Here is a 72,089-nt window from a genome sequence, read left to right as displayed (position 1 = left end):
AATGTATATCATACTAGGAAATTGAAATGTGAAATTAAAATACACAGAAGCATCAGGACAAAACCCCAAAGCTGTGGCAAAAAGCAGCAGTACAGGTAAAACCTGTAAAAATATGAGCAGGGGACTGTGAATGAGAATGGGGGAAGGAGCTGAAAGACATGTAAAGGAACTCAGCTATTGTTTTTAAAACTGACGTTTTTTCAGTCTTTCCAAATCTACATACTTACTGAAGGGAAACCCCCAGACAGAGGACAAACAGTGAAGATTGTTGATGAAAAAAATCAGGGACAGTTGGGAGCTGGACCTGCTGTGGGATTGCTTCCCTGCCCTCCGTACGACTTTTCCAGTCTGCAGCAGTTGGATGGGAGCCTCTCTCTGCGCCAAGATTGCTGCGAGCAGCTGGAGGGACCCCCTCCCCGTCCCTCTCTCTTTGCCAACAGAACAGTCAGTTTTAAATTTGTTAAATGTGGACAAGAGAGGAAAAAAATGTTTTTCACGATTTCTAGGTTGATATATAGTTGTCTAAACTGGAAGTCTATTTCTAGGAGAAAAACATAGTGACTGATAAATAGTATCTTGGAATTAGAAGGAGTTTTGCTTCAAGTGCCTCCTCCAGTGCAGAGCTTTGCAGATGCAGCAGACTCCGAAGCAGTAGATTAGAAAAATGGTGAAAGGATAGGGTTTTGCAGAAAATCAATTTGATAGAGAATGAACTGAGCATTACCAATTTCAAACAAATACATGATATGGTGGTGTTTCTGAAGGCTGAGAGACATGCAATCTCCTGGATCCTTCAGCTGAAGCTTTGTGATGGCAAACACCCTGCCATGGAATGTAGAGGGAAGAATGAAAAAAAGCTATTGTGCTTTAACTCACCACTTGTGATCACATTAACACCATCAATTCTGGTGCCTGCTAGACACATCTAGGTCCATGGTTGAAGGATTCATTTAAAAATTAAAAACCCACAAAATTATTTTTCTCTTTTTCTTTTTTTTTTTTCAATGACTCATCTATACACTTAACACAATGGTTTGGGTGAACGTTCTCTTCTTTCCTTAATTCATAATAGCATTATTTGTTTTCAAGTTCCAAAGCAGCTTGTAAATGGACTTGAGCTCCTATGAAACCATTTTTAAGTATATGACTTTCAAAATTCAAATTGGTAAATTAAGCATCAAGGTCACAACATAGCATATAGTTTTTCAAATGATGACATGCATTATTATTAAAATTAAAGTTACTCTGAGATTATTTGTAATTTTACAGATGCATATCCTTCTGTGAATATTCTATAAAATCAGTTCAGAAGTTTGGTTTTGACATGTACTCGTTCCTTGTTACGACAGTCATAAGTTCACTTGTTCTGAATTCAGGAAGAAAACTTGGTGACATATAGTCTATTCCTTTGTATAGCATTGCCCATAAGCTCTTTATCACTAATACTTCACCACAGTGAAGTTTTCTGTGGGGCTGTTTAGCACATCATTTAGAAAGACATGCTGCCTTAATGTCAAGACAAGCAGTAGAGAAAAATAATTACGGGCAGCACCTTGCCTTTGAGAGGCTTCACTTCAGATTTACAGCCTCCCACTTGGTAACACAACAGCATCCTCTTGCTTGGCACGTTCAGCCTCCAAAATGGCCTGGGAGGCAATCATATTCTTTGGGATCAAACCTATCAATGGCACCTGTGATCTCAGGGAGAACTTAAAATAAGAAATGCATGGAACTAAAGCCACTGTAGAAACCCACAAGCCAAGGAGGCCTGCACTTAAAAAGTGAGGAGTCCTCCCCAGTGAGTAAGGTTCCTGAGTGAACATGGGCAAAAGACACCAGGCTGAGCAGATGGTTTTGCAGGGTGTATTTTTCCTTTAGGACTTTTGGCACATTTTGCACTATTTTCTTTATTATTTTCAAGTTCCTTATTTCCTTTTTCTGGTGACACAAAACATTTCACATCTTTCCTCAAGATAACTCCTTTGTTTGTTACTACTTGAACTTACAAATATGAAATGAATGTTGCCCATATCCTGGTATATACTGAATTACATTGAACTTCCAGAAGATCTTGGTATGTGTGGGAGGAGATAATTCCATTGTTTGGAGGAGAAAGTATTTTGGTAGCATAAAAGAGTCAGACTTGATTCTTTGGCATAACTTGACCTGCAGCTGACACTAGCTTTAAGACACATATAAGGTTTTCTTAAATGATACTAATTTTACATTGCTATTTTATCCTTTGTGCTCTTACCACAAACTTAGAGTAGCTTGTAGACATCTTTGATGCCAGGACAGCTATGCCTTCCTCCTACTGTGATGTTTTTTGCCTCCGTTGATTTGGAACTGCATCTACCACCAACTTTTCTCGCACATTTATTCACGCTGTAGGTGTATTCATTTCTGGACATTGTAGATATGTTATCTACTTTTCATTGACAAACGTAACGTCTCCTTTCAACTTAAAACCAACATGTGAGAAGAAATATCAAAAAGGCTGTGGCAAGTTGCTTTGTAGGCTGACACCTGTCCTGATAAGAAAAAACAAATTATGTGGAAATATTTGTCTCACTGAAGATCTCTGAATGAATCTCTTCTCTAGTATGATCTCTGCTTCTAGTTTGCCTCGGTTTTCCTGTATAAGACTGCATATGCACTCTCACCTTTGGTATGTAAACATATTTTTATCAAAATAATTTCTCAACACTTTTTCTCAGATATTTGGTATTTAACTTAAATGGAATGATGAAATTATCTAAGGAATATCACATAAGAAGTTGAATCAAGAACAACTCTACTAGAAATCCATCCTGCTACCATGGCAAAAGCCAAAATTCATACCCAGGAGTGAAGATCAGCACCAAAAAGTCTACTATTATCACTCTAGCTTTTTCCTGGGACACCATACTCAGCAGTGTTATTTCATAGTTCTCAAGGGTGAGATGCAGATTTACCTCATTCTTTATCAGGTTTGTATTTGCACTTACAAAGGACTTTTTTTCTTTTTTGGCATCACTTTTTGCCCTAAGTCTTCCATCATGAATTCTCCTATTGATTAAATATTCCTTGATTTTCATATGGCCCTTACAGAGCCATAGCAATGAAGTATTTAGATTTAAATAGCTTTGCAAAGCAGGTCATTTTTCTACCCATCTGCTTCTTCCCACTGGACACACTAAGCTGCTTTCCTGCCTGAGGGGATCTGGTGTTCCGGAAGTATCAGCTTCCCATAGCCAGATTTTCTATGGAAACTTGACTTCCCTGAGGAAACAGGCAGAAAGCAGTGGTGAAGTAAAGAAACCACGTTATTTTCTGTTGGAGTGACTCAGAAGAGAGACAAGTGCTGCTGGTAAAGGAGCTGCCCTGTGGATAGCTGTGCCATACACATCCTGCAGCAGGAAAACTGTCCTGCTCTCTCAACACATCCCCAGTAGCATCCCACACCGGGGAAGTGCATGGCTGGCAATGATGCAGCAGCCTGCTGTGAGATTGACTTTGTGCCCTTGCAGAGACAGACAGAGCAGCACTTTGGCACTCGTCCTACTCCAGAAGTGACAGAGCACTTTTCCCACGGCAGGTGTCCTTTCTGCCCTGCCACCTCTCTCTCCCACTTAATTAGGCTTTCTCATGGGTACTGAATATTTTGTCTTCTGTTTTTGGATGCCATTTCAAGACAATGTCAAGACCAATAAGACTTTGCATCTGCTTCATTAGTCTATCCTGTAACTTCCCTTGGGGACTAAAGTCAGATTTCCATTGGAGTTTTTGCTTGCAGCATTACTGTTGGAAGTTGGTCAGGGCTCAGAGACTTTTAGATCTGCATAAAGGAACATAAGGATTTGATGAAAAGGTTGCTTCAATATTTCTCCGTTCCTGTTAGCATTAAAAATACAAGTGGCTCATCATTGTCTGCCTTCCTTGGGTACTTCTATTATGTCTGTCATTACCTATATTATTTGTTCTTTAAATATAAGTAATGAATAAGTTCTGTAGGACTCATCCCATCTTATTAACCCAAGAAAGCAGTTTGTGTCTAGCTAATAGAAGCATTTATTGTAGGGGTCATGTGTTGTCTTTAAGTACCTAATTTCACAGTATGGAAGTTTTATCAGACTGAACAGCCATGTCCTAGCCTGAACGCTGCAAAAAACACGTCTGCTGCTCTCTCTTTACACCTGTAGTGTTGCAACTGGCACTGATAACTAACAGCAGCCAGGAGAAATAAGCAGCCACATAAAGAGCAATGAAAGCTGTTCTTGAGGCAGATTTTGAAGGAGAGGTCTTTCTTACCATTTTAACTTTTCTTCAGTAACAAAATGTCTTTCTAAATAGTTCAGCAAACTAAAAATACTCTAAACGGTTGAGGTTTTGGGCCTTTCAGGTGTATGAGAGATCCCTAATGACGGGCTGATTTTTACTGTAGATGAGAGAAAAAAGCAGCATGGGGTTTGTAAAATGGTAAAGACTGTAATCACGTGCACCCACATAGTGACATAGGAATTGTTGATCTTTCTAAGTGTTATTCCCCTGTGTTATTGCTACAAACTCATACGCTGAATAGGTCAAATTATTCAACTCCGTATCTGTTGCAGGTGAATCTAATGAAACCACACACCTACTGGCTAAAGTAGTTCAGAGACAGCTACATAAACATTCATGAATTGCTGCAGCTAATGGCCAATTTCTGTTATCTATTGCTCAGACTCCCCTTCTCTGTGGTGTTACTTCCTTCACCAAAACCAGACAACATTTAGACATACACTGAAGTGACAACCGCATGAACCAAAGGGACAGAAATACAGCTACTTTTGAAGGCAGGAGGTTTAATATATAAGCCTTTAAAGGATTGTGATCCCCATCAGCAAAAAAAACAGTGCTTCATGAATGAATGGTTTTGTTCCTAAAGTAAAGCATACAGCAATCCAGCTAACCACCAGTTTCACGAGTTCTTAACTTAGCAAAACTACCAAGGCAAACAAAATTCAGTTTGTATTTTGTTAGGCTAATGCTGAACTACCAAAAATACATGCAAAAAAACCTAAAAAAACAAAAAAAAAGGAGAATTTTTTGACATATATGTTGAAAAAATCCTAATGACTCCAAGAATATTAAAAAAGAGGGCCACATAAGGGGCAGTTGTGTTCCTAAAACAATATTTATAAAAAAAAGGTTTTCAAAGAACCTAACATAAAATAGATATTTCCATATAGTGTTGGCTTAGTAGCTGAGTGACTCCTGATGCTTTTACCTCTATAAAGTGGGCAGTTCCTCTGTAGGTTTGCTATGCAGGCTGTGCAATGTGGTGACATGTCACTAGATTCAGAAGAGTAACACCTGCCTATGCTACCCATCTTTCAAACAAGGAGCACAAATGAAGCTGAATAGATATATGGACTTTATCTCATGTCTGTGAAATGCTGCTTACCAGCTGGGAAACCAGATAGTAGTTTTGGGTGATGCATATCTGTCAGCTGTGAACTCTACCATCAGATAAAGTGTCTATTAATTACAAATAAACTTGTAAACAACTATCAGGTGATTGTAAACTTAAATAATTAATATTGAGCAAAGCACAATTCAAACAAATAGCTTTCAGGTGAAAGATTACAGAATTCCTGTAAGCCAAAAAAATGGTTGTCATACAAAATGCTAGTTCTGTTTCTTTTTCTTTTTTTCCTTTCCATTGATGGGCAGAATTCCAGAAAAGCTTATGGTTTTTAAGCATTTTAGAAGACCTGGTGTTTCCTGACACTAATCAACAGTTTCCTTTTCAATGTGATGGCAGTTCCAACACTATCTCGTTCCAGCTTTTAAGAAATAGTTCTTATATTATCACCAAAGCTATAAGTTGCCTTGTTTGTACACATAAGCCCCTGCCCCCCCAAATAGAGGAACTGATTTTCTATCTTTTACAGACCATCTATTTCTTTGACTATTAAGGATGCAGTACTTTCATTTGAAAGTTAAGGAAATCTTCTCATTTTCTAGAAATCCCTATATAAATTAAGGAACTGCTCTAGAAAGAAGCCCTTTCTCTTCTGTAAAATTCCAAAGCAATTTCTCCATCAAAGTCCTCACTATTCGAGGTACAACGGTACTGAAGCCAAAAAACTTGATGGTACACATTTAAATATATACAAAAAAATATTTGTTCCTGGTGAGAGAAGAACTCGTTTGCTAACTTTTATTCTGGAATACATATTCCTACTTTTTTATAACCCTCCAGTTCAAAACCAGAGGATTATAATACTAATGCTGAGACAAGCTGTAGTGATTCAGAAACACAGTCACAATACTCAGAGTGGGCTAAACAAAGAATTATTGACTCTAAAAATAAATCAAGTTTTTTGAAGTTACTTATAAACAGCTTCCACTAAGGAAACAGCTTCCACTAAGTTAAGATGAACTCACAAATATTTTAAGTTCCAAATATGTAAAAATGAATAAAAAATTGACTATGAATAATGAAATTAATGACTTAGATATGATTGAGCTTGAAAGAAAGCATATGTTATTGCTTAGTGTTGTTATTGTTACTTTCATCAGTAGCAAACACGTCCAAATTTGGATATACTGAATTATTTTGTTTCAAAGAAAGAAGGGAAGATCCAAACTGTGAGCATTGGTCCTGAAGCCCAGAATCCTAACTGATAAAAGCCTGCTTTTATAGAGTATAGTTATACTGAGGTTCATTTGAAATGAACCAGACTTTCTGACTAGAAATAATTGTAGATGATGTAGTATGCTATTTAAAACATGTTATTGCCTAGATCTGTGGAAATATGATGAGATAAATTATGCTTTCAGTGATGTGAGACTAGAACAGGATTACTCCAACACTGCAAAACACTGCCAGAAGCATGGATTTGTCTGCAAGAACATCACTGAGGCTCACTGGATTCATAGACCTCGCCAATGTTGAGCTGTGTCTTAAAGATTTTCATTTACTGTGCTATGACGGGCATTGCTCCATACATGATAGCTGCAGATAGTGCTTTTGTACGAAGCCCAATGTCCTGGGGAAGATTTATTACCGAAAGCCTATACAAGAACAACGAAAAGCTAAACTTCAGGCATCCTTTTCCATGCTGCTCTGTTTGGGTTTTTTGCATCACATGCATCGCCCAAGCACATCTATTAGCTATCTGTGTGGTGTGTCTGCACCAGTTTTGCTGGGTGTAGCACTGGGATTGCTAACTGAAAGGGAATTGCAACTTCAGGTTGTGACAGCCATGGAGAGTAAATATGGGACTGTTGTATGTGGCAATGAAGATAAAACCAGTGAAGAGGCTGACCTCACCTCCAAGATGAAATCTTTTGAGAACAGAGTCCTTTTATGTCCATTCTTGGTACACTTTTCTACTTGTTGTGTTTGCAGAAAATACACTGTTGCAGTATTACTTTTTGGGAAAAAAAAGAAGAAAAAAAACCTGGCAGAGTACAAAAAACTGCCACAAAAGCCAAGGAAAATTAAGATTTGGGTATAAAATGACTGAGTTTTGAGGGCCTAAACTCTGAAGTCCACTCTCTGTTACTATGTGACAGTGGACTTAGTCTTGATCAAGAGTGATGATAAAACAGTGTCTATTCTATGGGAAAAAACAGTATGGAAGATAAACTACTGAGTAATACTCTCAGCCTATTTAGAAGTAATATTTTAAAATCTAGATTTTAGGAGTTCTTTTTAGGTAGAAAGCTGTTCCCATAAAATGTAGGATGGGACAGACTGAAGGTTTAACGTGTAAACCTCCTTCTGTCCCCTGCATAACAGAAATTTCCAGCAAAATCATCGTTTTGGACTGTGCTTAATGGTTTTGTACAAGCAGAAAGAATAAGAAGTATAAAACTAATAGTAAACCTCAGCTTGTTTTTGCAGACTAGTACTGTGCTTCCACCGTCTTAGTTCATGTATAATTCATTGCTTTCTTTTTTCATTGTAAAGCAAAACGGTAAAACACATGTTCTTGCAAATGGGACACTCTCTGCTGCCTCTTATTTTTTTTTTCCCCCTATCTTCCATCCTCTCTCCAGTCAACAGTGGGATCCCAAATCACATTTTTTCACTTTATATTTTGGCCAAATTGTAAAGAAATGGGGGGGGGGGGGGGGGGGAAGGAGGCTTAAAAAAAAAGTTTTGCCACCCAAGGGAATTTTCTTTGCTGAATATCAAAAGCCTGCTGCAAGAAATTAATGTGGGAGAGGTTTGAATGAACAAGTCAGAGGAATCCTTTCAAATGGAAAGTTTAAGGCACTGCTATCACTTGGTCTTACAGCATAAAAGAAAGAACCCTAAAATGGTGCTTTCTGGCTAAAAGGATTGTCTAGAAATGGTACTGGAAAGTGAGAGGTGTGAAAAAAAACAACCCCAAACCTTGAGGGTTTAAAGTGAAACTAACAACTTGGCTGGTTTTATAGAACACTCCTCAAGGATTTTCTCCATCAGATCATCACTTCAGTTTGCATTACTGAGTAATTTCTGTTCTGGCCATTAAGGTGAAAGGGAGGTTGACTTCAGCAGGAACACTTTCAGTCCAGGCTGATAGTTCTACCTCACCAGCCCTGGATAGTCCTGAGTGCTATGTTGACAAACCTCTTCAACTTCCTCTAATCCTGAAGGGAATTTCATATGTCAGTGAAAGCTCAGTGTATTTATTAGCCCGCTTCAATTTGCAACTGAGAAAAGAATTTCACAGCTATATTTCTAAAGATTTTAAATTGACTAAACAATGGCAGCCATTGTTGACATCAGGAAGCACTGGCAGCAGACATTTAGCAACCAGAGCTATATATTATGTATACTGTGTAAATCTTTACTCTGTTGCTAAACGGCACTTTAAAATGCCATCAGTGTTATACCATTTATTTTTCACAGAAGCTCCATTGTATGCACAAAAGCCTTCAACAGCTTGCACTGCCATTTCTGGAATGGTCCTGGAGGAGACAATCTTTTAGAAGCACATTTTATCAGTGACCAGATCTGGAGAGCTTAATAGCAATAATTCAAGAGAGGCAAGAGTTAATGCAGATGGAATGGCACATTTCCTGAGAGGCTTCTGCCTTCTGCCATGGGCGATTTCCCTCAGACCTCCCACAGAGTCAGCTCTCTACCACTGTGGGTTTCTTTTATTCTTAATTTAGAACCCAGAGAACACTGAAGAGTCAGACAAAGTATCCTCTCTCATTTTTCTCTCTGTCCTAGCATTATGAAGCCATTCCGAGTCCCTTCTTGCAAACTCCTTTAAAAAGCTTGCAATTTTCGGTGGGATTTAAAGACCTGATGCTTTTACCAGAATCTGCTGGTGCTGTTAAAAGAGCAATTAAGAGCTTCCTCCTGCAGCTTTTTCTCCCAGCAGTGAAAAACAGGATGATTGCTGAGAACCTCAGCCCAGGGGGAATACCTGCCAGGAAAAGTTAGATAGCAGCAGGGAAAAAACCCACTCTGGAGGGAACTGGAATCAAAACTCAGACACAGGGTTGAATCATAAATTCCTTGTTCATCCTTTGAATCTGAAGAGACAACTTAGATGAGCTTCTAGATAGATAAATGGGACTGTATATTTTCCCATGTCTAAAATATTCTTCAGTTACTGAGTAGAGTTATTCTATGTTCCTGAGTAAGAACCACATAATGAATCACATCCATTTAGTCCTGGGTAGAACCATATTGATACAGGTTTCAAACATTGTTTCTAGGATTTTTTTTTTTAAGCTACAATAAAATTTCAACATCTGAACTTCAAAGACATTGTATATAGTGTCATGAACATGCTTTTAAAGAAAGACACATCTTTACCTTAGAAGTGAAAGGAGTACAATGAAAAGTCTTAATAAGAACTACTCATTACCATGCTTTTGTCTACGATCAATAAGATAAGCTAAATCATCTAGGCTCATGTCATCCATCTCCCAGCCCATATCCCTGCTCTGCAGGTCTTCTACTTTGCCTCCTCATTTCAAAGTGATGCTTCAATTTGCTGTGAAGCAAACAGTGGAGAAGTAAGTGAAGCCACAAAAAGCTGTCTTAAGCAGGAACAAGTTACCACACTCTATCTGGTCTGCCTGGATTGGCACTTGAAGTCTGTCTGCAAGAATTCAAAAATGAAAGTTAAAGTAGGACTATGATGGTTAGTAGATCTTTGCTTTGGCTACCAAGCAGAAAAATACACTGAAGAGGGAAAATTGGTACGGGTTGATTTAATCACTTCCCTGTCCCTATTTTTTTTACTCTCCAAAACAGAAACTGTTGTCAAACAAAACTTACACTCTTTGCCATCTCCATGAACAAGAAGAATCTGACTGGATATCTAAGGGGACTTTAATTTCACTGTGATCAGTAGCTTATGTGTTCTTTGTTCCCACATCATACAGTGTGCGGTGACAGTTTGTCTGAGTATATCCAGTTTGGAAAGAAAACGGAGACTCAGATTTCCCAGTGTGCTAGAAGAAATGTAGTATTCAATAGAAACACTCATCATGGTTGTGACAGCCATCCCAGTCTCTGTGGAAACTTGGAGTAATATTCAAAATCGACTGGTGTCAATATCTTCTTGCTGTAAAGCATACACCTTTTGTAAGTTGATCCGTTGTGTTACAGAAGTCTGAAGATAGGAGTAGGAGAGATGACACATGACAGATGACACATGACAGAGACATTAAAAACCAAAAAATTTTGTGTTATCTGCAAAATTCCAAGCACAGAGTAGATGACAATGGACAATATTGAGGATACTTCAAAAGGACTGATAGATAAATAATGGACCCTTTGGAGCATCTAGAAAACTTGTAAAAACAGCTTAAAAGGTAGACTAGAAAGAGGGATGAATGAATATTGAATCACAGGGGAATTATACAACCTCCTGGCAAGAATCCCTTTAGAAAGCTTGGTTGGAAAATATCACAGAAATTAAACAGAAGTAAAATAAACCCTTTAAAACTAAGATTTAATTTAACAAAAACAACAGCAAAATCTAAGCTACTTGAATGATCACAGAGGTAGTGAGCTGCTTCAAACAAAGCACATGAAAAATCATAGAATTATATGTTATCCATAGAAAAATACTAATAAAGACCCCAGTTTTATTAAACAGGAAAATTCTTTTCAAGTTGTATTACTAGATATGTGGTTGGTTTAGAGTGCTGTTTCCATACTTGGCAAAATCTCTATTAATAGGCTTGAAGCCCTATTCCTTAAGGTGGAAAAAAAAATTATAATGAGAAGGATGTGATAATGAAAACAGTGGAAAGAGAGGCAGTCTGTGGAAAAAAGAAAAGTGGGGAAAAAAAAGACAAAGAAGACAAAGAAGAAAAAAAAAGATAAAAAGAAAAAGGAATGCTGTGATGGGGAATTAAGAGTTAATAAGCCAAGAGCAGGGCCTGGGAGAAGCCAGAGTCTGTGCGCGGAGGTGATTGCTTCATTTTGTTTCCAAAACCAAAAATAAATTCCCTCGTACATCCCATCCAACTAAAAAGCATTCAGGTCCCATTAGATCTCCTCCATCAAAAAGAGAAAGGTTTTGGAAAAGAGTTTTCAACAAACGTCTACACCGTGTATTCTCTGAAACACTTCAGGAATGTTATTATATTAATTGGCAAGGTACTGAGTGCCCATGGAGGTATATGAAGATTGGAGATGCATAAACATGGGGAGACATAAGAAAGTGAAACTGAACTTTCAAATGAGGTCATTATGACTTTCATCTGAGCTTGGAAATTAGCTGCAAGACTTTGTTCTAATAAAAAAACTAAACACATTAAAATTGAATTAACTAGGAGGAGACTAATCAGAGTGACACTCTATATTACTAGGAAGTATTTGCCATTGCTTTAAAAGAGGCAAGTGATAAGTCCTTCTAAATCAGTGAGACTGACAAATGTCAGTAACACACGATCCTGTGAGAACAGGCAACAAATAAAACGTCTGAGAAAACATTCAGTACACATGCTCTGTTTTGCTGTCTGTCAGACATGTATGGGGTTTACTAAACAGAAATGATAACCTTTTGATACTTTTCATTTCTATAAATAAAATTGGCAGTAGATACCTCCTAGGTATTTTTATAGTGAATTTGCCAAAGGACTGTACAATTAAAATTTGGTAAACTTCTTTTATTTAGAATGTGACAAAAAGACTCATAAATATGTTCAGAGAAAATTCCTCTCATATGAGGAGCTGGAGTGCTTAAAAACCTGACAGGGTGTTTGTGATTCAGCTCATATTAGCACTAGGAGACAGGAAATTGAAGAAAAGGTTTTCTCTTGACAGATACAGCCTTAGTGACAATGGGACTGTGAACCTGGCAACAGCTGGTTTGAGCATCTGTAGACTATTGTGTCCCCTCCTAGGCTGTTGTGACAGAGAGATGAGCCAAGAACACAGGCAATCATCTGAGCCAGCAAGTAACACTGAGTGGCATCCATAGCGACATCTCTCATGAAGGTGGACACTAGAAGTGGGCCAAGAGCATCACATTCCCTTCTGTGTGTAGTCTTCAGGACGATGTCTCTGGTGACTCACCCAGCCGTCCATGCAGCTGTTGCCATAACCAAGAACTCTGCCTGGGCATGGGAGGTTTGTGTACTCATATTGCTTCGAGAAGCAGCAAAGCAGTTTCTACAGGGTATTGCTCTGGGTCACCCTTGGCAGAAAACAGTATTTCTCTTCCTACACCCCTGCCCCTACAGGCAGGCATCATTTTTTGTTGCTAAGGAGGAACTCAGGCTCTCCTGTGAAGAGGTTTTGGATGGGAGTTTTAGACTTCTCATTCGGTTTTGCCTTTTTAAAGAAAAAAAAATCTTTCTCCAATGAAAAATAAAAATGTTAACCCCTTTCTGATAAGAGTCGGATTTTATTCCTATAGTGCATGCACAGCCTTTGCTAATGAATTCAACTGCTAGGGAGATAGTTACTTTTGGAGGATCACCCTATAAATGGCATAAATAATTTTTCCCAGTGTCTATCTTTCTCCGTTGAGTAAGGATGACAGGTTTACACTTGACACTGAACTTTGAGATGACCTGGCATGTTAGCTGCCAGAATAAAAAAGGGAGTGATACTGTAATCATTTGCTGTTGTAGACTAAATAATATATATCACTTTTACATTGGAATGATCCAGCATCTATGACTTGGAAGGTGATATTAGCCAGGTTCTTTCTGAACACATTAATAGAACTTATTCCAGCTACTGAGTTTTAGAAAAGACTTAGCTTATAATAATACCATTATTTTTATGTTGCCAACAGAAATGTCTCCTATGCTCCCTTCAGTGATTTAACTCTTGATGGTGAACATCCTCTGCTTCTAGAGCCTTCCTCTTCAAAATCCCAGAAACTGTGCAGAGGCTAAATCCTATTTTTCTCAGGTCCTTTTTAATTGTTAGATTTTTCAGATGCTCTTTTATAGTTTATCTGAGTTTAGTTTATTTTGGTTAGTACACTTTGCTTTTTACCCCACATTGCCTGCAATTAGCACTGCAGTGGTAATCTTTTTCACTGTGCATGCATGCAGGAAAGAAAGTCTTCTCTTTCCTTGAAAGAAAACTCATGCTCAGTTTTGTCAATCCCAAACTGTGTCTAGACCCCAAAAATCAACACTTTTTTTTCCTGAAAACCTCAGACCTATTCCACATCATCAGATTCATTTGCAAAGGAGTTGGGGACTCTTTGAATTCAATCTAGAGGTGTAAAATATATATGAAGGAAGAAAGTACTCTATTAAACCATGGCTGCCTGGTTCATACGTTTCACGATTATTTGCCTCCATAAATCACACTGTTAATGTGATGCAAAAAACCCTTTCTTAGAAAATGACAAGAATTTTTGTTATGAGCTCAAAAATATTTCAGCTGTTCTGAAAGAATTCCCCATGCTGCTTTACTTCATAGTGGCGCGAATGCAAAGAAACATGCAGCACAGTGGTGCCTCCAGCAATGCCTAACTCAAGGACTCAGCATTATCTGCAATGGTTGTAGAAAGATTATTTGATCAGTTAGAGTTTGGAGCCCCAAAGCTGTTAGTTCAGCACCAAATCCTATGGACATTTAGGCAGCAATCTGCTCTTTGAGACAGAGAAGAAGACCTGTGAGCACACACCTCAATTGTACATAAAATCGCCAGGGGATGTGCTGTTTATTTCTTGGTCAGCATTCGAGCTTCATGCATGAAGCTTGTATTCAAAGTAATTTTCTAATTCTTCTGATTTGGAGAAAAGATTTGAGCCTAGGACTCCTAAACCCTGTAGCACTGAGGGGGATCTTAGATTGTCCCATTTGCTTTTACTACCCATTTGCTTACTATGGCAAGATTTTAATCTCAGAGTTCCTGTAAAACAGTGTCTGAACAATTGACTCTTTGATGTGTCTCACTAGATGAATGTCTCAGACATATTTATTTAAATATTTGCTCTGATTTCTCTGATTCTCCTTCCTCTGTTGTCAGTGTCACCATTAATATCTCTCTGTCATCTATACCTCCATCTATATCTCTCTCTGTCTCATCTCTATCACAGTCTCTATCATCTCTATACTCTATATCTCTACCTCTGTCTTATTTATTTCTGTATCATCTGTATCTACATCTGCATGTATCCAATGGAACATTACTGGTAGTCTGTAGTCACCCGCTGGTCTGCAATGACTGGGGGATCCCTGCAGTTCTGATTTGGCACCTCTCTTAAGCAGCACTGCCTTACTCAGTAGGGATTTTGTACAGTACAAGAACCTATAGACTGGCTGAACCAAAGTATTACAAGAGGTTTAAATAGAGTGCAGTCAGTGGGTGCCTGTGGCCTCATTTATTTTTGAAAGGCTGTATTGATGTATCTCCTCCCCAGAATTCAAATGGAAATCTAGGAGAAGATCCCTTGAAAGACAAGCCAGAGAATGAGGGAGACCCTCTTTACCCCCTGCATTAACATTTCAACCTTGCCTCAAGTGCTTAGTACTGAGTTTGAGAACAAGGGAAATGATGTCCTGAGGCTTCAAGGCACTACTTTACCTTTGTTCAGATGTAGACCATCCTGTCTATATAGATTACTGTGCTGTAGCAGGAAAGGCTCCCTCACGTCCTGGGAAGGTAATAACTTCTCTTCACATCATCACTATCTTGGCTCTCCAGTCACATTTCTGATTGACCTTTGGTGTCTCTGATACCAGAGACCACACTTAAAAGGCCATCTGTGCTCACCTTTAAGTGCCTACCTATTCATCAGGCCTAACTGTTGGCTTATGAGTCCTCAAATCTGACATGTAATGGGCAACAAATTAGATAATGGATTATAAGACCAAGGTTAATCACACCACATGCAGCTTGTGTTTGATAGCAGTGTTTGTCTGTTTTATTTATTTTTTTATTTTTTTTTTCCCCTTCTGCTTCTGTGCAGTATTTCAAAAACCAACAATTGTGAAAAAACCTCAATGATTTATAGCACTCACAAAAGTGAAACCCACAGGAAGCTGATAATGGATAAAGTTTCCAGTCCAACTCTACATAATGACTTGGGCAATTCAAGACTGAGAAGTTTCAGAATCTCAGTGTGCGTTTGTAGTTTTCCAGTGGGAGTTTTCACCCTGAGGCGACATTGACTGAGCTAATATATAGAATGCCTAGGCAGTTAGTTGCCTATATGGGAACAGGATACTCTGACTGCTATGAGGACAGATTTATAGGTAGGACTTTCTAAAAGTCAGGGAGGTCACTCCTGAGCCATTGATGTTGAGCAACACTTGTGTGCCCCAGATCATATGTAAGGGAGGTACAAGAAACTTTCTGGATGTATTTTGGTGGATTGATTCCCAGATATGGATGATCCATCATTTTTGGTTCTAGGGGAAGCTAAAGATTGTAATTCTCAGGATTCTTAGTTCAGTAAACCTAAGAACTACTTGGATCTAAGTTTGTTGATAATCTAAAATGCTACATCGATGTACTGCCGTTGCACAGGGTAACATGTGTACAAGAGGAGTGGTAGATGGGGCATCAGCATGGACTGGCTTCACATCTCTTCGCTCACTTTGTGCTGACTTCTCTGTGCTGCTGAAACTAATCATTACACTTGGCTCAGTGTACCTTACACTAATCAACTAGACCCATTGCTGTAGAGCTGTAACGTTAGTGTTCAGCTCCACGTCAGAGAGTAATAGCTGTGACTTATTGGGATTTATGAGTTTTCCCCTGTCTTGAAGTTGGGTGCTTATTTTGTAAATTTACACAATGAGAGAAGATGAGGTAAAAATATCAGTAGTTGGAGTAATCACCTACAGTGTGGTATTCCCAGACAGAGCACCTTTCTTTAGCAGAGTACAACAGAAAGGAAATTAAAAAGATGGTTGTCTGTGGATATTTTTACAATCCCTGAGAAACAACCCATTTAAAAATGAAATACAACTTGATGTTAGTTGCTACAGTAAACATAAATTCTTTTTAAGACTTGAGTTCTTTAAGAAACTCTGGCTCAGTGACTAGTATCTGCAGATTTCTGCAGTTTGCCATCTACAGGTCTGTCATCTGATTTATGAAATGCAAATGTGGCTTCAGCTTTTTGCTCATGTTGTGTAAATCAGCAAGTTTTGGCTTGCCCATTAACAATGAAAAGGTACCAGACTACGTATTTAATAAAACACATCCACTTTTTTTTTGTTGTTGTTGTTTTTTAATTTATCTCCAAGATATTTCAAGCCGTTTCAAAGTTGTGAAAATAATAGAAGCTAAAGCAGCATTTTATTTCCCTGTTTTAAGTGGCTTTGACAAAATGTACTTCATTATTAGGATTATCTGGATTATAAGACTGTGCTAAACCTAGAATGTAGGGATGGATCAAAATATCAGATATTTGTTGAAAAGACAGCACATTTCTCAGTAGGAAGTGATAACTTGGTTGAGCAACAGATGTCTTGGTGATTATTAATCCAGCTGAGATGTAATTTCAGTATGCTGACATTTCTTGGTGTTCATATAAAGGTGAGTGAGTCAATGTCAGGAGGCTAGAAGAACGAAACTTATTTTTAGTTCCCAATCCATTTCATTTTTCCCTTTACACTCGGGTACACAGTAAAATGAAGGGGTTGAAGATTATACATGCAGTCCAAGAATTCATTTCACACATGAAAACCTGTGATGTTTTCCTTCTTAATAGGCATAACATTTCTTCATAAAGTTATTGTGTGGCAACCTATAGTCTTTTCATTGATAGAAATGGAATTCATATGTGCAAAGCTCATCATTTGCTTGTATCTCTGCTAGCTAAGATACTGGTGCCTTGCTCTAACAAATTATGCCTCTTTCTTATCTTACAGTCTCAACTGGTTTTGAATAAATTTAGTAATCAATCTCTTAAAGTCAATGCAAGTCAAAGGCCCATGTTTTTCTGAGATCTTTTGTGTAAAATATAAAAAATCTGACTTTTTAAAAATTATTTTCTTCCCTAGAACTATATGGTGGTTCTGTCCACATACAGAAAAAGAGTCCCGTTTCAAGTGAAGCAAAAAGCGAAACCTTTCAAAAATGACTGGTCCCTGGTCAAACAGCTGCCTATTTGTTTTTTATTTTTTGCATAAACTAGTAATGTCAAGAACTGAATTGATGATGTACATAAGTATGAAATGTCACATCGAATGGTTTATTTTGCACCTCTAAGATGGATTCAATTTTAAAGAAGAACTGCCATAAAACTTCCATGCTAATCAATTGAAAGGCTTTTTGTTTCTGAGGTTACCTTGAGCAACTAGTACACCAAGTGCTTTTTGCAACCAAGATATGTATTACACATACATGTCTGTAAGCTTTTTTTTAATTTTTTTTTTTTATTTTTTTATTTTTTAATGAATAGAACCTGTGTTGGGAAGGTGGGAGGTTAAAAGTTCACATCTTCCTGAAGAATCATCATGAAAAATTAGTACATACAGACTGGTGTGGTAAAACACTTTATGTATTGTACAGCACTATTAGAATGTAACCTGGTGAAAATCTTGTGCCATTTTCAGAATGTTTCTGTAATTTTAAAAATAAAGATGGAATATAAAAAGTATTATTTTATATACATAATTGAAAATCAGTTCCTCCCTTCCCTACCTGTTAATCTTGTAGCTACACAAAAATCTTTGTGTCCCCTCTGGTGGTGATGATAGCCCTAAGGCCATAAAAGTTGCAGAAAATATAGCTCCCAGTATAATTTTGGGTGTTACCAATCAAATGTTGTAAAAGAAACACAGAGCCATGAGCATGAATTCTCACTCTTAAATATGCTTGCTGTTAGCCTCTAAATTAAGAAATCATCTGCAGACACCACAATAGCAGTGAATATGTAGTAGCGATAGTGTTGTAGATATAAATTTATGTGAAATACTTTTCTAACAGCTTAATCATATATATGTATGCATGTTAACAGTGAGGAACATACATAGATTAAGTATGATTCTTGCACATTTATATATATTCCAACTCACAGCTGAGCTGTCTTTGTGTTAGTTACTATGAAGCTGTACAATAAGCCATTATAGAGTCACAGAATCACAGAATCACAGAATCGACTGGGTTGGAAAAGACCTCAGAGATCATCGAGTCCAACCCTTGGTCCAACTCTAGTCCGTTTACTAGATCATGGCACTGAGTGCCATGTCCAATCTCAATTTAAAAACCTCCAGGGATGGCGAGTCCACTACCTCCCTGGGCAGGCCATTCCAATGCCTGACCACTCTATCTGTAAAGAATTTCTTTCTAATACCCAGCCTAAATTTCCCCTGGCAGAGTTTAAGCCCATGCCCCCTTGTCCTATTGCTAACTGCCTGGGAGAAGAGACCAATCCCCACCTGGCTATAACTTCCCTTCAGGCAATTATAGAGAGTGATGAGGTCACCTCTAAGCCTCCTCGTCTCTAGACTAAACAACCCCAGCTCCCTCAACCTCTCCCCATAGGTCTTATGTTCAAGTCCCTTCACCAGTCGTGTTGCCCTTCTCTGGACCCGCTCCAGCACTTCAATGTCTTTCCTGAACTGAGGGGCCCAGAACTGAACACAATACTCCAGGTGTGGCCTCACCAATGCAGAGTCTTTGCAATGAGGACTGTCGCTCTAATCTTACAGAAGCTGTGAGAAATAGAGCACTGCCCCTTTACTGAACAGATAGGGAGCTGAGGCTTTTTCCTAGAACACGTTACCAAAAAATGAATGAATAATCAATCATCAATCACTTGTTTCTATGGAATATATGATCCTTTCATTTGCAATATTATATCTTCTATGGAGTAACCACTCTCTGAGGAGTGAATGTGGTGCTTACAATGGCTGTGTTCATCTACATACTCAGTATACAAAAGATGAAATATGTTAATCCGCTATTAAAACATCACATGTATGTTATCAATGGATGCTTCATCGTACCATGAGAAGTCTGAGGCAGCAACTTTGCTATGGGCTTAAATACATCAGTTCTTGGATACTTTAATAACACAGTGTCTTATATTCCCTTAGCAGTTGCAGTACTATTCTGGCTATATCCTCTTTTCACTGACAAAGGTACAAAGAAAAAACGTATGAGGCCCTGAGACAGGCCAGCTCGCACCTTCATATTGTGTATGCTAGCAATTTGTGCAATAGATGCAATGATAATTGAGTTGTGTAACACCAGAAAACACTTGCAAAAGAATAAACTGAAATGCAAGAGCTGCCCATTATGGAAATGCCTGATTTTAAAGGTTCAAAAACTCCACTATTGAAGTTTTCTTGAAACAAAAAGAAAATAAAATGTCAGCTTTGCTACTTAGACATCATTGTTAAAGGCCTATTTACTACATTTTGCATCTCTGAAACAAATATGATAGCCTTGCAGGATAAATATTCTATACATTGTGGAGAACACTGAGTGTTCAGGAAAATGCTGTAAGGGCATGAGAAGGATGCTGACTGGCTGTAGTCCAGGTCCCCATTTGTAGCTTATTGCTGTAAAATTTCCATATACTTCCCCTGAGTACAATGAAAAACTGTGTAAAGTGATACTTCTGGCTTTGAATGAACTAACAGCATCAGGGAATTCTTACATTAAAATGGAAGAGGGGCAGCTTATACAATTCAATCACTTTTTCCTTGGAAAATCGGATACTTAAAAATATTGCTAGAGGTCTGCCTGTAATATTTTCTTGGTATATTTAAACCTTGTTCCTAGACATTAGGCAATTTTGCAAAATCTGGACCTGGGTACTGGCAGGCCTAAACATGCTTTAGACATTACTAAAGCTTTTAAAAGGTGTGGTATGCAAGGAGTCTTCTGCAGGCCTGCATTTTAAAGTAAGGATTTACCTAATAGCAATAACAATACCTTGCTAACATTCAGTCCTTCAAACTGAAAATTAGGCAGCGGTACTCTATTTACAAAAGGCACATTCCTCAGAAATTACACAGAGGTAAGCAGCTGGGCTAAAGACAAAATAAAGAAATGTTTATCCATAAACAACATATACACATACTTAAGGTTAATATTAATGAATGGGAAGATTTAAGTTCCTGAAACCCAAAAAAAGCTACTGGGTTTACTAAACGTAGCAAATTTTATGTGAAAGGTCAGATCTACAAAGGTGAGATTTGATTCCATTTATTGCAGCAGGTAGGGGCCAAAATACCTGTGTGGATTGGTCCTGGAGGATGTGGGTGTGCCCTCTGGGATGGGTTGCATGAGGTGCAATTCAGGGCATATTATTAGATTTCGAAAGTCTTTGTACAGCCCATCTGTAGAGAGCAGCTCAGACATGCCACGTTGGGTACATATAATTAGAATGGCAAGGAATGACTGGATCACTGCAAAACTACTTAAAAGGCAAAATGCTTATTTTAAAATGCTTATTTTAAAAACCCGATTGACTGAGCCACAACACCTCTAATGTAGTTTTTCCCTTTCACTCTCCATCTCAGGGTATTTATGAGTGAGAAGTTTCTTTTAAGGGTACTCTGTGTAAGTGAATTTAGAGTGCTTAAAATTCTGGGAGGGGTTCAGTTTATTTGTTTGTTCACCAAGTGACAGTAAACAAAGCAGAGTATATTTGTTGACAGAGGCAAAATTATTGACTGAAAAGATATATGCTGCTTATGAAAAAACTTGCAAAATTTTCAGATTTGACATACTGTGCTGGCTGAAGCATCTTTTTTTTTTTTTAAAAAAAAAAGGCCAAAAGTTTGTTGTTTTCAGCATTTTCAAAATTATGTAACTTAATATTGTGCAATTTTTTGAAGATTTATGGGATTTTGTACATGTATATATTTGTGTGGAAAGAAAACTATGTATCTAATTCTCAGTGTGGATTTGGTTGTGTAGCCATTTATTTCTGCATTACAAAGCAAAAGAAAAACTAGGAGGACTCTGATTTTAGCAATTAATTTGGATTGTGCCCATTAAAGACATTCAGATCTATATATAATAGACCAATGGCATTAAAAAATATGATACTTTAAGGAATATATCAAAACCCAACAGAACATAAAAAATTAGAGAAAATAAGCATCAGATACGAGTAAAGTGTGATGTCAATGGTGCTGGAATTTAACATCTACATGAAAATTTGAGTTGAATACCGACGTGCGTACAGCTAAGGTCCTCACTGTGTGGGGTCAGATGTGTCCTGGTACCCAGTTCATTAGGCATCCCTAGGGACAGTCAGAGAAGCACTGTTTGGGCAAGAACTCGTTTTGGCACTATCAGTTAGGCATACCTTAAATGTAACTTCCTTTTAAAACTTATCCCAGGCACATAGGATGTTGGGGACATGAAAAGCTTAATAGCTTAAAAACATAAAAATAATGCATACATTTAAATCTATACTATGAATATTTTCTCTTGGGATAAACTTTTGTTTGCAAAATTTCATCCTAGAGTAAAAATTTACAGCTGAATTGTTACCCCTCAAAGATGGGGTTTGTATGTGTAAACTTTGAGATGAGATTAATTATATTAGTGACTAATAAAGGATGACCAAAGTGAAAAGTTTGACTTCTATGCAAGCAAATTTTGGAGGGGTTTTTACAGCATCATATGGGGTTACAAAGTATGGAAGCCAGAAGCAATTTTTTTTCCCCTCACATTTTACTCAGAAAACTTTATGGTCTTCTAATGAAGAATTATTGTGTAATGTCCTGGAAAAGTTCCCTCAGTCTTCCTAAGCAGAGCTTTGGACAAAATAAAATGGATCCCCATAGAATCTGTCTCAGTTTCGTAAAAGAACCACATGAAGATTTTGTGGGTTGCCTTGTGTGACATAAACCAACAGGATCCACTTGGTTGAGACATCCAGCTTTGTATGGTTAAATTGGAGTCAAAATATATGGAAGTGAACTTTTACTAAGATGCAGTTCCTTAGCAGGCCTATTTCCAAAGGGGGTGGTGGAGCAATTTCTGGGAATCCTGAGCTGGATTTTTGAAATCTTTCCAAAATACGTGCTTTTACTAAGCTTTTCAGTAAATTGCACCAACCAGGTGCCAAGCCTGTTTACAGATTATGTCATACCACTGGATCTATCTTATCGTACAATTTTAAAATTTAGATTGGCAATAAAGTAATGAGTAAGGAAAAGTCTGAGTCACTCATGCAAGAACAATTGTAGTCCTAATTTGTCTCAGACAAAACTCGTAAGTGCCAACATCTCATACAGAAAGTCTGCTTGAATTTTGTGTCACAAGTGCAGAGCACAAAGGAAGTATCCAAAGAACAGCAAGGATTCTGGGTGACCAAAAGGGATGCTTTAGGATATATCTGAGAGATGGTATGAGAGTGAAAACTGTTGTTAACATGTAAAGTATAATTAATTAGTGAATGTCAGGCCATGTAAGCATAGTATTGTTGCTTTTGGTGGTGAAGACAGTGATTTGTCTGACAGGAACACTGAGCTGCCCCAGGGTCTTCAGCTTATAAGGAATTTTGAAAAGTTTTGTGATAGGTTTGAATTTGCAACCAAATACCAATTAAACCAGCATTTCCTGCAAATGGGAAACCTGGCTTTTAGGTCACATCCAGCTAGTAAAGTGAATCACTTTTATTAGTGACACTACTGCACCTCAATAATAATTTGGATGAATACTTGTTACTTCCTATCACATACTTGCTGACCCACTCCTTAGCTCCCAAGCAAAGTCAAGTCACAAGACTGATGTATTGGGAGCCTCTCATTACTGAAATTTCTCTTATTACCCACAATGTCTAAACTTTATTACTGACAATGATGGTTTTCAAGTATCCTTGAGAATTTAGAAAGTTCCACAGTTCAGAAATGCATCAGCCCTGCCAGCACTGAATGTCATGAGCAAATAGATGAAAGAAGAAATTCTAACTTCCAAACAGTCCAGAAGCCAAACAAAATATTACGGGTAGAAAAAAAACCAACAAATCCAAACATAATTATATAGCTGGAGTTCAGATTGTTTGGACTCGGAATGAAACTACTTGCCCAATCCTATCAGGGGCACTTTGCAGTTCCAAACCCACATATGCCTCCCATTTACTATTTCTATTCTATACCAGCCTGCTATTTTCTGCTCAACTGGTAAGCAAAAGCTACTTGAAAATTTTTATCTTTTAGTCTGTACTTACTGTCAGTTGTCACAACAATAATAGCTGAAAGACCATGCTAGTCCATCTGCTTTTCAAGCAATGCCTCCAGGAAAGGCTTTCTTTATCTAGATGGATTTTTCAGTCTGTTTCAGAGACCTACCCAGAAAGAGTGCTTCTCAGTCAGCCATAGGAATAGCAAAGACAGCAATTAAAATATCCTAAAGTTTCTAGAAAATATCTGCATTTTGGACTGTCATGCTCAAGGTAGCTTAGCAAGAAAAGTATAAATATGCATAGAAAAAAAAGTTCCTGATTTTAATTTGAGCACAGTAAGAGGAATGTAGAGGCAAGGAAGCTATAATTTGATTTCAATTTTAAAGTTAATCCTCTGTATTACTGAGATTATATCGAGGCTGAGATTATAAGAGTATTTTGGATGGAGAAACAGACAATAAGATTCACAGCAGTTCTTAGAACTATTTTAACTGATTTTTTAAAAAAAGCATTTTCTAAAGGGAAATTGCTAGATTTCACATTCCCTGGGGCAGAGATGTGTCTTTTCACAGCAGTCTTGAGAACTGTACAAAGTTGGCAACAACCTTTTCTTCCCTCAAGGACATACTTTATTTGTATAGAAATAGAAGCTGCTTTCCACTCCTTCTTGACCATTTCCTGGGTCCCCACTAGACACTGTATCTGCATGTCTGTGGTTTGGCCACAAACAATCAAACCCCAGGTGGACAGTGGGGTCAAGAAATGTTTTTCAGGGGAATTTGTAGAAGAGGAATAGCCAGTGGGTTGCTAGTGGACGATGTGAGTATGTTAAGCTGATGACAAGCATGCTGGCTGGGGAGGACTGTTGTTCATCAGTGTGGGCACCTATTTTTGGAGGAGGAACGGTTCAAGCAGATGGCCATATTGCAATCTGGGCTGGATGCGATCACTGTGTGGGTCTGCATTGAGCTGTGAACTAGGCAGTGCTAAAGGGAGGAGGTGTTAGAGCCTCTGTCGCCACCCAGTTGACCTGTCATATTTTCCTTTCTTGTTAGAAATGACAACGTATATCTCCTGTCAAACAGATTATGTGTTAAATCAGAAGTTATTATTGCACTGTAATACAGCAAGTTATTACTTTTGTAATCCTAATTTTTTATTACGAGTACATGAGGACTCATAATGAGTTACAGTGCACTTAAGTAAGGACGATGATGTCTTTTGTACAGTAAAGACAAACACAGAATTAATATGATCCATGAAGCAGAGTGGTAGGCATTAATTTGGTATATTACAGAGACTAGTAACATTCAAAAATACGTTCTCCAACTAAGGTATTATTAAGAAATCAAGTGCAGGTAGTAGTATCAAACAAATAAACTAAATACAAATATTATACTTTGATTAAATTTATGTAAGTGCTTTTAACATCTCAGAGAAATAAAAACAATAAGTAAACACACACCCGTATACATAAAAGTTTATAAATTTATTCTTTGTTCTGAATAATTAATGAATATCAGAGATTTTTCTCTGACAAGAGGAAAAATGCTGGTCCTAGCCAAATGCAGAACAGATACAGCTGAAAAAGCTGTAGCACAGAAGTTTTCTTTCTCACAGCTTGTAAGCCTATTTTTCAATCCTTTCCTATGCCACAAAGGCCTTTTCCTCTTGTTCGCTCAGGAGTACTTCTCTGTACATGTTTGCACACCCAGTCCTTGCCATGAAACCTACATGAGGTGTATATACAACCAGTCACAAGAAAAACTTCTAGACTCCGAAGCCTGGCTTTGATCACTTTTACCATTAGAACAATTAGTTTGTGAAACATTCTATTTTTCATGATACTGGATTTCATAAATGAACTGAATTAGTTTTTTCAGTTAGCCTGAAGGAGAATGGGAAGAACATCATCCATTACAACCAGGTCTGGAATTAGCCACTGGTGCCTTTAAGGATGTCAACATCACAGGGAGAGTAGAAAGAAAGGCCTGTTACTAAAGTTGCCTGACACATTTCATGATAAAATCTCATTTTCAAATGATAATACTTTCATGATACTTTAACTGTTCGAACTGAAATTTTCTGTACTCATTGACTGCCTCAAACTAAATTCTTTAGGAAAATTTCAGCAAAAATCATTTAGCTAAAGACATTTTCTCTCAACTGGCTGGGCTTGGAGCCTTTCCAGCTGCTAGAAATAAACCATCCCCTTCCATTCCTGCAACGATGGATTCATGCAGTAGTATATATTTTCTTAGAAATCCTTGACAAGCTGCTTACTTGGTGAAAGTATACATAACACTGATGGCTGCAATAGCGAAGGTGATTTCGCAGCACTAAGATTTTGGCATACCACGTGGATCCATGGGTCTGTGTAAGAAGTTAAAGGCTGATACCATCAGTTACATGGAACTGGAGGGAATAGAATGCTTGATTATATTTGTTTTACTTCATTTTCAAAGTGAAGTAATAGGCACTGATCTACAGATATGGTTGTATTCTTCCTGGCCACAAGGAAAAACCGTTTGATTTCAGTCTGACATGGACTGATGTGTAACTTTGATGTATTTGCTAGAGATATTTCGAAGACAAATACATATTGAAAAATAGTTAAATTTTTATTTTTGTATTATTTGATCTCTGCAACCTGATTAGTGAAGATATGAGACCAGTAAATGTGGCTTTGTTCTATTTCATCTTACACTTCTAATAAAAAATTAAAAATCTCTCTGACTTTACCCTGCTAGAAGAAGAAATGAAAGTGAGAATCTTCCATACTATTAAAATGGGTCTTCTTTCATGTGCATCTTCTACAAACATTCACAACTCCTGTGACGGTGGTACCACTTAACCCTATTTGGAAACCTCATTAACCTCTTTCTTGATGCCTGTGAAATGAGATTTGTTAGATATTCTGCTCTTTAAATATTTCTCTTCTGTTAAGCTAAAAGGAAAATAAAATAAAAGCAGAATATAAAGACCTGGGAAACATCTAATCAGTGATGTGCTGTTTGTCTTTCAGTAGAGTAAGTGTAGAATATGGACCTCCAGGTTTGCTGCTAACTTGAGATCCACTGATATATGTTCTATACAATTTTTTTGGCTCTTTTGTTTCAGGTAAATGTACATTCATAAACCTTCTGTTCAAACTTATTATTAAAATATAGACATGAAAAGAGGTTATGAGATGTAGCAAAGAACCAGAGGATTTAATTCTAATAATACAATCCACTGCTAATAATGGATAATTTGCTTATATTCTGAGTAGGTCATTGTTCCCTGAAATGAGCCATTCCCACTGCTTGTTTTATTCCTCAGCTTCCTTGCATTTCTCACTGTATGTTTAAAGTCCTACACCAAAAACTCCAATAGGTCTCTAATGACAAGAAAAAGTGGAATGTCAGCCTGGGCAAGTGAATTCTAGACTTTATGTAAAGAAAATATCACCCTTTACAGTATAATCTAAACAATATAAATATTCTCGGAGATGCATAGCTAGCTGTAGCTTCACCTCACGTGTTTGTTCAGATATTTTGGCCACCAAGCTCTATCAGTATCATGATCAGGAGAAAAGCCTTATTTCTCAAATGAGCTCACAACAGTTAAATTCTGAATTGTACTTCTATTTTAAATATGTCAGTCCTTTTTATTTAAATATTTTGAAATGTGTAGCTCCTCAATAAGCTCTGTTTATTTCCATGAGCATTTTTCCTGGCTAAGTGATTAGGCAGGTCTCCTGGTGTCCCTGTGAGAACAGGATTTTATTAAATGGCTTTGAAGAGAACTGAATGGTAGATGCTGCTAGATTTATGGAACTGCTGGATCAGGAATGCTAATTTTTCCTAGTGTTAATATATTTGGGTGATGTCTTCCTGAAACATGGCTGAAGTCTGTAGCCTGTACCTCTTGCTCTAGTAGAAGAGCTCATGATGAATGTACAGTCAAATACCCTTAATGTTTTGCAGATGCTGTGAACACCAATTACAGAACGCTGACTGCAGTGAAGGGGTTAATGATTAATTAAGTATGATGATATGAATTAGGTATCAGCAGGGTCTAGGGTAATTGATGTCAGGTGAATGGGAAACTCCCCAGGATAATGTCGGTGCCAGAGGGAGTGGTGATTAGTGGGGATAAATGCTGGTGTGATCTGCATCTGATGAAGGCAGAGCTGAAATGTTAGTGGGACTGGTTGAGAATAATAAATGCTTTTCTGTTCCCAACAGAGAATAAAGGAGATTTTGAATCAAAATATGTAAACACAGGTAGAACCCTTTCCACATCTAACAAGTGCAATAAGACATACGCTTTTAATACATATCTGTATAAAGCTTTAGAAAGCAATGCTAAAAGTTCATTGTAATCCCTAATCTTAAGTGGTTTCAAGAAAGGGAGGAAGTTGAGCTCCATTATTTTTCTCTGTTCATTAAAAAAAATGCAGAACATTCTTCGAAGTGTAGATGAAGACTTTGCTGTTCTTCCATGTAATCAATTTGCAAACTAGATTACAAATACTGAGGTGCACCTTTGTAAACCTTCTTGATGGAAAATATCGGTAAGCTTTGCCTCTATTTAGCTTTAGATAGCTATAGTTAATACTGTTGTCATATGGATATGTTTAAGAGGGGCTTCTTCAGACAGCTCTAAACAATTTTGATTGACTTCTAGAAAAAAGTCTGTTGTGTATGTCATAAAATGTTGTACAGGATTTGTAGGATATAATAACTCAATTAAAGATTGTCTCATAATGCATGTGTTTTACCGAGGTGAATTGTGCAAGAAAACTCAATTATTCCATTACCTAACTTAGACGTGCTTAAAAATGTTCTTTATTGAGCAATCCGATACAGTAACCCACACAGGCAATTGTATATCTTCTGTAATTATTTTACTTTAAAATCTCTACACCTCCACAATACTTGCAAGGGTAATAATGGTGCTTATTTATTTACTCTCAGCAAATCTTATGAACTTTTGATGTGAATCTGGGCCACGTAAATTTAGCTGACATGCCAAAGAAGAAAAACAGAGAGAAACTGAAAGTTCTCTAAGATATCCAAAAAAGGATTAATTTGCAGAAATTTGAAGAAATCTGACAATGATCTGTGGATAACACAACCTAAACACGGGTCACAAAAAGAGAAAGTCAATTTCTGCTCTGTGTCTTTACAGTCATAAATTTAGCATGATTGTTGAATGGCTGGATAGCTCATTATCTGTACATACTGTATATGTCTGCACTGTACTACTCCTGCATTATATAGGAAGGTATCTTTAAATCCAAAATGATAGACAGTAAAACAATGGTGAATTTGTTCATGTAGCTACATTAGCAGAGGGTGGTCTAAAATTAGTTTTACTGCTATATGTGAGAATAGATTCTTAGTGATTATTATAGTCTGGATAGGTGTAAATGTACAATTAATAATTATTTATTATTTTTTCAGATTAACACTATTTAGATTTTATACATATTATTTTTATAGATAAATTTGCTTAGTTAATATTAGGTTAATGAGTGGGTTCATCTATGGAGTGTGCAAAATGTACAGTTTCACACATTTTGTGAAAGATCTAATAATAGATTTCGCTCTCCAACAGATGGTCTACATATCTCTCAAATAAAAAATACAAACTTAATCTGATTATGAATTAATTTTTATGAGTTACATAACTTTTAATTCACAAGGAACATAATGTAGTCATATATACAGTACTACAAATGGAATAATTCTGCTTTACTTAGAGGTGTATGTGTTCTGCAGTGATGCCAAAATTTCTCACTGAATTAATGTCTTGCTTTGCTGTTGAAGTTCTTAAAGAGCTTTATGCAACAGACTGAAGAACATTATCTGTTCCTTTACAGCAGGGAAACTTGAGGAAGAGATTGTTCAGGACATCCAATTTTTTGATGTGTTTTATTCAACAGAACTTTCATGGAAGTCAGCTGGAACTCCCATTGACCTTTGTAGAGCAACACTTATGCCAACACAAAGCAGTTGGTGCATTGGAGAGATCCTGGTCAGTGATTTAAACCCAGGTCTTGTACTTTAAATCCCACATGTTAAAACAAGAAGAAATATTTGGTTTTCTGACTCTTTATCCCTGACTATGAACATACAACTGTTATGAGCTCAGCTTTCTGGATTCTGTGACTGTTCTGCGATTGGGGTCACTTGGCCAGCAACTCGTCCCTCCACAGCTGCACCACAGGCTCACCAGGCTGGCTTCCCCAGCAGAGCTTATTGTACTTGTGTTTGCAGTGTGTCTTGCTGAGTAATGCACACAGCCTCGCTGCTGGTGAATTCTGTGTAGATGCCCCCCTTCCCCCCCCTTTTAATAAGTTCATTAGAATGGTCATTAACTAATTTTCTGGGGAAACAACAACAACACCCACAAAAAAACAAACAAGGGGGAAAATGTCTTCTTTTCTGAAACTGGGTATCTGATTACTCCCCTGATGCTATCAGTAAACTGCAGGAAATATGGTACAATCCTTGGAAAAGAACAAGAGGTGACTGAACGTGCAGCCATGCAGCTAACACACTGAGTAGGCATTTCAGCAGTCTGGATAAAAACTGTGTATGTTGTGGCTATGTGTAAAATGGCCTAGGAACTTTCCAAATGCAAGAGAAAGAACAATTCTAGCACCCAAGACCTAGAATATAACAAGACAGACATGTAGTGAAGGCTGTTTGAGGATAGAGCAAAGAATCCAGATGATAAAGCTGGAGACAGAAATAAGTAAAAGTTTCAGAAGTTAATCAGTTTGTTTAATGTCAATACAAGCAGCCACACTAATACTAGCACTATTACTAATACTGCAATCTCTTGTCTCTTTTGCAAGTATCTTCACTGTTTACCTTGTTTGGAAACCCTGACTCTTCTACTAAGATCCCTTTCACCAGGTAAATAAACTTTTCAGTCAAAAGACATAATTAAGTCACATGTCCCAGAAATATAAACAGATGACAGTCTGCAGTTTGGGGGGCTTTGGGTAACTTTCAGCTACACAGAATTTGCCAGTGAATAAATCTTGTACAACAAAAGTGTGCCCTGTGACATCAATCCTGATGACTTGAGACAGTCTTCAAAACATGAGGATAAACTGACAGTGTTATTGCAGTGTGATGTTGTGAGAATTTTGAAATTCTGTTTGTTTTGCCTGGTGCCCTAGGGACTACAAAACAATACAGCCTTCAAGTGTTCAGCAGAACCAAAATATAAAAAATAAAATATTAATTTTGATAAGAGAGTGGAGAAACAAAAGCATCACATAGCGAATTGGAATGCCTGGTGAGCTATGTGCTAGCTGAAGTCTGTAAGAAGTGTCACTGATGCCATTTCTAACCCCTTAAAAAACATCTGCAGAGATGTTTTTGATGAGGGTTGAATTGTCTGGATAAATCCTAGGCTTAAATTATTTGTTTTTTAACTCTGGACAACACTGTCAAGGTACTTTAAAAAGAATCAGGGAATGTTTGGGAAAGACATACATTACTTTATAGCCACATGATTCCAGATAAGATTCACTGCTGAAGCCACCAAGGAAGGCAGAGCAGTGGCACAGCCCCCATCCTGCAGCCTTTGGCCCCGCAGGGATACTCATGGTCACCGCGTGTGCACAGGGGAAGAGTCATCACGGGGGCAAGGGCAGTCAACACACTGAGTCCAGAGCTGCTTCTGAGGGCAAAGGACTGGTTTGGTCTTGCCCCTTGGATTTAGGTGTCTAACTTACAGCCTGGAAGAGGTGTCTCTCTCTCTCATTCCAGTTTCTTGGCTTCCAGTACTTCCCTGAGGACAGATGAGCTATTTTTAATAAGTGGAGGTATAGCCAAACCTATTCTTCAAAGCACAGCTCTGCGAGCCTTTTCAGACATTCCTCCAGGTGCCAAAAGAGCTTCAGACAGTTTAGGAGCTCTGACCATTAGTGAAGAGTTGCTTATGGATTTTAAGGGCCACAAGTTTGACTTTAATTTCCGAAATCCTGCCAATCTCAAGTGTTTTTATGGCTCTGGCCCTTAGTCTGGAATATGACTACAGAATAACTCTGTATTGGAATAACTTCTACATCAGGTTGCTTGCATTTCGCTTTGTGGTTTAATGAGGAAGAAAGTGAGCAAAATACCTATTGGAAACAAATCTGCCAACAAGTAGAAGAAAGCGCAGACGTGCAAGTCGAGCAGAACTGAAAGGCAGAAGCTGGACAAAAAGAGTTCAGAGGAGATGGAAGGAGCTAGTGATGTTGGAAAGAAGGAGCTGTGCTTGGGAAGAAAGCTGAAAGATGTACTTCTTTTGGGTTTGTGTGCATCTGTGTGCATAGTTTTTGATGGAAAGTAAGAGAAGACTGAATGATAAGACTGGAGTCTATAAATTTGGGATGTCAGTTTTATTTCCTCAGCCTTTTCTGAGACAGCGATGATATCCAGAAAATTGCTGTAATTAATTTGCATGGCACAGAATAAGATTTAGACAAGAAAAAGAGAAAATAAAATAGGTACACAAAATGAAATGTCTCCATAGGGGAGAGAATGTGCTGTGGTTCATTTGTTGGATTTGTCCTCTATAATGCCTGTCTGCATTGATCATAGGGCATGTTTTGTAGTTCATGCAGCTCCTTCCTAAATAAGAGAAGCACAGCAACACTAAGTAATGTCACTTTAATTTAAATCTGTTTTCAGAATAAAAATAGATTTTAAAATATCAAACACTGTTAAAGAAAAGCTTTATTTGGTGCTGTTCTTAATCTAAGGTGAAGTACTCACCTGGTAAAGTGACAGGTGTGAGTCTCAATGCTTTATACTTTCTTCATGCAAATAAGTTATTGTACCAGGAGTTTGCAACCCAGATTGGGTAATGTGATGAAAAAATGAACATATTCTGAACTTTTCATTCATAATTCTGAAAGTGTCTGCTGCCTCTGAGTGCTGATATATTTTACTGCGAAAGTTCTGGACAAGGCTTTGAAATGTATTTGCAAGCAAACTCCTCCTGGCAAATTACAGGTAGAGGTATTCTCAGAGTTCTCTGCAAATAGTTCTCCATGTGGAAAAGTCTATAAACAGAGCAGGATATCTCTGTCTGCACGAGACTTCAGCGTTGTGTGGTACAGTGTCGGTTCAAGGTGCTGAGGAGATGGTGGAAGAAGGACTTCAGAGCTATGATGGTGTAAGAAAGAGAAATTACACTGGATGGAGGTTTCATACGAGACTGTAAACCTCATCAGGGAATCCTTTCTGTCCTGAAATGATGCTAATGTTTAAAGACTGAGATCTGGCTACAGTAAGACCAGAAAATGATTGCTTGCACTTAAGGGTTGTTTCTAAAATAACAAAGAATTTACATTTATTTGTGAACTGAAATGTGAAATCAACATCAGCCACCACTGAAATGCAAAGGAACTACAATTCTTCACAAAAACTTCACACATTTGCAACAACTTATTACCTCACATTTTATTTGAGAAAATTGACAGTGAATGAAATACTCTTTCACAATTACTAATAACTCAAATAATAGAAAGATTTGTCTTTCTTATTACACAACCTAAAAAGACTGAGCTGTAATGGACTTTAAAGATGTCAAGATAATTGTGTAAAAATATTTGTGAATATAAGCAGTTTTTATATTACTCGATATAACATGTTGCTACTGATAATGTGAATGGTAATTTCAGGAGAATCATCTTTGGTTTTGGAGGTAAAATGAAAATGAGTATTTGCCAAGAGCTAAGTGCATAATATATAAGAAGCTGCAATATAGGTAAATTGCTATTTGATTGCTAATATATTGCATAATATAAGTTTTCAATTGCTTTTTTTTTATTGTCTAGTAAAATAGCATCAGAATTTCAGAAGAGATTTTTTTTCAGCTTGGCACATTTAGTATTTCTAAGGACTCGCTTTAATCACAACTTACACTGATTGAAGTTGGAATTATTTTCAATTTTTATTTTTTGTTTTTAGCTATGAGAACTGGCTTTGGACATTAGGTAAATACCAATCAGTTAAAACTTTCTAAGATCTTTAATAACAAAAACATTAAGGATGAGTTAACAACTGCCTAACACATTTCTGTAAGAGTTCTTTAAAAAAAATTGCTGCTGTATAGTTATAAAAAAATTGATGATGTTTTTCTGCTCATAAATGTGACTGAACTGAATACACATTAGAGTAAAGCAGGAAAAATAAAAAGGGATGTATTAATTCTTAAACACCTGCTCACTCACTATAATTTCAGCACACAGAAATGCCTTAATATCTTCTAGCTAACTTCTTCTAAAAAAATACAGTGACTTTGTAAAAAAGGAAAATATTGTTGAAAGCTGAGAGATATCACATGAGGAATATTGTGTATAGGAGTTTCCATTCTATTAGTTGTGAGTGCTTCACAAACTTAAATTAGAAAATAATGTAATATTGTAGAATTTATTTTGGTTCTCTGCTTCTTAACATGTAGGAGGTATTATATTCATTCTTATCTCAAATGAATAGTGAAAATTATTTCTTCCACAACTTGGACAGTTTGCAGTAACCTCCTAAATACTGTTCTGATATGGCTGAGATTCAAATTAAAATTAATCTTAGTTTTACTTGTTAAAGGCTTTATAAATTGCTTAAAAAGAATTTATAAGCTACTTGAGTACATTATACTGGTCCTGAGTACCAGTTAATATAAGAAATAATTTATACTGATTGAAACACTTCTCAATCAAAACAAGTGTATATGACGAAAAAAAACCCAAAAAACAACCAACCAACCAATCAACCAAAAATCCAGCAAGTAAATAAGGCTTCATCCTCCGCTTTTGGGTTTTGGTTTTCCTCCGCTTCTTGGCTTCATGGGCTGATACAGCTGTCATGGCTGCATAAAACAGTCTGAGGAGACAGCCAGTATTGTCATATATTCTCAATGATTTAACTTTCAATAACATGAACATTATTTAAATCATGAACATTATTTAAACGCTAGAGCAAATTCAAAGTTGGCTCTGATTCCACTGACATGAAACTACTTTGGAATTAAAGTGATATAAAACAGTTCTGCCAGCTTTTAATTGAAAATAATGCATTTCAGATGTTAAAAAAAAAAGATGTCTGTATTAGAAATTGTATATTACTGTAATCATATTAAGAAATGAAGAAGCTTTCATTATATTTCTTTGGATGTGTCAATGCATGTACGTTGATACAAAAACTGGGGGACTGAGGGACTAAACATTGGCAGGACAGCAGAAGATAAACTCTGTATAAGTCTGGCAGTGATCTAGAACCTTTAAAAGAAGGGTCATTTGCTATAATGAAAGAATGGGTACGTAAAAAATTTCAGTTTTATTTGGCAAAGGTTAGAACAAAGAGAAGAGCTTGATCCTGCCTATCCAAATAAGTCTTTCAGAGATTTTATAGCTAAAACTACTTCCCGGTGAATTGTTTTGGATTTAAACCAATCTCCCTTATTTTGGAGATGGTTCCATTATTTCCCTCACTTTCAGACCTCACATGGAGCAATTGCACAAGCTGTATGTGTGCAACAATTGTATTTGCCAAGACCATCTAACTGGGATGACTGAATATTGCTGTTTTCTGAGTAGTGATTTCACAGCAAGAAGGAGGAAAGGACAAAAGAAAGGAAAGCTTTCTGTTATCCGAAGTGGCTGCACAAATTGCAGAGCTGCAGCTGTGAAACTGAATGGCTAGGGTTTTACTACTCAGAGATGTATATCGAAGGGATTTTGTTTAACTTACTTTATCTAGACAGTAGGTATTTTTATCAGATGTATTTAAAAAATAAAATTTCATAAATCTAGAGGATAGGTTTGTAGAGGGTCCTCAGTATAACTGAACACTGATGACACTGAACAAATCCCACTGAAAATGTGTGCTTTGGTCTAAATATTGGTCTAAGCAAAAGACAGAGGGGAAAAAATCTCCAAATATAAATTTTAAGGACTTGCTTGATCTGCACTTGGGAACATAGAGCAAGCAGCTTTAATCTATTGTGGGCTGAATTACTGCAGACACTAAGAGCGGTAGGACACCAGCAGTGTGGCACTAGAAGCATGTGCGTTTGCAGGTGGCTTGGATGATGTGCAATTCCAGCACATCCATGCCATGATCTGGCCCTGGGTTAGCATGTGCATCTCATTGTGTAGAGCAGGAGTTCACCAGCTTCTTGGTGCTGGCTCCCTTCTTTCCCTCCTGTGACTCCAGGCAGTGACTGGACATGCTCTTCCTGTGGCTGGGGAACCAATGTTATGGCATGATTAATGTCTCTGTCTCACAACAACTAAGTGCTGGCCCTCCCCCAGTCCTCCCTGAGATGCTGGGGTCCCCACTGAGCTGCTGGTATGCAACCCCAACACCACAGAGCTGTTTGAAAGCAGAGGGCACAATGCATTTTTTATAACACACTAATTAAATGGAGAACCGTACCTGTGCAGAAACCGTTTTGCTGGGAGTCAGCATGTGATTGCAGGAAGTCCAGAAATAGAGAGATTGTTACTCTAGCCAATAAAATGGTAGATTCCTGCCAAATGGGCTGTGGTTTCCTGCATGGACTTGGAACACACCAGTGACAGAAATGTGAAGGTTCTGTGTCCTTTTTGCAGAAAGGCTGCTTTCTCTCCCCACCTGGAGGAGAGCAAGCAGGAATAGTGAGTGGGAAATGGTGTTGATATCTGAATAGTCAGCATTAAACTAAAACTTTTTTTTTTTTTCTGCTATCTTTCCAAAAAAGGTCATAAACTATGTGTATTACTAAAGCATAAGTAATTCTTACTTCTGTAGTAAGAGTACCATCAGTAAGAATACCATCAATATTTCTCTATTAAAGATAACCTGAATTGTTAAATCTTTCTAGCTGCATTAAAGACAAAAGAACTCTAACAGCAGAATGTGACAGAGTGCCTTCATGGTCATGGAAACCTCCACCAGCAGGATATTTATCTAGTCATCTTTCAGTGGCTGACCTGTATAATACATTTTAATATTGTACTTATAGATATTAAAGGGTCTGTTTAGAATATTTTCCATAAGTGTTTTTATTGCTTAAACATTTTGATTGCCTGAAGAGATGTTTTGAAAGTGCTTAGGCAAAAGAGATATTTACTTTTACTTGGTCACTCAAATTCATATTATGTATTTAAAGTATTGTTAAATACTTATATTAATATGAAATGATGAAAAATGTAATTCAAAATATTCAGTTCACTGAAGTTTTGAAAACTAGGGATATAATTTTTTCTGGAATACTTTCCATCCTTTGGAATAGCATAACATATCTGCATGTACAGCTACCCACATATCATATGCTGGCTTCCATTCTGATATGTTCTTCAGTACCAATATAATGTGGTTCATTTTATTATATGTAGTTTTTTAAAACTGAGTTGAATTACCACAATACATTATTATGGCTTTCACTTCAGCCATTGTTTCAAACTTCAGTCTGTAAGTTATTTACAGAAGGTTTTTTTTTCTGTGAGTGTTTATAAAACAAACCCAATGAAAGGAATTCGGTTCTAGGAAGGAAGGGATGTAAGGAGACAGGTATTTGTTTAAAAACTTTAGATTGCTGTCGTCCTTGGAGTACTTTGGAGAATATGAAGGCTCTGTGGAGTAACAGCAATCCCAGTGGGTAAAAGTCCCATCCAGAATACCTGCTGCAGTGTTGTTCTTGATATCACAAACAGCATGGTGAGTGAATGGGATACTGTTTTTTTGGATTTGCCATTTTAAAGAGGTAGTTAGATGTAAACAACTTAAGAAATAATTATTTTTTTTCATAGGCAGTTGCCTATGAATAAGGGTAAAGAAAGGAGGATATGGTATGGTATGGTATGGTATGGTGAAGAATGATAGCGAAGTAAATGTTTGCAGCAAGGCTTGAACTGGCTTGGCCAGTCCATAACACAGTATAATTAATGTACTTGGCTTTGTAATCAATTCTGATGAGATTTTTATCATCACCTTACAAACACCTCACGTTACAGGAAATTTCTCCATCATGCCTGGAACTGTTAGGGCTCTTTCACTCACTCTGGAAGAAGTTACACAGCTATACGTCTTAACTGGGGATGTTTCTGGACGCCAAAAATAGCCGCAGTTCCCTGCTAGATGAAGCTTAGGAGAGAAGAGGGCAGACCTGTGGGGTACTGAGTCCTCTGGAGGTAGGCAGGTGTTTGTAGATATTTACAGGTGTTTAACAGATATGCCAGATGAAAGGATTTTCAAAAGTAAACCTTCACCTCTGATTAACATGGGATATCCTTAGGTACTGATGTTAAACTCAAATTCTTCAAACATTTTCCCATGCCATTCTTACTGATGACATTGTCAGAAACTTTGTGAACTTATCAAAATACTTTTTGCCAGGACTCTGGTAGGATCTGTGGTAAACTTTCTGTCCCAGTATATCAAACAGTATGTCTTTCTACGTCATACAGATAATGTATGACATGAATAATGAAGTGTGAGAACTTGAAGCTTGTTCTCCTCATTAATGGAGTGTGTACACAGAGCAAGCGTACAGCTGAAAAGATTAAATTTGTGTTAGATAAAATGGAAACAAGTTTTTCTCAGAAAACACTTCATACATATGTGGTTTCTTTTTACAAATTTCTGTTGACAACCTGTTGCTGACAATGGGAGTAAGTACCTTCATAAACTTACCATGCAGTTTAATAGGATTTTTTTTTTCTTTTGTTTTGTTTGTTTTATATTACATAGAGGATTTTGGAAACAAAACCTCTGTGCAACACCACTCCTCATATTTCATTTTTCTATTGCTGCATTTTTACATTAAAATGGTTCAAAAGTATCATAAAGTAACCAGAATGCTGCTGTTGAAGCAAAAATCTGATTTAGAAATCTCACGTGGTGCTTTGAACTTGTCATTTAAATAGTTAAGCATTTAACTAAGAGCCCATAGATGGATATTTCAGACATTTGAAAAAAAGTATTTTCATATGAACACATAGACTATTGATTGATAAAGAAATTATGACAAAACAAATTGAGACAATTTTATGAACTCTTGAGGTTGTTGATCTTGGAGAAGGCTAAAAAAGACTAGTTAGCTGACTGAGGTCAGAACTGAAAACAAAGCATTCAGCCAGCTAGATGAGCATTTTGCTGAAAATATGTTGTTTACTAAATATTTGTTGATGTTTTGATTTGCTGTAATATAGGTTGTCAGATCTAAAATTACACTGTAAATAACTTTTTTTGAAATTATTTAGGGCCAATTTTTGCTTATGGCCATATGCTGCTGACACTGCTGTTGTCATAGTTTTCTGTGTTTTGCCTACCTACATGATGTAGCAACCTGGAATGGCATTTTTATAAGTTTCTGACAGATTGGTTAATAGAACGGACTCAGAAATGAAGAAGATAATTTAATAAAAGAAACAACATATAATATGCAGTTAGCTTTCAAAATACAGTGGGTTCTCTTGAAAACAACGTAGAAAACCATTCTGGGAAAAAAAAGGAATTTTGTAATTTTGAAACTATGTCCCTTGTCTCTGTGTTGTCTTTGACTTTGAATGCAAGAAATGGAATATGGAAAGAAGTAATCTCTCTTCCCAAATAATTGTAATTCTTCCCCTCTTTCCTCCCGCTCCCACCTGCCTCTCCCTTTTAAAATCTTTTGTATTCTTTAGGTTTCAGAAGAAAGGGAAGTGAAGACAGAAATTAATGAAGAAAAAGGAAGAAAGCAGAAGAAAAAATACACAATATCAAACATTTCAATTAAGACTGAAACAGATTTTCAAAATGAAGTCTGATTTCATAATTTTCTTCAGAAAATTTAAAGGAGAAGATTCTAAAAAAGTTTTCAGAAAAACATTGTTCAGCATTTTAAACCAATTCTGTTGTTCACTTACACTTGTTCTTCCTCTGAAGTGTGGATCTGGAACAAAGTTAAAAAATAAATATATAAATTCATATCAGAAGACAGCTACTGAAGCCTTGGTCCAGCCTAAGTGAATGACAAAACTCCCATTCACTTCAACAAGGCCAGGATTTCTTTCCTTACTGACACGTTTAAAGAAGTGATCAAAGTTTCAGCAATGCATTTTCTCTGACTCCATGTAGGCAGTCATTGCTCTCTCTCCAGGCACAGGTCATATTTAGCATATATTGGGCTCTTTTATGTGAACATTATAGGAGAATACTAACAAAACCACAAGATTTTGCAAGTCATCCTGTAGAAGTTTTCATCTCACGCAAAAGGATTTACATCAGCTCTAATAAAAACAAATATATAGCTATTTTATTTAACAAAAAACCCAAAACCTCTCACTTAGGAAATCTAGTCACATTTTTTTCTTTCAAAGTTTTCCTTGAAAACCAAAGAATAACTGTAAATGCAATTCATAATAAAGAAAATATCAGTTCTTATCCTTGTGAGAACCAGCATGTAGCCAGGTTAGAACTGAGTCTTTTTTGCCTATTGAAGAAGTGATTACAGGGCTGACAGCTGGATTTACTAGGCTGTACAATACAGCAGCACTATAGGTACCTTTTGTTGTATTCAAAATGCCAAATGTAATCTTAATGCACTTTTATTTTTTTTTCCAGTTGAGTATTATATCTTTAACCAAGGAAATGAAGATAGATAAACAGAAGAGATCAATATGCAGCCCAAATTTTTTGAGACACTCTCTAGGGAATTGATATATTTTTCACAAATCTATATTTTACTCTTGTGTTGTTAGTTAGTCATTGAAGAGAAAGTCCGGCAGTTACTTGAAGCTGTGCGGAAAGATGATAGTTTAAATGCACAGAAAAATCTATGATAATGACATCTCTTGATGATAATTCATGTTGTCTATCTAATTCTGTGCATTAGCACTGCCTGAGTACAAGTAGCATCTACTTAATACCTGAAAAATAGACCTTAAAATACTGAAACTCTGAACAAAATAAGAAATAAAAATCTCAAACTCTGTGAATGAATCGACTAATTAAATAGAGATATTTTCTACTGTTTTGGAAAATGTAATACATTTGAATACACCTTTCAAAGACTTATAATTCTAGATGACAAGTGTGTTTCCCAGTATATATTCCCTATATGATTTCCAGCCACAGGACTTGCCGTAATGTTCATTCACTGATCACATTTTGTTAATAAACTTCCTCCAGTACAGAAGAGAGTTGAGCCACCTGTCTTGTTGTTGAAATGAAACATTCTTTGGGAAATTACGAAATGTTGTGATAACCTTATTGTATGACAAGAAGGGAAGAGGTGTGGAAACAGACCTCCACTGCCTGGAAAACCATTACGTGAGCTCCTTAGTCTTTTCAAACTTGTGTGGTGTCACACAAGACTACCGTGGATCGCAGATATTTTACCATCATATTTCTGAGAAAGCCATAATTTATTTTTAGGTGTGTGGTTGGGCTTCTTTGTAGGCATTAAGGTAGAGAACATACTTTGTGCTGACTTTGGATGTTCTTCTCTATTTTGCAGGACAATGTTACTTGTTGACTTTAGTTGTTTGCATTACCAAATGTAGTAGATGTTCATTTATACTTTTAGACATCAGGAAGCCAAGATGGTTCCTTGACACACTTGGAGCCCAAATAACATATAGAATAACATGACACTTTTTTTCAAATACAGAATTACAGATGGTTCTTTTGCTCCATTAGCATCACTTGATGGGGTGCCCTCTTGCAAGGCCTTAGTCATGCAAATACATGCTTGTTGATGGGTAAGCCTGAATTGTGTCCTGTTTGGTTTCGCTGCTTTAAGAGGTAAAGCAGAGTGGGAGTTCATGAGCTTCAGGCAGGCAAGGGTCCTGCAGAGCTGACTCTGCTAGTGACACAGATGCTGGCTAGGAAAGTTCTGCCACAGGGTCCCTAATAACAAGTACATGGCTACTAAGGCAAAACGTGCTGAAAGGGGTCACTAGTTTATATTGGTGAGATCCCCAATGAGGAGCTCCAATGAGCAGTTTGCCCACACTTGAGACAAGGATACCTTGCTTATTTTACTCTTCTTCAGAACAAAAGGTTTAAATTCAAAGTGGGTTTGTTTCACAAGCAGACCTTAAAAATAACTCTCCCTTCTATACCCATAATTGGTAGTTTAGTTTTTGAAATTCAACCAGGAAAGATGCTGTGTAAGAAGTGGACCTGAATGCTCACTTAAATGTTTTTTCATCTGTAATAGCTGTCAGTCTTAGGTGAGTGTTGTGAAAATCTCACAAAAGTTTTGACTCAGCCTAACATGTAATCCTTTCATGAGCTGCGGATCATAAACATTTCACGTTTCTTGACAGCTCACAGGCTCCTCTTTCTATTTGAAATGGGTATTTTTAACTCACCTGCCAATCCTCCTTGTGCCCTTGGCAAATATTGATATAAACAGCATATAAAAGGCTACCTTGAAAATTATTAGGTCGGTTGGATTACCCTGGATTTTCTGGCCTTGTGCATGGGCAGAACAGGCTGCATAATTTGACGAAGAGCCCTGCAAAGCAGTGGTGAATCAGAGTCCTTTTACATCCACACAGTGCTGCATCCAGTGAGGTGGCTGTTAGAGCAGAAGTGAACAGATTACAGAAAATTCTGGGTTCATGTGGTATGCAGTGGTCAGTCAGGCTGACAGAAAGCGCCAGTCTGGCATAGCCTCTGTGACCATCTTGATCAGTCTTGGGTTTAAGGCACAATCTGTTTTAAAAGCATAGTATTCCTGTAACTTTCCTCACCAGCTCCCATTTCTATTCAGTTCACTTATAGGATTCAGAAAAGAAAGACCAGAAATTGGCATTGTGGCCAACTTTGTCTGTTATAACTAGAGAGGAATGTCTTGAACTTAATATGTTTGGTTTGGGAGATCTGTTTTTGTCCGCTATAACCAATTGTCCATTATAACCATGTCCATCATAAGTATAGTGTGCACTATATAATTTAACAGCAGTGGTTAGTACAGCAAGAGCCAACTGCTGAGGCTGGGTGGGAAAACTGAGATATTTTGTCAACCAGATATGTCCTAAAATAATCTTAATTTTTTGAGAAACTACCAATCTCTGCATTCTTGGCTAAGTGCTGTTGTTGAAATTTTTAAATGGTCTATTCAGTCTTAAATGTACACTTCAGCAAGAAAAGAAAGGAATTTATTTTTATTTTTTTTCAAAAAATCAAATGCCTTATGTACTAAGCACAACGTTGGCATTCTTGAGCTTGAGGAAAAAAGATTAAAATGGGAGGGGAACAAACCCAGTTAGTTTCTAGGGAGGAAAGCATACCTCTTAAAAATTGGAAATACAAAAAAATGTTGTATTTTAGGTACAGAGATCAAATACATAAGAATCAGCTTTCTCATCACAGGTAAAAGATATGGTCTGGAAATGTACGGACTCCAGTAAAAATTTCAATGTTTTTAATGTATGAAGCCTTGTAGCATAAAGAGAAAGGAATTGTATAGGAGTTAGATCACAGTATGGTATATTTTACCTTTTCAAATGCCAATAATCTTTAAAAAATGGAAATTAACTTGGCTTGAACATGTCCTAGTATTTGGTCCTGGAAAAAGAAATTATATTGGTTAGTAGTGTGGTTTTCTTAGGCAAAATGAGGTTGGTTGTTTTATATTTGAGCATGTGTGTGTGTGTGTGTGTGTGCTGTTGTTGAAATTTTTAAATGTGATACACAGCATTTTCATTTTACGTATCAACATTTCCACTAAAACTAAAGCCAGAGAAATGGCATGCCAAACTTGCACATCATTCATAAAATCATCAGGTAATGCAGTCCATCTTGCAGCCAGTAATCCAGTAGCTAGAGAACTCGCCCAAGGGGTGGAGGAACAAAGCTCTCCTCCACCAGTGGAGAACCATTGACTCTGCCTTCCAATAAATATCCTGGGAAAGAATGGTTTTAGTATATTTATTTATTTATTTATTTATTTATTTATTTATTTATTTATTTATTTCACTGTTAAAGCAGTTTCAATTTACATGAGATATAACTCTTGTTTTACTAAGTATTCTCCCACCATATAAATAAGAACTTAAATCATTGTATTCTTTTTGACTCTAGCCTGGCATCCTGAGAGGCTTGGTCCCTTGGAGTCCACCAATGGTCCTAGTTGGACTTCATGTGCTCTCATGGACTGGTAAGTGTCATTTACAGAGTGTCACAGATGTGTCCCCATCTGAGGCATCAGGACTGAGATGGGGCAGAAGGAGGGGAGCAACTTGCACAAACTTAACAGCTTTTCTAACCTATACAGGCATCTACATGTACCAAGCAATTGTAGAATAGAAGAGCAAGCCTCAGGCACAATTCCTCCTTGGGTGGTAGCCTGTGAATTTGGCAGTGAGGAACTGTGAGATAGCTTGTAAGGGAGCTCTGCTGTTCAGGAGCCATTAACCAATTTTTATGTAAACTCTTCCTGAAAACTCATTTCCACCATACTGAGACAAAAAGAATAGTGTCTTTTTTTTTTTTTTTTCCTGTTTTGCTGCCCTTAGTTGTTGCTGGTAAGATAAAATGGACTACAGGCAGTTTAGTACTGGAGACTGACGTTTTTATTTTTTGAGTCTCCTCTGTGAGTGGAACAAGAGTCCTCTTCTTGCTGCAAAAATGTAGTTTCTTGATGAGGGATGTTAGGTAAGTTACTGTAATTACTTGAATTACTTGGCTTGAGCACCCCAGGGAGCTCTTCTGAACCAGAGTACTGGTTCTTTCAGGCAGGATAAAGTCACACTTGCTCAGCAGCGAAAATGAAGCTTAAGAACTGTGAATTTTGTCCCTGTCCTGACTGAAATGTGTAAACACTGCAGTAAGCTCCAGCCTGTCTCAGTCCACACACCCAGATATAAACTAACTCATCTATGGAAACTTTGTAACAAAGGAGAAGCAGCCAGTTCTACCTTGGCCTTGAGAGTCAAGGAGAAGTAAAGGCCTGTCTTTGTGCAGTGATAAATAAAATGCTCATTCCAAGAGTTTGCTCTGCCAGTGAATTATAGTTGGAACTGTTGGGAAAGGAAAAACTGTGGTTGGAAAAAGGAGTGTATTATGTGTGAGTGACACGATGTTTTTTCGTGCATGTGGGTGTTCCGAGCAGATCCTTGTGATGCATAAAAGAATAGGGATGAAGAATGCTTAAGTGTTGCCAAGTTGTCAAGTGTTTATCTTTTCAGATATATAGTGGTATCGACAGTCCTCACCGAATGGCTCCTCCAGTAAGCAAAGGAAAAAGAAACATATAGAATCCTGGCAGAATAATATCAATTTTCTTAGAAATAGAAAAAAGAGTATAAATAAATCAATAATTTACATATGTACATAATTTCTTACTCCATGAAAAAAGAAGTTGTTCTAGTTCATGATAAGACAAAATCTTCAATGGCAAAGCTGGCACAAGTGAAACAAGCTTTGTATTAAATTTCTAGCTGAGAATAACTTGTTCAGGCAGGTCAGTTTCCTTTCTAAAGCCATCAGCAGGTATTTAAGTTATTGCAGTGCTTCTTTGTCAGAGTTTCAGTGCTTTAGCAGCTCTGAGGTTTGTTTTACTGTCTATCTTCTGCCATTCAGTCTCACCAGGTACAGCCACTTACAAAGTGCCTGTCTCTGGCAGGAGCAATCAGCCTTTATGGGTTTACCATCCTGCTTCACAAACTCTAGGTGATCTCTTCTTTCTTCTTCTTGAGAGATTTTGCACCTCTCAAGAGCTGCACAGCATTATGTTTGTTCTCTAACTCTGAGGTGAACCAACTGAATTTTCCACTCCATAATGTAAACCCCCTAAGCCCACTCAACACTTCTGGCTTGTGCATTCTGGTCTGCAGACCCCAGAGAATGTCTCCATCACTAACCAAAACACTTGTAATCCCAACAATTTGACTAAAACTAGACAGGGAGCAGAGTCTTAGTTAAATACTCTCTATCACTTCTCACATATACTCATGAGACAGATCTTGGTGCCTCCTAAACAACCCTCAATTTGTCAAAAAGTCACTGTCATGGATTCGGAAACTTTGGTGTGGCCAGGCTGTACATCCACACAAGCAGACTTCTGAGCATTGAAGGATGGTGACTGAGACACATTTTAAACTTTGCATGACTAATATCTAGTGCATAATTTATAAAGTGGGCACCAGTGATGCCTTCTCCCCTCAGTACACTGGGCAGAAGTCACCTCAGTATTTGCAGGAGGTGTGTATAAGCACATAGGCACAGATACCAGTATGAAAGCTTCTGTGTGCTGTATTATTTAATGACACTGTACAGATGGTCTTCTAGATTACAAAGGAAATGCCTCTGGCAAGCTGTGGTCTTCACTCTGATTGTTGCTATGAGCTATGAAGCTCTATGAAGCTATGAGCTCAGAGTTTCTGCAAAATACCTCCTTTTCTCACCTCATTCTTTTTGGTCTGCTAATATAATGGTTTAACATAGAATACTTCAAAACAATTAGGAAATATTTGTAATCTGTTTAGATAGTCACCTTTGATATTTATAATTAGTAAAGATTTCTTTAACTGTGACTTGAAAGGGCCATCCTGAGACCATGAAACCTTCTCCATTCAGCAGTGGCTAGTGTCTATTTTGTAGTAAAAACCAGTATGAAATGCTCTGCTCCTATCTTCTCCATTGCAGCATCCCACAATATCTCCTTTCTAACCAGCAAAACGTGCCTTCACCCAGTGTATTCTATCTTTTTTTCAAATAAATTTCAGAGAATAGTGAAATATCTTCCCTGAGCAAGAGATAAAAAGCTGCCTGCTTCATACTTGGGACTTGCCTTGATATGTTTCATATTTATTTTACTTACCATTTTCATCAGTTTCCAAAATGTCAAACATAACATTTCCTCATAAAGATTTTCAGTTTTGAATGACACATTAGTCATTATCCAGCTTGAAGTAATATTGAAAACCCTCACTGAAGTATACATATGAAGGGTCAAAATAATCAGAATATGTCAGTTTTAGAGTTCAGTTGTTAGTGTAAAGTTTTAGCTTCAGGCTAGAAGAAAAATCCTTGTATCTTTTATTTGAAGATTGAAATGAAACATACTCAAACAGATTAGTTTAGGATCTTTTAAACCTTTGTATGGCATATCATCTGATTCTCTAAACGTCATATTGGCAGTAAATGCTACTTGCAAGTATGAGCCTGGAAAGTGGTAGCTGAAAATTAATGCCCATGAGTTTCATTTTGAAGATCCTAACACTTCACTAATTAAACATATTCCTACGATTTAACGTCCAAGAAATGGAAGCGGAATTTTCAAATTAGTTCCTCTTTGCCTGATTCACTCTTGTTCCCACCTGAACCAACTGAAGATTTTTAAGAGAGGACAAATGAGACATGTGCAAGGCAGTCCAGTTTTAAAAACTTTGTCTTGCACTTCTATATTGTTATTGGAATTGTATTACAGGTATGGCATTAGTAGAACTGCAAGTCAAATCTGAAACACTGAGCAGAGAATATTATTTTTTAAATTAGAGATAGCAAAATTATTTCTCTTCAATTAGCTGAGAAATCCAAATTCCATGCATTCTTTCCAGGCAGAGTCTTAAATTAAGGACTTATTTGGGAACAGGAAGAAGTTTGTTTGTTTGTTTGTTTTTGTGGTGTGTTTTTTTCGTTTTGGTTTGGTTTGGTTGAATTGATTTTTTTTTTTTTTTTTTTTTTTTTTTTTTTTTGGTATTGATCTTTTATTGCAGAGATAGTTAAATGGACTGATTTTTATATGTGATCAAAAGCCTGACTTTTCAGCCATTGAAGTTAATGGCTATGCTGAAATTGATTTCTTAGAACGCTGGATGTTCTTCCAAATTAATTCTGTGCCAAAATGGGGCAATCTGTTTTTATATAAAAAGTGAAATTTATGGCCAGATCTGGCTCAGTAAATGTTGTTGAAGACTACGCAGGGCTTCAGCAATCAATGCAAAATAATAAAAAATTAAAAGGGAGAAACATTCTGTCAATAGCACTCCTGTAACAAAGGGAATGCTTGTTTTATATTGATTAGCTCCTGTTAAATAATGCATATGGGTTCACAACCATGAAGGCTCTTGCAGGGTTGTTTATTGCAAGCAGTGGCAGTATAGAAATGCTCTTAGTGAGCAAGGAAATCAATACTGTATCTGTAAACACACTTGCAAATGCAATCCCATGGCTCACCCTGCAATCTGCAGTTGCCCATTAAACCAGAATAGTGTGAAATAAGACCGGTTGTTACATTCTGTATTTCTCTTGCAGCACTTTTCTGGACAGCATTAAGCTGCTGAGGCACTTCAATTAGAATCCAATCCACACATAAGAAGTTTGGTATACTTCTACTCACTTATTGAGTATGTAAGAGTACAAATCAGCTAAGCCATATCTAACATGGCAGATTTGCATATGAAGACAGATTTTAGCAGCTTCCATTTGTTCAGACACCTAAAGGTTCTGAGAATAATTTATTTGTGAAGCTATCAAATATTCCTGGTTAAAATCAGGGTATTCCCAGCCTGGTGTAGCACCCCTAAGAGCATCCTCTCTGAAGAGATATCTGCTCAACTCTCATTGAATTAAGGTCCTAAAACAGTAAGGCCTCTCTGGAAATCTCGTAAGGAGACTCCTTAGTGTGGCTAAGTAAAATACCTCCATTATTTGAAAGTGTGGTGTGGGTGCCAAATGAAAAATCAGGTGAATGAAGCTAAAGGGAGAGTGGGGACCAGTGAAACACATGTGCTCCTGGGACACCTGATATGCGTCATGAACCAGTGTCATTTTGTTTCACACACCTCTGGTCACACAGCAAAGAAGTAGGACACTTCCTCATTGTCCTCTGCAAATTATGCTAAGGGCAATACTCCAAAAGGACTGAGTGAAGCTGAGATTTTTGTTTAGGGAGTAGTTATTAATTTAGTTATCATTCATCACAATCTGAAATCCTTTCAAGTATCGCAGTCCAATCCCTCTGAGCCAAACTCCCTGAATTTAGGAGAGCTGTGATGCTTTTTCCATTGTGACTTCAGTTACATTTAACAGGGTATGACTGGCCCAGCAAATGATACAAAATACCCCCTTGAAGCTCTGTGCATATTAAATTCAAGACAAAATAAACATCATTTCAGATAAGGAGCACTCACAGTTCGCCCTCATGTTACCAGACATAGATTAATATTTGTAGCACTGGACACCTGTAAGTAATGCCTAATGATAAATAATATAATGCTAAACATATTTGATCATTTTAGCCAAGCTGAATTATGGTGAAATTTAGTTTACTTTCATAGGTGGATTCTGTGAAAATGTATCTGCATAGTTTTAGGTTGTGATCATTATTATACAGTGCCTTCTCTGGACATAAATAGTGGGATTTATATTAATGGATTTTAGCCACCTGAAAGTCAGGTGTCTAGCCTAGGTTGATAGTCTGAATTTCCTGTAAAGTTGATGGAGATAGTCTTCTCCAGGAGACAGAGACAGCTAAATAATATAAGAGTAATGTATAAATTTATGAAGGTATCTTATTGTCTTCATTCACTCTGTAGGGAGCCTTAGCAGCTAACCTATATCAGATGATACATTTTACAACATTAGGCTAACTGAGGGAATCCTATAATATGAAAAATAATGACCAGTAAAGGTGTGAGGGGAGGTGGAGACAGGGGATTGCAAGTTAAAAATAGATGCTATGCAATAATTAGTAACAGCTGGAGGAAAAACTAGCACCAAACAGTGCTCATTGGTCTCATTTTGAATTCTTCCAAAAGGGAAAGATTATTTTTGAGGTTAACTGTTAGTTCAGAGCCAAATTTCAGCTAAAGAGAGCTCCAAGTAATTTTGCAATGACTCTAATAAAATTGCTTCAGAGGAAACTGCCTGGCTATTTAATAGACAATGCTTCACAGAAATCTGTGGTGACTGGGAAATGGAGTCCAGAATACTGTACTGAGGGCCATTATTTTTCAATACTTATGTAAAGGTTTATTTGAAGTCACTGATCTTGTTCCTGAATTTTTAATGGGGTCCATGTGACAGACATATATGAAATCAGGGAAGCAGGGTGAATATTGGAGAACTGAGATCTGTCTGAAATCTCTTTTGGACAAGGTACGCAAGGAAGATCTGGCCCTGAGCCTGGTGGAACAGTATCTGGAATAACATTTCAATGGCCCCAAGCCATGGACAGAGCAAGGGAATTACATCCATCTTCTAATGACATAGATGTTCTCTATTCTTTCCCTTAGGAGTTTTTCCAGGGTCACCCTATACACAAATTGGTAACTGGCAGACCATGGCTGAATGGGTAGTCAGTTTTAGACCATTTGTATAGAACTTTCATGAACATGGTTTTTACTTTGAACACATCTAAGACAGAGTCTCCATTTAAACTCAGTAATATATGTGATTACCGTGGCGCACTTGGCTGTCATGACCAGACCTGTTAATGTTCCTGAGGGAGTTTGTTTGGCTCTGGTCTGGCTGTTGCCACATCACACTGCATGATATAGAGAGCATTTGAAACACGGATAAAGGTGGAAGCTGCAACGTCACCAATACAACGAATTTAAGAGTAAATAATGGTTAAGAGAAACATATCCTCCTAAGAATGGTTTCAGCTTATCTCTGGTGTGGAAACTATGAATATTAAGTGCCAGATTTCACCCACCTGTGTGTTGCACTCAATCCAGGCTATCCAAAGGCAAATGGAGTTGGGGAGAGAGAAAACATGTAGTGCTGTATACATACAGACTCCGAATATTTTTTCCAATAACCTAACACAAAGATCAATGTATATAACTTAGTTTACACTTTCAGTAGGTTCTGCAACTAGTAAATGCGCAAATGAAAAATGTTTAATTACATATCTAATAACACCTTTGGAGTCTAAGTAGATAAACTTCACTGTGAGTGATATGTATTAAAAAAATCTATTTTCAGGTTTCATATTGCTAACCGTTAGCCATTAAAAAATCAGTTACTATTGTGGTTTATTGCAAATCATTGAGCTAATCCCTTGCCCTGGTCCTGCAGCAAAAGCACTTTTTGATAGCTCTTTACAAAGAACTAATGGGATTTAATCTAAGGGAAAGAAAATAAGTCTTTCATTAAACCATTCTGTAAGAGAAATGCATATTGCAAATGTATTTCTCAACTCATGGGTGCAGAACTGAAGTGAATTATTCATTTCCAACACAGCCTTCAAATCAAAACATTTCAGCATTCCTTACTTACTAACATCAGTGGATCGTGTGAACCAGAACGCTATGTTACAATAATCTCATAATTTTTAGGCAGAGGGATCCTTGAATAATATTTCAGTCTCTGCTTTTCCCTGGAAACTTCCTTGCTTTCAACAGTCTTCCTCTGCTTGCCAACAGTGACCTAACTCTGAAATTATTTGCTATATTTGAACAGGGAACAAAATTAACTCTTAAAAAAATGGGTGGCCTATACCATTAGCAAAGAGTGGAACAGCACTTGGGTGTGTGTCCTGACTGCTGCACCATGAGGGCTTATAGTCTTTGTGAAGGCCTTCTGACCAGTGGAAAAGCAGCATTTTGTCCAGAGGAGCTACCTTAGCTGTGTATTACTGTTATAATGTTTTGTCAGCTAATTGGAATTGCCGGAACTGTGCTTTATTGTTAGTTTGCAAGCATAAATTTCAGGGCGGGAATTGGGCTTAGACATATACAGCACAATGTGGGTCTTCCAGAAAGAAGCTTTAATGTAGAGAACACTAATTTTCAAATGTCTCTACTATATACACTTATCTAAATATTTGTTTTATTAGTACTGGAGAAATAGATCATTTCAGGGAAAAGGAGGAGAATTTCTTGCTGTTTGCAGGGCACATTTCTTAGATTTGAGAGCTGCTCAGACATTCAGTCAACATCATCCTCTGAAAGCACTTAGGTTTTGGCAGGTACATTTTTCCATAGAACAACACACAGAAAGAAACCCTGATGATTTGGAAGGGGTCAGTGGAGGTCCGAAGGGTAACTTAAGCCAAAGATCCTGAGGGAAATAATTCTTAATGAAAACTGACACTTATATGCCCCTGACAACTTTAGAAAAAAACAAACATATATTTCATCTGAATCCCCAAATGCTCAAATATTTAAGCTGCGCAACAAACCCTGAACAAATTTTGCACTGAATAGCATTAGCTGCCAAAGAAAAATTAATTCACACTTTATTCCTACTGCTCTGGTACCCAGTGGAACTGTTTTACATTTATCAGACCCTATGCAATACCTTTCTTTCAAAACCATTTTATTTAATATATTTTCATAAGGAACAATTTGGAGTGTTGCCCAGTCATTGTCTAAAATGAAGCAAGAACAGAACGTTTAACACAACATGTGCGTATAGTATCCCCACATTGTATATGAACACAAGAGCAGACATCCTTTAGAAGCAATAAAAGCTATGTCTACCTAATAAGCTCCAAATGGCATTTCTTGAACACTCAAATTTCCCACTGAAGTCCATGGACTGTTTGCACGTGTAAAATAAGAACATTAAACGTAACTAACTTTAAGCACATATTCATACTGAAATATGTCATCCTCTACTGCAGAACTGTTTACTGGAACAACAGGAACAACAGGGAGGTTTCCAGAGGTTATACAGTGTTTTTGGGTGTATGCTTCCACTGAGTGTGAGCTGGGTACTGTTATTATGAGTTTCTTAATGAGAAGTCTGTGTCTCCAATAATTGAGATGAATCTTTATTATGATAACAGATAAGGAAAAACAGGAAGGAGCTTGAGAAAGGGAGAGTTAGGTATGTGTCTTTCAGAAGGTAACTATGACAGAAATGACTCACTAATTAAAAGAGCTTGAATGCTTCAGAGATGTTACAACTCAGTCCAGACCTTAAAAGATCAGATAGTCTTACAAGATGCCTATCATATTGCTCAATGTGCCTTTACAGATCTCAGACACATTAAGCAAAGCATGCTGCTGATAAAAGCCTATGGCAGTCAGAAAGCATAATTTCATAAAAAGGGTGAGAGCTGCTGAGTGTGATGTCTAATAAGAGTTATGCTGGTTTGCACCAACTGAGATTCTGCCTGTTATCAGCATGGTGCCTGGTGACTGACGACAGCATCTTAATGGCTGGGAGCTGCTCAGTGTTTGTTCATCCCAGCCTGGGTTAAACGGGAATGCTGTTGTTAATGTTTGCATCACAAGGATGCCCAGAGACCTATTCTAATAACAGAAGTCCATTTTTCTGCCATGCTGAAGAGTTTATGTTCTCAGTAGGCTCATCCTTAGAAGGGTGTGTGAAAATCAGAATTACTGTCTGTAATATAATCACAACTGTAAGCTGAGAGAGTTTAAAAGATTTCTACATCTGATTATAGGAGATAAGACACTTTTTCACTAGAAGAATAAAGAACTACTGGAGTAACTTATCAAGACTGAACTCTTTATTTAAAAGTGTGTTTAGTAAAAGCAAGTTTTCAGTTGTGAAAGTAAAAATGCTGAAAGGAAGCAGGCTAACAAAATTCAAATATGAAATTCAAATGCAACAGAAAGGTAGAAAACAAACTTTCACTGCATCTGTGAGGACAGAAACTAGCTGGTTTAAAGTGTAGCAATAAAGACTCAGGAGAAGCTTTATAACATGGAAATAAATGGAGTCAAAAGGTAAGAGAAACACTATTAGCAGTGGTTTATAAGTGCAGGTTATATAAACACATCTTAAAAGTGGTTTAGGGATTTTCAAGGCAGGATGAAGGACTGTGGTGCCTCCACATTCCATCTGATATTCTCTTTCCATCCTCTGGTGTCCTATTGCCTGTTTTATAACAGAGGTCAGACAATATGATCATGGCTATCCTAATTCTAGATGGTCCAGAATAAATTTCTTGGAAAGCTACTATTGCTTGGAATTTCAGACACTGTTAAAAACATCCAGAAATATATATGTGTCTACTGTGTTTACGGAAGAAGAGATGATTAAAAGAATGTAATTGATTCAAATGTATTTAACTTTTTATTTAATCTCATCCTCAAGATAACTATATTCTGCACACAACTGTCAATAATTGCAGCCAGTTTAGGACATCATCTGCTCCAGGTGTGATGCTTTGTGACTTACACTGTTTTCCTGTTCAACAGCCTCTCCTAACACTGTGAACATTCACTGAACTTTCTGCAGCAATCTTCACAACTTTCTTATCACTGGTGCCACTAATACTTATTTGCTCTATCTGGTAGGCAGGTATATAGCCAAGTTCCATCTTGGCCCAATGCTCTATTTTTCTGCATTCAGCTGTGGTAGCCCTCCCAAAGATGGTAACAGTGCTGGTAAATGATCTCTGTCCTAAGCATTTTGAGGTTTGAAATACTACATTCTATTGGTAGGTTAATGCAAGCTATAGGATTTTTTAAAAATATTTTTTGATGACTCATGGATTATATTTATGATTGAGGTATTTCAGCTTTCTTGCAGACATAAAGGCTGTCTTAAGCTGTGAAACTGGAAGGTGCTGTTTACCATTGTAACTAAATTCTTAAAGCCTTTTAAAGTAAATTGACTAAAAAAGTATTTTCATCTTTGTCTCAGTAATATAGTCATAGCACATAAGAAAGGAACGTGGTCAGCCTGGCCACCCTGCTTCCTGAAGACAAGACTGACTTTACCTCAACTGTTCCTGACAGATGTTTGGTAAACCAGTTTTTAACAATGTCGCTGATGGAAGTCCCACAATCATCCTAGATGCTAATGAGGGATTTCTAATTTTAAGTATCTTTATAGTTCAGACAATTGCATAACAACAACTAAAAGAGATGGCTTAAAAGGAAAAGCCTTTTGAAAATGGGATGAGAACTCTTTTCTCAAAAAATTTAATTCAAATCTTGAGATGAAAAATATTACCTCTGTTGTTGCCACCATTAAAATATTTTCCGAGGCAAGCAGTTATTTTATTCCTTAGGCTTTAGATCACACAGTTATTAGGAAACAATTCAGGTTCCTACTGGACAACAGCTCCAAGAAAAACAAGAGGCTACTCTCAGGTGCAAGCTACAAAATAGAGTGTATGAAGTGTAGGCTGTCACATTGTTCTGAATTGTTATTTTGCTCTTTTGTAGTCCCAGGGACTACTGTAAGTAAAATGATCCAGCTGTTATTTATTGACACCTAGATGTGTGCATCTTCAACTGAGCAGCCTCTCACCTCTCTGGTATTAGTCAAGAAGGTCAATTGCATTAGTAAGCCTCTGGTGAACAGGGAAAAAGAACCAGTGCAGTTAAGTAGAATATCTAAACAAATGCATGTCTGTATTCACTGAATTACACTTCCCATAGAAGATGAATCTTTTTCTCTCAAAAGTGAAAGAAAATTTTATTCTAATACATGGAAGAAAGTTATACTTTTCTACACTATTGTAGCATGAGCAACTGTGAATCATCTATAAAACTTTAGGCTGTGACAAATGAGTAAATACAGATGACAAGAGGAAAAAAAAAGTCCTCCAAGGAGCTGAGTGGGAACAATCAAATATATTCCTTGCTCTATACCTTCCCCGAACTTTCACCTACCATCTTTTCCTGAACAAAAGTTTGGTATGTCCTAATTTTCAAGACCTCATCTATGGAAGCAACAGGCTAGGATTTCACATTTTCATTTATCTGCGAATGAGAGTTGACCCTCCCTAAGTATTTATTTTAGCTTTCCAGGTGGAATATCAAGCTATTGAAGCAAAGCTGAATTTTTCCCTGTCTTCCAGCTGCTTTTTTTTTTTCTTGAAAGACAAAAGACACACATTTTCCAGCTCCACTGAAAATTTTCTGTATAAAAAAAAGGAAAAAAATATTTCTCAGAGCTGTGTGCAACCGAACACACATGTGCTCCATTAAAGCTGTAATCACCTATGAAAAAAACAAACAAACCAACCCTAAACACAACAAGCCAAAACAAATCCTTTTGAGTCTCTTCTGTTCTCTAGTTCTGTCTTTATCTGTAGATGCTGTTTGGATCATACCTGTGATTTTAAAGAATATGAAAAGCAGAGAAAGTCAATGGTGGTGAATGCAGTAGACTCTGGACTTATATGAGAGAGAAAACCACTGAAATAGTTTTGTTGTGTTTTGTTTTGTTTGTATGAATTGGCTATGGTGGAGAGGTATGAAAGAGGTCTATGCAGTACTCTTCTACTAGTATCTTCTGTTCAGATAAGTGGGGATTGCAGATAAACATTATCACCAGTTTTGATCTGTTATTACTTCTTTTCATAAAGCACATATCTCTGTTAAAAGAGCAGATATGATCATGAGAGAGTGTGATGTGGGGACTTTGTATCTCTTAAAGCCTGAACAAGGACAGAAGATATGGCACTTTGTGAATTTGCTTTTTGTTTCTCTTGTCATTTTTCTCTTTCATGCTAGACAATGAGCTATGGGTCTGACCGATAGGGAACAAAGTCAGAGAAATAGTAACTAGCAGCCAAGTTGGCTGTTAACTAAAGTGAAAATGCAAACCAACTAGCTAGAGCTGAACATTTCATCAAGAGAGGTAATTGTCCAACAACTCCATGAGAATACCGAAGGGAAATATTAGTTCTCAATTACCAAGCAGATGTTAATGAAGATTTAATTGGGAAAAATACTTTACAGAATATGTTAGGATATATGAATAGAAGGAGGAGAAGGAGAAAACAATTCACCTTTAAGGTGTCAGTTTTATGTGTTTTTGAAGAACCGTACAATGCATCTATGATGTTTTAAGTGCAGTGTAAGAGTCTTAAAGAACTAGAGAAATTAAAAATCAGTTTGTCACCGTTTACTGCAGGGCGACAATAAACCATGGCAGATGCTCTCTGTTAACACCCCCTCACCTCCCCGACACACACACACTCTCCCCACTAAGGAAAGGGAATAAGAGGAAAAGAGTGAGAGACTTGCAAGTTGGAAGAAAGTTAAAAATGCTTCACTAATGCTACTAATAAAATAGAGAAATATTGCAAAATATACAAAACCGATCTTGAATTTCCCGGCGCAGCTCAGTGGGGGAGCCAGGTCTGCTCCAGACACTGCAGGACAGGCGCCCCGAAGTCCTGGGCTGGACTCCACAGCGAACTGTATTCAGGGATGCAGCGTCTGGAACCAGGCCTCGGATCGCAGGGATGACAGGCAGGGTCCTCTTCAGATGCTGGCCATGGTCAAAAACAGCAAGACCCTCGTGATCTCCCACTTTTGTAGGGTGTATGATGTGGATGGGATGGAATACTTAGTTGGTCAATTTTAGTCACCTGTTCTCCCTTCCTTGCAAATACACCCCTCTCACTTATGGGACGTGTGAAATTTTATCAGTGACCTTGCATACCATTGCTTCTGTTTATCAGCTCCTGTCTGCAAAAACATGCAGCCAAATTCAGAAAAGTGCAGTTACTTAGAAGAACTTAGCTGAAATGAAAATTCACTAAAAGAGAAGCTGGTCTTGTTTTTAACAAAACCAGGACACATTTTAAGAGAACAAATTCCATTTGAACAACTTCAGGGACCTTCATCACCAAGTTAAAGTAAGGTCTAACCTGATAAATTCCTTATGTATTTTCTTTGGCATTGCAATAATAAATAAATAATGGAACTTACACATGTTTTTGTAGACAGTAAGTTGAGTCCTGTTTAAAAATGTCTCTCTTGAAGAAACTGTACCTTTATAACTGCCTAGTCCAGAAGATGATTAGCACATATCCACAAAAATAGGCTTTTTTTCTTATGTTCATTTAAAGTGTTAGCTCTTGGAGTCACTAATATTAGCCTCTCTACAATGAACAGGCACTATCAGTTGTTTTGTTCACAGTAGGCACCATGTACATGGATTTTGTCACCTGGGCAACAGCGCACATATTTCTCTTTCCAAAGGCACTTCAGAAGAGAGACTGCTGCTTTTAAAAAGGACTACCTACCGGACTTTCTGCTGCTTCTGTGTTCCACCAACTCATGCTGGTTCCAGTAATTCATATTCTTGTATTTTCAGCTTTATTTCACTAGACTTGAAACCTTTTTTTAGGAGGTGTAAATCAGTGAATTGTGTGCTACCCCACTTTAAAGTTGGAAATACAGAGCTAGGTCTGCTGTCTTTTGAAAATTTTGGTGAGAAGTTCATGCTGGGGCATCGTCTGTGACGAAGAGTCCAAGAGAAGCTGTCAGAAATGAAAACAATATGTTCTGATGGAAAGAAGCTTCTATAAAAAATACTGTACAGTTAAAATAATGTAGTTCCAAAAATAGTTTTTGATGGTGCTTCTTGACTATCTTCAAGCAGATGTTTTGAATTCAGAGGACTGTTGTAGCTCTTATTATTTAGCATTCATGTTCTGATGACACCATAAAGCCATGATGAAGTTGTTTAAGGAACTATTTTAACGAAGAATCTTAATGTGTAGGCTCATATAGGAAACTCTAGAAGGATTCTCATTCTCTATTACATTTAAGAGAATGTTTCCATGAATGTTTATTATTCAGATAAAAGGGTTCGCACCCTGCTGCAAGGTACCTCCAGTGTCTCCTTACCAGACACTGAAATAAGGCTTGCAGGATTCAGCAGCTCATGCCTCTCTGCCCTCTTTGTGGCTGCTGCATGCAGCTAATTCCTCCTGGGAAAAGAAGCAGGCCATCAGTTTGTTTACCATCCAGTAAAGATATCTGGTGGTTTCCTTGCACAAAATGAGCTGCTCTCTTGTCAGGAAGATGTTTGATCCTCTCACAAGCTCTGCCATCTGTTGAATAAATATAGGCATGTGAAAGTTCAAAGTGTTACTGTGCGTAATAACAGGCAGTGGAACAGTGCATAGTATTGACTGGTGGAATTAAGACACATACAGTCTCCAATTATACCCAAGTTACAATGCTGTTAGGAACAAGACAAACTCTTTAAAAAAGTCACCCACTCAAATTTATTTAAAGGAGGAAAAAAACATAGAGATCAATATTTTCTGTTGGCTATCACATGGATTTTGTACTTAGCTACCAATTTAGATCTGCCCACACAAAATTCATTTACAGTTTGTTTAATTTACTTCAGCACTCTGGATTGACCTAAAAAAATATCCTTAAAAATGCGAAGTTAAAAAGACACTGAATTACAATGACTAAGCTAACAATTTGCAGTTCATTCCTTAGTCCCAGACAGACTGTGGAACCTCTTGTACAAACTGTTTACACCCGATTAATAGGCTTGGTTTTGTTTCCACTTCAGTGTTCAGAGAAAAAGAAAAAAAAAATCTATTATTCTGCTTATATGCAAAATCTCCCTAGCCTTTCTTGTGTTTGCAAATATTCAAGAAGATTTTTTTATTGCCAATATAAATGTATTTGTTAGTGGAGCACACAATTTTGGGCATAAATGTTGTGTAGGCACATCAGTATTTAATATAGATTATGAAGGAATTTTAAAAATACTCCTGTAAGATCAAGTTATTGTATTATCAGCCATTATTGGGCTAGGAACTGCCCATAATTTGAAGCATTGATTCAGCAAGGCATTTTAGCACTTGTTTTCCATACTTTGAATTAAGAACACACATTAGAGGTTTGCCATACTGGCTCAGAATCTGTCACTGTTAAGACATTGTAGAATATTTTATTATTGTAACACAAGCAATAATATAATAAAGTGAGATAACATTGAAATTAATATTGATTATACTTTTCATAATTAATAATATTATATGATAATGTGTTTTTCATTGTCTTTGTGTTTTGTGGTTTTGCAGAAATACTCGTCGTTTTGAGACAGGGTTCTTGAAGAGATGAGATGGCAGTATGGTCCCAGCCTTCAGAAAGATTACAGTCTTATAATTGATCAAGAGACAGCAGAAAGCAGGGGGAAGATAATAACAAACAAGGTAGAAAAATAAAATAAGACACAATTATAAATTTAAGGAGGGGTCTCAGACTACTGCAAGTAGGATTTATCTGACATCGTGGAATTCTGTATGAGTGACACCTGAACAGTCTAGCTGATGGAATATTTTAACTAGTGTAGGACAAATTTTAACCATGTACATTTACATATTTTACATATTTTCTAAATTAGTTGCCTATATGTCCTCTATTGTCAGGAGAAACAGGTACCTCTGGAGGATGTTTATTTGCACATTAAAAAAGATGTGTAAGATAGGAGTCATAGATTGTTCTCAGCAGCTGCCTATCTCTTTCCAGTGACTTAAGAAGAGAACAGAGGACTAATTAAGTTTAGATAAGTTGTAGACAGCTCAGGTTGGCTCAGCAGAATACAACCCTTAACTTGCATCTTGTTTTAATGATCTGATGACTGAAATATCTGTGACTACTCTGTTGTCCAATTATTTCACTGTCATAGCAAATGGAGATCTGATTCTTTTGCCCAGAGGTGTGTGTGGAGGAATAGCTGTGTCATAGTTCACACATATGCCCTCATGATAAACAGAAATGAGTCATGAACTGTGGAGCTTTATCAGTTATTTGCTAATGGATGAGGATTAGCAGACAATAAGGAGAAGTACTGATACATTCTAAGAGGGAGACCTTACTACAGCATAAAACCAGAACAAGCAATTTTTTTAGCTCAATAGAAATTTATAAACTGTATCCTCCAAGCTATTCAACACAAACACATATCTGCAGGCACCAGAAATCCTTGTAAGTCATTTGAGTTCTGTCAGTGCTCAAAGTACCACCCATGAGGAGTTTACGATCTCAATTTCAACATTAGTTTGCTAAATGACTTTGGCTCGTCACTCACCACTGCACATTCTTTATCTTCCAACCCGTATGGAGGAAATAGGAGTCATTACTTCTGTAACATGTCTTAGGATTTTGAGCTAAAAGGTACTTTTCAAAAGATGAGTAATTATGATGTTTCTGACTCAAAATACTAACCTGCTAATTTTCTGCTGAGGCAGGTGACATGTTCTCAAGCTTCAGAGCTAAGGAGTTCAGCTCATGCACTGCTAATGTAAGACAAATACCAAAGCCAAACATAAAATATAAGATTTTGCTACTCTAATGTCACCAGAGTGTTGGTGTGATGCCTATATTCTTGATTCAGGCATAAAATATTGATAACTGTTGTTTTTTAACAACATTTAGTTAGATGGGAATTTTTTTTCTCTTTCCCAGAGGAAAAAGCTAATAGGCCTTAAAGCAAAATTTATTCCTCTATAGCCTGACTCCATTACTTCTCCCTTGGCTATAATTTATTTGTCTGCTGCTAAGACACACTTTAAAAAAATACTATGATGCCGATATTCTTGCAGTAAAATCTCACATGGTGTTAACACATGACAAAAAGATACAAAGAGCACGGAAAACAAGGTTAGCATGAAGTGAAAAATGATGTAATATTAAGCTAGGTTGTTGCTTTTGTGGCAATCTTTTTTCCAGATCATACAATTGCCAGCGTAGATGACTGTCCTTATACTTTTATGGTCCAGATTGTTCAAAATGGATTCCTGGTTTGTGGCTATTATTTTCAATATGCACTTCATTATGCCCAGTATTTGCATATACAATTCACTTAGGTAGTTATACTGGCCCCAGGGAAATGCCCAGTGAACATTCACTGTGACTGAGCTTGAATGAATAATGAAATGCTAATGGAAAAATGTAGGCTCGCATGATAGCAACTGAACTCTGCTCACCATAAAATGGGTTGAATTAAAGGTCTACATTAAAAAAAAAAAAAATAGTTTCCTATACTATGATTAAAACACATTTGACTGTAATTTTACATAGGTAATACAAGTAAGTCTCCTAAAACTGCTTCCTTCAAATTCCATCATTTGATTCCTATTCACAGAGAATAAGGGTGGTGTACAAACTACTGGGTTTCCTCCTCCTTTTAACCGCAGCAGAGCAGAAAGGGATGTGTAGTGCCACCCTTCCCTTTCCTTATTTCTTCAAGATTTGTGAGCTGATAATAGTTCAAAATGACTATCTTAAAATTTAGATTATAGAGGGAGGATGGCAACTAACTGATTTCAAAATGAATTTCTGATTGAAATAGCCATGATGTTTAGGCAGTGCTTATTTTGTAATTGTCACTGGTATGTTGGACTTTTACATTGCCTTTTTTTTTTTTTTTTCTAAAATGGCTATGTCTATACACTGTTTTACAGCCAGACTACTGGTTTGTATGAGTGAGCTTGCTCTTCTATTCTAAGGTTGTCAGCACCATACCTGGTACCATATAGCTAAGTCATTTGAGAACTGTGGCCAAGCTAGTAAGGTCCTACTGTATGGCTTAGCTCATAGGCTTGAGTGCACCAATATGACAGCATGACTGCCATCTTCATGTGTCCCATTCCAAGAGCAAGAATTAAAAAATCCCTTCACACCAACAAGAAGTACCCTTCAGCAACCATGACACAAAGGAAGTGCATTCTATAGCTGCCCTTACCTCATTCCATTGTATTCCCCAGTGGACAGGGGCTAAGAATGCCAATCCTCCTCTTTGGTGGGGAGAGCTGAAAGAGTGACTATTGAAATATTGTTGTTTGTATTGGCAGGAAAAAACCTTGGAATAGCACAACATGAGATCAAAAACTTCTCAGAATGATTACCAAGAGAGTAGACAGGGAATACATCTTTCTCTGACGGGAAATTAGCTAGTATACAAACAAAATGAAGCACAAGATAACTTACTACATGTGCCAACTACAGGCATTAGACATGGATTGCAAAGGCATAGGTGGGCACAGGTGAGCAGGAGTCTGGAGGAGAGGCTTTGGTTTCAGGCATGCCAGACTCCTCTGCACTGTGGACTCAGTCAGAAACCAGGCAGGAGAGGGACAGCAATAGTTAAGGCGGCTCTACAACACTCAGGGTCAACCGTAGTGACCTGTCATGAGAGAAGCTGAAAGAATATTTACTTCTCAGTAGGTCTCATTTGTCCTTGCCATGTGTCATTTAGGTCGTATTTACTTTAACTAAGTAATAGCATGCCATCTTCATGTCTTTTTCAGAAAGGAGAAAAGGACAGTGGTCCAAACTTATCTTGGACCTTATAACATCATATTAAACACATAACATCTACCATAGAGATTCAGTCAGTGACTCCTTGTGGTGATTTGTATGGGTCATTTTTCTTCATAAGGAGGGTTAAACTGGCTTCAGCAACTAAGCAGGTAATCCAATGGTCTGCGTGAGGTATTTTTATTATTCACAAAACTCAGGGAATACAAGACCAAAACCAAGCTACAGCTGGTTTTGACTAAGTGTAGCTCAGGTATTGCATTACAATAATGTGGTCTGTTTTACAAAAGGAACCTTTCAATCCTCCACTAAACCTGTGCATTTCTATTGTACAAAAGACACTTGCCCCTGACTACCAGGGATACCACATTTCCTTTTAAGGTAGTCTATTGCCTTTCGGTAGAAAGCAGTATCAGGCCCATGTACTCTAAACTTTGTATTTTCCCCTATAGTATACTTAATAATGTAAAAGACCTTGTTACACTGAGGTAAGGATACCCTTAGCACTGGATTCTTTATGTTATACCTACATTTTTCTGAACTCAAGTTTCATTGGTTTACTCCCTAAGCTACCTGTAAATGATTCTGCTTATAGCCTACAAATACTTGTAGATGTTTAAGGTATCATTAGTCACCATCTGATTAAGTTACATTTGGAGCCATTCCAGTGAATTTAAATTGTTAGGGCCTTGCCCAAATATGTTCTGATTTGTCAATGTACTTTTGACTGCTGATGTGTTCAGAAGCAAAATAATAATCTTGGTAGTAATTTTTAGCCATATGTAGTCTTCTTTGAGCTATCTTTAAAATCCTACTAAACAACTCTTGCCTAGCCCTTCCTGTTAAGTCACCAAATAGACACTCATTTGACTATCTGATAGAGAATGGACTTTTTTTTTTTTGTTTTTTAAATCAAAAGTAGGTTAGTTTGCACTTTCCTAGTATGGTGGGACTGATGATAAAGGATGTGCAGTCAGTTAGTGGAAAGAATATTCCTTTTAAGGAATTAATATTCTCTTTGTCTTACTCAGACAGTTGTTAAAGGCTTCAGCTGTAGCAGGTCAAACAATAATTTCAGTATCCCCCAGTTGTCTGCCTCCTCCCTGTGTGAAATGTTGATATGTCATTACTTTTAATTTATGGATTTTCAGCCTCTATAGTCAGTGATCAAATCAGATTATATTAATTTTTCAACTATAAATTTATGCAAGCGTTTTATTAACTCAAGCTGCATCTGGAACTCTTGGTAGTAAGTAAGACTTGAAGTTTCCTGATAATAAGGGAGATGCATGACAATATTATTTGATATACCACAACAGAACAATGCAGAACATCAATAATATAGAGCTCTTTAGATATTAACTAGATAATGACAACTTTTACAACATTTTACTTTCCATTTTTAGATTGCCTTTTTAGCTTTGGGGATGGTGCAGTTAAGCGATCTTTCAGAAAGTAGTTACTCCATTAATGGTAAAAGAATAAACTCTTTCTGTCTTTAGTCTTTATATTGAAAGGTGGACTGATGTAATCTGAATGGGGATCAAAAAATGACAAGTCTTTAGGTCCTTGGGGAGAGGATAAATTCACAATGAGAAACAGAGCTGTACATTTTCTGTGGTGGATTCATCTGTTTTCTGAAATAACAATTTTGAATATTTTTGCTAATCAGACCAATTTTTTCCACCTATATCTTGCTAGAAGATAATTCAAGAATAACAGTTACTCCACCAGCATAGAAAAGCAAGAACTGATACTTATTGTTAAAATTTCTAAGAGCTCAAAACCTTGGGTTCTTTCGATTTTGAGCTTCTTTTTTCTCACCTTTATATTACACTGTGTAAGACAGGTGGTGTAAGATGTAGTTGCTACTTGTTGTTGTAATGTTGTAATCCTCATATAACAACTGGAGTGACTGCTATTATATGCAATAGCAGTCCAGAATGACTGATGAATTAATGTCTTTATACTTCTCCAGCCAGTTGAATTACCAATGGTTTGTGTTTCTAATTCAGGAAGTAAGAAGGAATCTGACCTTCCTTTTGCTTTACAAACAATCTTTTAAAGTTGAAATTAATTTTCTCAGAGTGTAATGCTACCTGAGTGAGAGTTTTTTTGCTTTCAAATGAAGTTCATGGTCTCTTGCCCAACATTCTATTATGAAATGTGGTTATCTGTTAACACCTATCTACCTCTATACAAATCATATTCAATTTAACCTAGTTTTCTCTCTGGAACAAAGGAAAAATTACATAAAGCATACTGTTGTGTAACAAACACATTATGTTCTCTAAAAGCTGCCAGACTCCAATAAAGGCTTAACAGCTATGTAGAAAGTCATGCGATGATACTTTCTCTGGATGAGCAATACTAGCACATAACACCCTCGATCTTCCTAATTTTCAAATGTATATGACAAATGAAAATATAGATATAAAATAGATACAATATCATAATGTAAGTGTATAGACACACTACCTGAATTTTTATACAAATATATATATATAAAAATAACCAAACACTGTTATCAGAGGATCTTTGTGTTTGAATAAAATATGTTTTCCTTGCACCTCTAGCTAAGCAAAATATCTCTGCCCCTATTAAAAAAAAAAAAAAAAAAAAAGAAAAGGCAAGAAAGAGAGAGAAATGTCTGGAGGGATGAAATCCAGAGTCTTGAAACCACGATGTAAATAAAAATAAGCTGAAAATGATTAGTTTTTTTTAAAATCTCACCTTTTAAAATGATGCTTCTGGAGCTCATCCTTACCTGCAGTGACTTAGGAGACCAACTCACAGTACAGCATCTACAAACTGATAACAGAGTGTTGTAGACAGAACAGAATAAACACTCTTGATTTTTTGTAGCTGAATAACACAGAGCAAACAGTAAGTGATACATCAAGTAAAGGACAAAGATATCTGAAAGTTAGCATCAGTCTATGACTGAGTCTGGACCAGCATTAAGACTTCCTGCCATTTCTGGAACATCCTTCCCAATGCATCGTATAGGAAGTGTTAGGAGGATTAGTACCCCCAAAACAATCAAGAACCTGAGTCGAGGTACTACCTGGATGTGGGCAACAGAAATGCTGAAAAGAGGTCTCATGGCCTCTGCCTAGTTTAAATAACCCACCTCAGGGTGCAAGAAGGTGCTTCCACATGCTTGCAATCCTATTTTAGTGCGTCAGAATATTTCTTTCAAGGCAAATCAGCAGCCTGTACTTTTTGTTTTTGAAAACATGTCACCAGAATTTCAGTAGTTGAAAATATTTTCCATTCAAATTCCCTTTGAATTCCTTTGGCAATAAAATACTTGAAGAAAGTTTCACAGATGATTAAATACCTACACCCATAATTTAGGATTTTTTATGCAGTTTAGAGAGCTGTTAAAATGGTTACTTACTGATGGTTCAGTGAAATATTAAGAAGTGTGTCCCATTTCCTGCAGAAAAGAAGAAGCCTAATTCCAAGACAAACTGCAAAATGTAAATGAGCAGCATCTGAGGCATTAATTTACTCCTCTGCTGTCCTCTTTCTCTTTTCTCACAATTTTTCTAAATCACATTAATTTCTTCAGATGTTACAATGCTTTTAATCATACATATTCCATTACTTGTACATTGTTTTCGTAAATCAGTGTACGTCTTATCTTGTGTAAAGATGGATCTCAGGTGATTCTTCGGAATTCTGTGCATTTCTAGACTCATTCTGTCCCTCTGCATTTTTTTTTTAATACAGAAGTATGGTGTTTTAACACTTAAATAGAAAACCATGTTAAGAGTACTTGTGTACACTCTATAAAGTAAGGATTCCGCATGTTTTTGTTTAGAACAATTAGTTTAGGGAAATCATACACCTTCTAATTAGTAGTTTAATTTGCTGGTTTAAACGTCAGTCTCACAAGTTATACACATTATTTTGACCTTAAGTAAAGCATATGCATAAATAAGAGATGTAATAATAACGGACTTGAGGTCAATTGGGCTAGAATAAGGTATTTTACTCAAGTATAGGTAAAAATAATATCTAACTGCAATGATAGGGTCAAGTTTGTAGCCTTATCATTGTTTCCTATGTGCTTTAATCTGGTGAGGTGTTTTAGCATAGAATCCAAGGGTAGTTCAGGTCAGAAGGGACATCTGGATGTCATCTAATCTAAGCCTTTGTTCAAAGGTCTAATGAAAACCTACTTGCTCAGGGCCATGTCCGGTTGTGTCCCGAACACCTTCAAGTATGAAGATTTCACATCCTTTCTGGGAAACCCCTTCCAATGTTTGACCACCTTCATGAGACTTTTTTTCCTTATATCTAACTGAAATTTCCTGTTTCCCATATGGTGCCCATTGCCTCTTGTCACATCACTGTGCACTGTGAAGTACAGTGTGCACTGAGTTCCCTATATCCTTGCATCAGGTATTTTGCAGACAGCAGTAAGATCTTCATTAGCCTTACCTTCTGAGGACTGAACAGATCCATTTATCTTCTTCTTGGAAGGCCTCTGTCCCCCAGTCATTTTGTGGCTTTCCATTGATCTTGCTCCAAAATTTTGATGTCATTCTTGTCCAGGCTCAAGACTGAATGGTCACTTGTCAGTCACTTATCTTCTAGTATAATTATTTTTCCTCTGCTGCTGATCCCTGTGTTCTTGAAAATTACTGGATGTTTTGTGCCACATTTCTTCCATATAAGCTCATCAAACACGGAGCACAGATATGTTCCCTGCACCTCTATTACACCTTTCCAATGAGTTTCTCCATTCAGGAATATTTTTTCTCAAAGTGGCAACATTTGACTTCTGCATTGGTGGAAGGCTTTTTTTGTGCTGCAGAATACTTTCCCCATCACCTCCTTCATTGAACCTGGGAAGTCTTTAGGGTCAGATGTAAAAATTCTGAAATTAAAAGCTAATAAGAAATTAAGTCAGAATTTCTCTAACTGTAGAAATCTTTCTCAGCCTAGGGAAGGTAAAACTCAACTCAAGTAGCCAGAACAGGGAAGTCTTTGTATGAAAATACCACATGATAATGGGATAATAATCATCATGCCTGTAACACCCACAGTAAGCACCGTCTGCTGCCAGGATGACATTCCTGGGCTTCTGGTATCTTCTTTCCATTGTGTTCCCATTAAACAGGTTTCTTGACTGTATTTTCAGAAAAAAAAAATTGCACTAAATTTGTTTTAATTCCCTTTTTTTTTCCTGTCATCCACATACTGTTATTCTTCCACTCATCAGGGGATCATAAAGCCATAACCTCCCATCTTATTAACAATAGACTTAGTAATTAGTTAATATAGAGTACTGACAGGCATCATTACACAACAAATGAGTTCACATTTTAATACCTTAACACATAATTTATCTTACTCATTTACAAATCCACATTTCACAACCCAACTTACACATTCTTTTATCAGTGATTTATTTCTTTGAGCATTAACTTTTTGGTTATTCAGTAAAACAGATACCTGGCATTTAATAAGCCCTACATATCCTTATCAGCATCCATACCAGTGACGATGATATAGCCTCTTACTAGGATAAAGGGCTCAACTCTTGCCAGGCTGTATTTGGGATGGGAAATTTAGTCTATTAATCAAGTACCTATAATTGCAGCACTGACAATACTAGAGTAGATAGAGGATAAACATCTTATTGACTCCCTGAATTATTTGAGAACAGGAAAAGGTCGGCACAATGAGGTCTCTGAAATGGCTTTTTACCTTTTATTATATTTCTCCCATTTTTTGCCATGCTTGAATAATTATCCCAAGCAACGCTCAAAAAGCTGTTCTAGATCTTGTACTGGAATGAATGAGACAAGTAGGAACTCTAGGAACTCAAGGTCAAGCCCAAGGCAAAGATTAAAGCAGAAGCTTTGTTTTTCATTTACATTTTAGCTCTAGCTCAACTGAATCTGATGGAGCACACAAGGCAATCAGCTACTTTACAGAATTAATAGTCAGAAAGAATCTGGCTCGCTCTGCTGTGAGGACAAATTTTTCCACACTTGATTCAATAGAGTATATATTTGTAGAGAGAAGCCAAACCAATTATTATTTTTAAGGACTGAAAAAAAAAGATGTTTTTTTTAATCTTTCAAAGTGTGACATTATCCCTTTAGCTTTATGTTATGGAAGTGAAAGGTCTAATGAAGTATATATTGCATGGCACCATGGTTTGTAGCTAGATTCTGAAATTTCCCAGTCTCTTCTAGCACACATTGATGTGACCCACCGTTGCACAAAAATGCAAAGACTTGGGAACACTGGGTTAATTTTTTGCTGCTTACTATCCTGACAGCTGAAAACGTCATTTTCTGCTTTAGTCCTGAGCTCAGTAGAAAAAAACAATTGGTTCTTTCCTTGAGCACAGATCCTGCACTCAGCTTCTGTTCACGCTGGCCTCATGCATGCTTTCCTGATATTCCCTTGTAAAGAGACACATACATACCTGCAGAATGCAGCTGAGGCGAGGACGATATTCACAGTTTTTTCCTTTGTGACTTGCTCTCCTTCATGTTTTACCATATTTACCAGCCCTGCCAATGCCAGGTTCTGACCTGCTCTTAATTTAGGTTAGGCTATCAGGACTGGCCAAGACGCATCTCTGTAATCAGAAGAAATCAAAATGAGGCTTCGCTGAAGTTATATATCATTACCATCACCCAGACTTTGTGTCTGGACTTAAGGCAGACCACAGGAAAATAAACCAATAGGCTTGTGGTTCTTGTTTCTGAGTAGATTTGAGATATCAAAAATTTGGTTATATTTTTGTAAAGACATTTGGGTTTGGAGAAGCTTCCAGTAATTCCCATTAACAAAGAGAGCTCTAAGAATAAAAGATAGGCTAGTAAAACCTAAGATATTTTAAATGCAGTTCACCATGACCAGTCATATGATTTACACTATTAACTGCATCTTCCATCATTCTAAGAACATGCAACCTAAATTTGTCAGCACTGGGTAAAAATAGTTGATAGCTGTAGCTAAGTCATTGGGTAGAGAAATACTGGTAAAGTTAGAACAGCACATCCCATCTAGGATCTTAAGGCATATAAATATGTCTGTTGGTAAGAAAGCATATAATTTTAACTAAGGATTATATACATATATATATTTCAGAGATGTGACTTTAATTTTATGTAATCCAGTTCTGCTTTCCTTGTGAGCAGGATACCAAAAAAGGCTCATTAATTCTGGAGGGTGGATCCAAATTTTCTTGGTGTTCATTCCTAATATTGGTTGACACAGGGATGCTAAAAGCAAGCTAACAGTTAACAGTAATCTAAAAAGCGAACACTGACATGAGCCAGCATCAACTCTTGCTGAGCTCTAATACAATCCACGGATGAAAGCTCTTTAATCTTACAGTTCCAATGAGAAACAGTATGAAAGGATAAATTTCACAGGAGATATTCGGCTATGGTGAAATCTTCAGTTCCAGGAAAGAATCAGAATACCTCCACATGGTCTTAGACATAAAAAATACATAGACCAAGTTGATTTTTTAATTATGAATGTTCTTTCAGAACCAAAAAAGAAATTGCTAAAACAATATTTGAGACACAAGTAGTAGCATAAACATGAATAATTTTTTTCACAGCATACAATGGTTTTTATTCTTTCTTTTTTTGCCATCAGTAGCAGTCACTGTTGCATTCACCAGCTCTTTGCTTTGCCAATGAGTCACTGGATAACCATCTGCATTCCTTATGCTGGGTTACTACTCGCAAGGTGGTGGGAACTGTACTTAAGTTATGATGGGCATTTTGTACAGGTATAAGATTCCTCTTCCTGGGCAACCTTTATGTATATTTTGAAATTATAAGGAAGTTACAGTCTCATAATCTAAATCTTTCAGAATCTCTCTTACATAAAGATTTTTAAGTACATTTAGTTTAGTTTAAGAATAACCACTTATTCTCACACACTCCATGACTTCAAATTCCCTCTATATCTCTACTGAGGTAATACTATGTGCTTGACTAAAATGTGCATTCTGAAAGAAATCCAACCAAAGTTCAAGATTTCACAGCTTCTCAAAAAAAAGTTGTTTCATTAATTAATCAATCTTTTGTTGGAAAAACGTGCTTCATTTACACCTTGAAATCCTCAGGCTGCTCACCTTTTGGCCTTACTAAGCATGATGGTACAAAGGTAAAAGGAGAGTAATAACTTTTAAAGATAGTATCGGCATTGCCAGTCAGAGTGCAGAAGGGAATTGTAGGTAAAGAAGAATTTTGGAGAAACAGTGATTACTAGTTAGACCACGAAATTTATGTTGCTTTTCTTATTTTATCTACCAAATTCTCAGGTAGACTTGAGAACACTGTTTAACCATTTTTTTTTTGTTTGCTTTTAGCATTTGAAGATAATTCCCTTCCTATAAAACAATATCAAATTTTTCTGAGTCTTTCATGTAAATAATGCAACAAATGCCATCATTTTATTCCTTGTCTGGGGCTGTAAACAAACTAGATTACTACACATACTATTTTCTCTGGGGCATGTGGCAGTTTTAAATGTGTCCTTTCACAAGATACTAGAGAACTATTTCATATAATGATTTGTGTATGATGATATTATAACGTGGTGTCAATTTGCCAGTCTTTTTGTTTTGATAATCTAAGCAGCTTTGTTAAAATAAAATAAAATAAGTAAGGAAATAAGACAGAAGTGGAAAAAAGTGATCACCTCACACAACATAGCTACGATACAGCTTCAAGACTTCTAAAATCCCTAGTCAAGGCTTTAATTTACTCTGCTTTTTTGTACAGATAAAATTAATGCAGCATGGTCCTGGCACAACTGGGATCAGAAATAGCACAATTGTCTGCATTACCAATGTGATCACTCCTTTGTGTAGTATGTTTTCAATTGAATTGTGAACTAAAATCCTCATTGGATTAACAAAACAAGTTCCTGGAAATGGTGCCAAAGCATATAGTTGTGTCTGAAAAACCCTGAATTATACAGTATATCAACATGTTTATCTCTGAAAGTACTGATTTGCTGCCTTTTATAGGGAATATTTGACTGCTGCCTTCTTCAGTGTTTGCTTTGCAAAGACATGCAGATCATGAACTAAAAATCCAAGAAGGAAGTTAAATTAATAATATTTTTAAATGGTTTCTGATTTCTATTTCTCAAACAAAAAATCAAGTTGCTTGTTCTTTGAACTTCCATCAATTGTCAGTGTTTTGCTAAGAGTTTTTCAGGACAGTCAAAAAGGAAACTGGACCAGAACAATGGGTAACGTAAGCATTTATCTCCACTGCCGTGCATGCTGATAAGGAAAAGCCAAGTAACTGTTCTCTCTCATCTTTTTAATTTTCTATTTATTACCTCCTGAAATAATTTGCTCCATTTAACACAGAAAATTAGATATTTTGATCTGTAAATTTCCCCTTGTTCTCATCTTATTATCCCATCTACTTATTCTTTGTCCTCTACAGAAGAAGCAAATGCATTTTTAATTGGTAACAATTTTTTTTCCAGATATTTTATATCTTTATGAACAAATTTTTCCAAACTCAGGTGACAATGGAAATTTTCTTACATAAAAGACAGTATAACTGTTTCCCACAGAAAGCACCTCTTCAGTTCAAAAGAACATTCATGGGTGAAC

The 72,089-nt window shown here is 37.0% G+C and overlaps 1 long non-coding RNA gene across 1 annotated transcript; it reads left to right on the top strand.

Annotated features, from left to right (window-relative positions):
* The first annotated feature begins 26,241 nt into the window (after positions 1-26,241).
* LOC135578784 (uncharacterized) lies at positions 26,242-39,412 on the top strand. The gene is made up of 3 exons (XR_010470874.1): positions 26,242-29,541; positions 30,368-30,428; positions 39,182-39,412. It is a non-coding gene; the product is annotated as an uncharacterized LOC135578784 (long non-coding RNA).
* Positions 39,413-72,089: the final 32,677 nt, after the last annotated feature.

The sequence above is a fragment of the Columba livia genome, chromosome 2 (assembly GCF_036013475.1).
Source record: "Columba livia isolate bColLiv1 breed racing homer chromosome 2, bColLiv1.pat.W.v2, whole genome shotgun sequence".
Taxonomy (NCBI): Eukaryota; Metazoa; Chordata; class Aves; order Columbiformes; family Columbidae; genus Columba; species Columba livia.
This window is presented reverse-complemented; position numbering and strand designations above follow the sequence as displayed.